The 72,089-nt window shown below is 35.3% G+C and overlaps 1 pseudogene; it reads right to left on the bottom strand.

Annotated features, from left to right (window-relative positions):
* Positions 1-51,993: 51,993 nt before the first annotated feature.
* On the bottom strand, positions 51,994-52,398 carry LOC122231047 (annotated as a pseudogene).
* Positions 52,399-72,089: the final 19,691 nt, after the last annotated feature.

The raw sequence follows: 72,089 nt of genomic DNA, 5'->3' as shown, positions 1-72,089 counted from the left end.
AAATACTGAAGCTGTACTAATCATATGATATTTAAAAAATAATTTTTTTCATATTTATTTGACAGAGAGAAGGAGAGAGAGAGAGAGGTAGAATCAAGTGGGGGAGGGGCAGTGGTAGAGGGAGATTCAGAATCTGAAGCAGGCCTCAGGTTCTGAGCTGTCAATACAGAGCCCCACATGGGGCTCAAGCCCAGGACTGTGAGATCATGACCTGAGTCAAAGTCGGATGCTTAATCAACTGAGCCACCCAGGCACCCCATTAACCACATGGTATTAAAAACAACAGACTTATGGGCATTTGAGTTGCTCAGTCAGTTAAGCGCCTGATTTTTTGTTTCAGCTCAGGTCATGGTATCATTGTTCGACAATTCAAGCCCTGTGTCGGGCTCTGCGATGGCATTGCAGAGCCTGCTTGGGATTCTCTCTTTTCTCTCTCTGCCCCTCCCCACCTCAAAATAAATTAATTAAATAAATAAATAAGTAAACAAACTTAAAAAAAAAAAACATTTAAATGCCAACTATCCCAAAATAAGATATAAATAAAAATTCTGACTTTGTAAATGAGAATATTGCACTATCTGTCTGATTATGTAGACACACAATTAACATAACACATATAAATATTAACTTATCATTTTCCCACTGCAATATGAAAATAAAAATCTATAATTTCTTTATATTCTTTTTTAAACATTCAAAGTTGTAGAAAGAGAAAGATTCAGGGCACCCAGGTGGTTCAGCTGGTTAAGCATCTGACTCATGGTTAGGCTCGGTCATGAGCTCACGGTTCATGGGATCGAGCCCCCTGTCAGGCCAAAGGTTGATAACATGGATCCTGCTTAGGATTCTCTCTTTCCTTTCTCTCTCTCTCTGCTCCTTCCTGACTCGTGCACACACACTCTCTATCAAACTAAATAAACTTCAAAAAAAAAGAGAGAGAAAAAGATCAATACCACCGCTAAAAACTAAAAAGAGTTTACACACAGATATTTTATTATCTTAACTTTATGCATGATGAAAACAAAGCACAGAGTGTACATTTCTCCCCTCCACACAATTATTTAAAATAGCAGACCTATTATTTGAATCCAAGCCTTCTGACTCCAGAACTCAAGCTCCAAACCAGAGTAAGAAGAGATAGGAAATACTAAAGCACAAAGTTAATGAAAATGAAATACTAAAGACACAAAGTTAATGAAATACTAAAGACACAAAGTTAATGAAAATGTTCTCAAGGGGTCAGTCAATATTAGTAATAAGTAAAATAATTATGAATGCTTTGATTGAAACAAATAAACTAAAATCACAAATACAAAACAAACAATACTGTTTACCCATAGTTCATAAATGTTATACCTAAAAAGAACAGAGAGAGATTAAATTGAGGTCATGGCACACTACTGAGTCCGTATCAACAAATTCTGCCCATTGTTCTAGAGAAGTATTTTTCTGATAAACAGCACCATATAGCTTTTGGTTTAATAGCTAATTTAGAGAGTTCAAGAAACTCAGAAGCAACTGGGTTTTCAAAGTGTATTGGGGTGGAGCATTCAATTTGCTCAAAAATTGCTGAAGTGATAAGTAGTATAAAAGAGTACATGCAGTTGTGGCAAAGGCACTGTTGTTTACTCTAAATGACATGACCACATATCTATGCCAAATATCTCTCTTTCAGGACACAGTAAATGAGAGATGAAAGAGAGATTACTTATCCCAGCATGCCATGTATCAGGAACCAATCTATCCCCAATCAGGTCTCTGACTTTGGCATAGAACTTTAAGGTTGAGAAGCCACCCTATTTTGGAGCTCTGCTATGCTTTATTTTTTTTTAATATGAAATTTGTTGTCAAATTGGTTTCCACACTCAGATAACACCTCACTCCAATCAGAGTGGCTAAAATGAACAAATCAGGAGACTACAGATGCTGGAGAGGATGTGGAGAAACGGGAACCCTCTTGCACTGTTGGTGGGAATGCAAACTGGTGCAGCCACTCTGGAAAACAGTGTGGAGGTTCCTCAAAAAATTAAAAATAGGTCTACTCTATGACCCAGCAATAGCACTGCTAGGAATTGACCCAAGGATACAGGAGTGCTGATGCATAGGGGCACTTGTACCCCAATGTTTATAGCAGCACTTTCAACAACAGCCAAAGTATGGAAAGAGCCTAAATGTCCATCAACTGATGAATGGATAAAGAAATTGTGGTTTATATACACAATGGAATACTACATGGCAATGAGAAAGAATGAAATATGGCCTTTTGTAGCAACGTGGATGGAACCGGAGAGTGTTCTGCTACACTTTAAAATAAATTTTGAACCTGATCCTCTCTGACCGCTGATCGTGGGAGGTGAAGAGTCAAGAAATTTCTCTGACTTTCAGTTGTTGATGAACGTATCTCATTGTTTTATTCCAGTATGTAAATTTTCCCCAGCGGCAATCATGCAATATCCTTACAACTATTACTTTCAAAAAACCTTCTCAAATGTTAATCCATGGTACTTGTCAGTACATTCCCTTTCTCTGATGTCTCAATAAAATATCGAGGCATTACAACATTCCTGAGACTTTTCATGTTTCATCTACTATCAATGCTAGCCAGCCAGTGGATATTTCAATTCCAAAATCCTTTTCTTTAGAGTGCTTCCTCAGATCACTTCTGGCACCAAAGGTCTTGGGTCAGAATTTCCGTACGAAGACTCTGAGATGAAGATTTGCATCCAGGTAGTTCACTGAGTCAACTGTTGGTATCAGGAAATGATTGGCAGTGATGGAAGAAGGACTGAATGGGGTGAGAACACTACAGCGCAGTTGCAACAGAGATGCCAGCCAAGCTCACAGTAAATTTTGAACAACTTTCAGAATTGCCTGTCTTGAGGCAAGCACATTCGGCCTCTATTCCTCCATATAGACCAGCCATTGGATTCTAGCAGCCCTGGAGAGTGATGACATCAGATGAGGCATCTCCCTCTCTCTTTGACTCTCAGACTAGCTAAAAGTCAACATTCACCACAACTCCAGAATCTGGGAGAATGAGTGTCTCATTCTTGAAAGTGTGGAAGGCCATGCAGTATAGATTGGTCCCAGGAGAGAGGTATTTTTCCTGTAGTTTATGCATTTTATGTATATATTATATTATATTATGTTATATTATATTATATTATATATTATATTATACTACATTACATTATAGTATATATTATTATATATTATTACATGCATGTATTATTTGGGCTATATGATGCATAACTCAAAGAATAATTATATTTTATAATTGTGTGTGTACTTGTAGTAAACAATGACCTGGTAATACCTTCTTTTTCTTTTAGAAACTCAGAAAAAAATTGGCATGTATTTTTACATCTTAAAGATTTTTATTTCTCATCTAATCCTTGTATTATAATTGAGAAAATGCATTTGGAAAATCAGAAGTCTTATTCCAAATACAAAGAACTGTATTTATTTTCTCAAAGAGACCACATCTGATAAAGCAAGTGTAATTGAAATAAACACCCAATAAAACTTATATTGACACATTTTATTATCTTTTTCCAACATGGCAAATTATATTATAATGTGTTGGGGATGAGTGACATCCTTGATGTTTTTGTCAGTGGTGATAATATCTATAATTTCCCTTAAAATGCAGTATCATGCAAGATGGTGTAACATGTTTCTTCAAGGGTACTACAATATTTTTAATTTATCCCAGTTCTTTCTGCTGCTGCTGCTGCTACTACTACCACTGCTAGAGATGTTAGTATTGCTATTTCTGTTGCTGCTGCTACTACTGTTACTACTACTACTACTACCACCACCACCACCACCACCACAACTGCTACCACCACTGACATCTCTATGTCTGCAATCAGGTGAAAGAATATAATTTCTTACTCAGTGAAGAGTAAAGTAAAACATGGCCTATTTTTACTAGGTTTGGTGAGATGGGGATTGTTTCAATGTGTTTGTTGGCTTTTATATTTTACCTAAATAAAGTAAGTAGGCACAGGTAGCAATCTAGAAAAAGTATGATTGACCTGTTTTGTTGCTTCTTGATGTCTGATTAAATGTTTCCTCTTATGTGATTATATATATCATATTTATTCACTGGAATATGGTTATCCAAATTTATCTTGATTTTCACTACAACTGAATTTCCATGTTTATTATAGCCTTTCATGCTAGCGCTTCTAGTCTGCTGATGCTGTCACTTTTCAACAATTCTGATTTTCTTTGGGTACCTGGGCATCCAACTCTTGATTCTGGCTCAGGTCTTGACCTCACAGTTTGTGAGTTTGAGCCCCGAATTCCACCAGCACAGAGGCTGCTTAGAATTCTCTCTCTTCCTCTCTCTCTGCCCCTCCCCTGCTTGCTCTCTCTCTCTCTCTCTCTCTCTCTTCTTTCTCTCTCTCTCTCCCTCTCAAAATAAATAAATATTAAAAGTTTTTTAAACAAAAAAAATTCTGATTTTCTTCAACATCATGAAGAAGGAAAAACTAGTTGCCCAGAATTTGAGGGAGACACAGTGAGAGGATCCATAGGCTACATGCCTATAATAGATCCAATCTAAATATTTATTATCCTAGAATCTCTGAATGCCTTTTTAATATGTCAAAGGATTTTTCAATTCTGTATCTTTTTCTTACAGAACACAGCATATAAATCCAAAACAAACCAAAACAATTTTAAAGGGAATATATCCTCCAATTCAGAACTCTGTATGTAAATCTCCTAGTGAGCAAGCTCATATCAATAATTTTATCTACTTTTGCAAAGTAAATGTATACATATGCAAGATTTCTTATAAAATTCTAAATTTGTACATGCTCTATGAGTTAAATCCTTCTCTTTGCTCTTCCAAATTTTTACCTCCAAGCCCCTAAGGACCATACAGCATTTATCCTGGTTTCCCAGTAAATTTTTGTGAAATTATTACTAGAAAGGGACTTTGAGCTTCATTTACTTTCCTTTGCTAAAGAAAATGGCTTTGTCGGACAAGCCTTCCACAGTGGAGACATTTCTCCAAGCTTTTCATATCCATTATGACAGCAGCCTTCTAATGTTTCTTATCCCATTCTTTATCGATCAGTGCCTTCAGGTTCACACACAGTGGCACAGCCGATTGTAAATTCAACTGACATTATAATGCAGCAACTTACAAAATCAACAATCCAGTTTGCCAAAAAATCATCTCATTTTTAGAGTCACAATAAAAAATAGAATTTTTCAGTGCCAATAGGGAAAAACACTGGGTTATATTCTGGGCCTGTGGTGTGCATCTTGATTTCAGGTGGTCAGCTGAGTTATAGGGACAGAGCTGATGTGCCAGGTATGAGAGTACATGATTTAAGAAACCAGCTAAAAATGAAAGAATTAAGTCTTAGCACTTACTGCAATGGCATAATCAAGAGTCTAAACCTGTATAGGGTGCCTGGGTGACTCAGTCAGTTAAGAGTCTGACTCTTGATTTCAGCTCAGATCATGATCTCATAGTTCCTGAGTTTGAGCCCTGCATCAGGATTCATGCTGAGAACACAGATCCTGCTTGGGATTCTCTCTCTCTCTCTCAATCTCTCAATCTCTCAATCTCTCTCTCTCTCCCCTCCCCCAACTCCCTCTACCTCTCCCATGTTTGTGCATGTGCTCTCTCTCTCTCTCTCTCTCTCGATAAATAAACTTTTAAAATATAAATAAAAATAAAACTGGAGAAAACTGGCTGTTTTCGCTGTTAGTCTGTTTCGCTCATGGAACAATATACTGGTTGACTGATCAGTGGAGATACAAAGGTGGTGACTGTCTGACTGTTGAGAGAGTACTGAACCAAAGACTTCAGAAGTTTAATGGACTCTGAAGTGGGGATAAGGTCTAGAAGTAGAAAAGGACTGGGAAGTGACAAAGGAGCAAAGTGTCTTCAAGTTTCTCCCCTCCCCACTCCTTTCTAAGGAGTCCTCTAGAAGTACTTGAAGACTTCCACCTAAGACCTCAGATAAAGAGACCTAGGAATTAAGGTGCCTGGCCTAGGATTGCAAACATAGAAAGAACATGCCTAGCCAGAAGCCTCAAGACTGAAATTCCCCTCAAAAACTGAAGGGCATTGGCTGTGCACCATGTCTGGTTTGGAGTGGGCAACATTTCTCCGTAAGGCCTTCCAGGGAAAGCATTTGTAATTGGTCAGAGCTGAAAAATCCCAAACACAGATTTTCAACTGAGAACCGGACCCTCTACTTGATATTTAAGTGTATTTATTTCTCACTGTGTTTTCATCAATGTCAAATCAGCTTTCTTAAACTGTGCCTCCAATAGTTACATTAACTTTTAAGTCAGCCTATGGTAGCAACTATCTGATTCAGAGCATCTCCTTCAATAAACTCATGGTCCTACATGACCACAGCCATCGCTTGAGCACCTGATTCTGAACTTCCTAAAATAAGCTGTTTTTTACCACTTTGAAATATAAACCCGATGTTCATTGCCATTCACTGAAATGCAGCTCAGCATTTAATTCCAAACACATCATATATTCCAAAGGGAATAATACCTATAGGGTTGCTTTCTGGAAACCAATTTCAATAATTTATTGAGTTTTCTGTTTGTCAGCTACAGAAATCAACAATGACTAACAAAAAGAAAAGAAAATAGTTTACAGAATTAAAGAGCTTAACCACAAGAGATTTATAAGTTTTGAAGGGATGGAAGTCCTTGGATTTTAGCAACAGAAACTTTATCTTCCTAAGTGACTTACCACACTTCTGCCCCAGTTTCTGGCAGAAATAATTAAATTGGTCTGGGATGTCATATACATGTATGAAGTGAAAGTGTGAATCTGTGCATTCCAGGAAGAAAATATCTCAACATAAGGGTCTACTATCAAATATTTAAAAACAAATGCATCTGAGCAAACAAATGTTGACTTCCACGATTCTAAAATCTGATTTATAAGCTGTGATCTCTCTTCAGGAATCAAGACATAAATATAATATTAATATTGGATATCTATATTTGTCTGCCTCACAATGTGTCCCCATTAAATTCTAATTTCTCATTGCTGCCTCTCTCACCCTCTTTCACCATTATCTTTTGCTAACCCCAATCTATTTAATATTGTGTCACATAGTCAGTCCAAAGAAGAAACATGAATAACTTAGACTCTCCCCTCCACTGTATTGCCTGTGTTCAGTCTCCACATAGTGTTGATTCCTGTTTAAATTTCCTCAGTATATATTTTGTCCCCTCCCCAAATACATTGTTCATTATCTAATTATTGGATACTTGCAATATCCTAACAATCAGCCATACTTCTGTCTACATGCTCATTACTAATCACATTAAATTACTTGTCTCTGATAAGTATACCATGTAACCATAATGAATTTGAATATGTAGTGTGTTCTTTCTACAATAGTAAACAGACTCAATCATTTACTCACATAATTTTAGAATTTTATATGGCATCTTTTTTTTCTGTATTATATTTATTTTGCTTTGTTTTTATTTTTCCTTTTTCTTTTTTTGTGCATTTATTTTGATTCAAAATATTCAATTTTTACTCTTCTAATTGGGGATTAACGTTAAGAACTAATATGAACTATTTATTTTCTCCTGTATGTCCGCACATGATGTCATACACACACTCAAAACCTCATCTATTTTTGTGTTTTCTATATAAAATGTTTAGTTATTATATGCATGTATGTATACATGTACATGAATTTAGTTATGTGTGTGTATATCAATGTGTGGTGTATGCCATAAATAATTTTATGATCTTGAGTTTTTTTAGAATGTAAACATTATTGAGTACATTTGTAGAGTCATTTGCTACATATCATGCAACTTCTTCCCTGATTTATCTTTTCTGGAGTATGTACTCCATAAGTATTTTCACGTTAGTATTTATTTATTTTGAAAGAGAGAGAGAGAAAGAGAGCAGGGAGAGGGGCAGAGAGAGAGGGAGAGAGAGAATCCCAAGCAGACTCCATACTGTCAGCGCAGAGCCTGATATGGGGCTTAAACCCATGAACCACGACATCATGACCTGAACCAAAATCAAAAGTCCAATGCTTAACTGACCGAGCCACCCAGGCACCTCTCCCTAAGTATTTTCAAAAATAGATCATTATGTTGATAACCTCTTAAAACCATGTACGCCTGTCATTAATTGTATTCCACACACTTGTTTAAATGACTAAGAAATATTTGGATACTCCATCACAGTAATTTTCCATTGATGCCTAATAAGCATTTGAAACTCAGTATGTCTCTCATACCTTAACAAACAAACTCCATTTTTTTTTTTTTGCATTCTCAATATTAGTAAATGAAAATACATTTAAATCAGGTTTAAAAGAAATAGGAGGGGGCTCCTGGGTGGCTCAGTTGGTTGAGCGTCCGACTTCGGCTCAGGTCATGATCTCGTGGTTTGTGGGATCGAGCCCCACATCAGGCTCTGTGCTGGAGGCTCAGAGCCTGGAGCCTGCTTTGGATTCTGTGTCTCCCTCTCTCTCTGCCCCTCCCCAACTCATGCTCTGTCTCTCTCTCCTTCAAAAGTAAATAAACATTAAATTAAAAAAAAAAAAAAAAAAAAAGAAATAGGAGTTCAACGTACCATTTTGTCTGCCTTGCATATTCTATCACCAGCAATTCTCCTTGATTCTGCCTGCAGATACGATGATTTTTATTAGGACGACTTGTTTACACTGCTCTGAATGGCCATAAGACCCTCCTAAAAGTTTACAAAATCATTGATTTTCATACTTCCAATTTCCCCCACCAGTTATACTTCACTATAAATGAGATTAGCAAATATAATTCAGACCATACATAGCATTACTCTCTTTAAAACATCTCCACCATTGATCGCAGAGTTACCTGGAGCCATGCCTTTAACATGACAGGACTTCAGTGTGTGTGTCCTTCCTCACTTCTTACCATTTTCTTCTTGTTCTCAGTGCCTTTCTGCCAACCTTCCAGGAATTAGAAAAATTCTAATTTTGGGGTGATACCTATTCACCTTATTAAAAATACATTTCTAGTAACTATTATTCAAGTCTCTGCCCTGTGTAACATCCTTACAGAAGAGCCTCTTTCACCCTATCTGAAATGGCCAAAATGCCGGTTACTTTCTCCTTAGCTAAAATATGGTCCATTTACTTATCTAATTGTCTATAGGTTAACTTGCCCAGTTATTTATATCTCTAAGGACTAAAACACACTAATTCAGGTAAATGATAGATAGATAGATAGATAGATAGATAGATAGATAGATAGACATATAGATACATGATAGATAGGTAATAGATAAGATAAACATGTAAGTATAATCAACTTAAAATCAGATATGAACACTGTTCACTGTCATTCTTTTCTTTCTAAATATTACTAACAAATGTATGATGTCATTTCAAATGCAGAAATAAAGAGCCGCTTGTAGTGTTGAGTATACTTTAAATATTCCTATTTTGCAGATTATTACATGAAATTTATGAATTTATCTGCCACATTATCAATATATTGCTGACATAATCTTGATCTGAATACCAAACATATGACCCTGAAACCTTAGACACACAGAAAAATATTGTGAAAATTAAACTGAACTCATGAAATTAAAATGTCAACTTTTGAAAAATTACTTTATACTGATTGGACATGTAATAATCCCTGGTTGTTTCAATCTAAACAAATTACATAACTTTCAATTATGTATTAGTGTTATTTTAAGTCTAACTAGAAAGTATGGTCATGTTATATCTGGTTATTTAAAATCATCACTTAAGAAGAAATACAGAGTTTAACATCTGAAATAGATTTGTATGTATTATGGAGTAAGGATTTTAAATCATAGTGTTCCTTGTAAATCAGAATCTTTTCAGATTATTCTTTTCAGAATATTCAAAAATTAAATAATACTGTTGGTTCTACAAAACAAAGCCATACATTACTATCAACATAACACAGTCCCTTTTTAGATTTAAGAACTTGAAGATTTTTAAGAAGGAGTCAGAAGAGCTACTTTGGAGTTAATGGTAAACTGAGTAGATCCAAGAATGCTATTTTGAACATTTGCTCATTGAGAAATTACAGTGCTTAAAGTTTTTAATCACTGAGAAAAGATTTAAAATTAACCAATTTAGGGTATTAAAATTTTTCTTTTAGTGAGGGGATATTAAATTGAGAGCAAATAACTGCCTTTATTGGTTTGGTTTTGTACTATAATAAAAGCTGCATAAATAACATGAAGCAGGAGCATATGATTTTTAATAGATTTGGTTGAATAATTTGCAAAATTAATAAATGTTCAATAAAAGCAGCATTATGCAAATTCTAACATTTATCTCTCTCATCCTTTTTTCTTTATGTAAGGAAGGCCATATTAATAATGTAAATGAGTTTCTTCTTGAGTCTTAATTGATGAAGTAAATCTTTCTTTTCAAATTAATTTATCTGTGGCAGTTAAGAGAACCAGAAAGTTCATAGGACTGGGAATAAAACTTAACAGAGTTTAATCACAGTTTTTGTCTAACTAGCTTTGTACCTTCTGACAAAATACTTAAATACATTCTTATGTAAACATTTAAAACATTTAAAAAGTTTATTAGTTAAAAACAGAAAAGTGCACATTTAAAGAGGGGATAGAACAAATGCTTTAAGGCGGCTTCATTCACTTTCTTCATGGGTCACTGCAAACACTTTCCCCAAAGCAAACAGGTATACACGTGTTTTTCTTTGTAGATATAAATGTTAACTTTTTAAAGTATACCTTATATTCTGAAATGTTTCTCTACTTGCAAATGAATAAATGTAATATTTATGGGTAAAAATATTACTTAATATGACACTCTCAGTTTCTACCATTTCACGTTCCGCCACCTTCAGTTTAGGCATTGAATATGACTACTGTGTATTTAACTGTTCAAAAGTGTACACTATATATTCCTTTATTATAAAGCTCCATTGAAATATGTCAGACTCTATACAATTCACCCATTTAAAGTGTAGGTCAATGGATTTAAGTACATTCACAGAGTTATGAAACCAATATTACAGTCAATGTTAGAATAATTCGATCTTTTCAAATAGAAACACTGTATCAGCTAGCAATGCATAGAACTTCCCTACCCCACAGTCCTAGGTAATGAAAATCCTGTCTCTATAGATTTGTCTATCTTGAATATTTCATGCAAATGGAATTATATAACATGCAGCCTTTTTTGGATGCTATCTTCTGTAACCAAATATTTTCAAGGTTCATACATGTTGTGGCATATATCTGCATTTAACTGATTTTCACTGCTGAATAATATTCTATCATATGCACATGCTACATTTGATTTATTCGTTCATCAACTGATGAGCATTTGGGTTGTTTCCACATTTTTGCTGCTATGAATAATGCTGCTTTGAACATTCATGAACAAGTTTTTGTGTGAATGTAAGTTTTCATTTATCTTGGGTAAATACCTAGGAATGAAACGTGAGTTATATGATAACTCTATCTTTAATATTTGGAAGAATAACTAGACTATTTAACAAAGCAGTTGCATAAATTTACATTTCTACCAGTAGTATGTGAGAGTTCCAATTTCTCCACATTCTGACCAACGCTTGTTATATTATTATTACTATTACTATTACTATTACTATTACTATTACTATTACCATCATAGTGGATATGAAGTGCTCTCCTATTATGGTTCTGATTTGAATTTTACTGATGGCTAAAGATGTTGGCTACCTTTTTATGGGATTTTTGTGCATTTTCATATTTTCTTCAGAAAATAGCCTATTCACATAATTTTCATATTTTAATTGTTTTCTTCTTTTTTTTTTTTCTTTTGAATTGGAAGTATTCTTTCTAGGGGCACCTGGGTGGCACAGTTGGTTGAGAACCCAACTTCGGCTCACGTCATGATCTCACAGTACATGAGTTCGAGTCCCACATTGGGTTTCCTGCTGTCTTCACAGTGCCTGCCTTGAATCCTATGTTCCCCTCTCTCTCTTGCTCCTCCCCCACTTGCATTCTCTCTCTCTCAAAATAAATAAATATTTTTTTAAATATTCTTTCCAGAGTCTAAATAAAAGTCCTTATCAGATGTTAAATTGTATACTTCCACATGACCTCTTATTCCAATTTCTCAAAAAAGAAAAAATTATAAAGAGAAATAGTATTATATATTACATATTATATATATATATAATCAAGCAATTATAGATATATTTTAAAAATATTAAAATATATCAATTTACAAAAGCCTACAGGTGCAAAATAGTGTGTTTACAATGTGTTTAGAGTGTTTAAAATTAATAATTGTGAATTACAATCAATAACATTGTTAACCAGATCTACTGCAAAGAAGAAAATTAGTAATGATATCTAAATTAGTTTTAATTCTCTCTATTAAAGATAATAAACACACTAATCACAACAGCCTCTCACATTTGTTGGATATTATTTAAAGCAAATATTCTAATACATGCAGGTAAATAATCATATTTAATATGGATCCCACAGATAAGCACCATTATCACTTTTACAACATTGGTAGGGAAAATGAGAGAACCGAATCTAAGCCCCATCTTCCTTAAAAGCAAGATATAGTGTCCAAGAAGTTCAAAGACATTTCTCAACTATTGATTGCATAATAGACACCATTTGGAATTCAAATTAGAAAACTGCAAAATATATCCATTAATCTCTATAAATTATAGATTATATTCTGACTCTATCAATGATACCCTAATGTATTTAATACCATGAGTAAAATTCTATAGACATTGTTAATACCTGTGCACAAGTTCTGTGGTTATTTGAAGGTGCAATTTTTGTAGATGACAAGTTTACAACCAGATTAATTTATTTACTGAACTAAAAGGCGGGTTTGTTTTTTGTTTTGTTTTGTTTTGTTGCTGATCATGAAAGTTCTGTAGTTATTTGAGGGTGCAATTTTTGTAGATGACAGGTTTACAACCAGATTAATTTATTTACTGAATTAAAAGGTGGGTTTTTTGTTTCGTTTTGTTGCTAAGCACGAAAATATATATTCCCTAAATTCACAATGTGCTGTAATATTCTTTTCATTCAGGCTATGTTTTCTTTAAAATATTTAAGCTTTAAGGAATTAGTGTAATATCATTGTTACAGCTTAGATTAAGTCACCTGTTTAAGAGGCAGAATGAGGTGTTTGTTTCAATCTATTTTAGATATTGTTAGATTTAAGAGAAAAAAACAGTGAACAAGGAATTAAAAGGCCACTATTTCAATCTGAATGGCTTAAAAAAATCAGGAGAGATTTAGTTAACTGAGTGATTTTCTTAAAAATCCAATTTATTTTGGTAGCCTACCCTTTCTGTGAATTTTCAAAGCAGCTTGATTTTTTACAGTATTTATGTACTGACAGCCTTATTAGCTCATGGAGTTATAATGCTAAAAAAAAGTTATTAGGGTAATGACACTCCAGATCCTTAAGCTGTTCTTAAGGTAGTTACAGCTAATTCTTATTGAAAAAGAAAACAGGACTTGCATCAGCTGAAATATTTTATTTCCTTATGAATTTTGACTTATGGTAACCATTCTAATGAATGCCTTCTTACATCTTATCTCAAAGCTTTCCATGTAAAAATATTATTTATTTTCAGTAATTCATAGATTTTAATAAACAATTGATTTTATAGACCTTGTGAAATATTAAATATCTTGGGAAAAAATCAGAATATCTTCTATTCTCATTAATACAATTAGGTAATTAATTTCATGTTTGTACTTTAGAAAACTATTGTTTCTTCTCTGATGGCCTTATTACATTTAATCAAAAAATAATTTACAGTATTTAATATATTTAATTAATATTTATATTCCTATTCTTAATTATTTTATATTTTATGATATAAAATGACATAAATGAATAGAATTTGAAATTTATCACATTCTGAAATCAAGAAAAATAGTATAATATTATAACAAATAAAAGAAGTTATATCTCAATTAACTTGAAATAATTTCACACTTTATAAATATTTTGTGCTTCAGTTACATGTAGATGAGAGCTGAAAGTTGACTAAGTATATGCTAGGCAAATAGTAAATGTTAAAAATACATGAGCATTCTAATAATTTTATCCAAGTACACTAGATCTATTTAACACAATAATAGAATCCAAGATATATTAGACATAAAACTAAAACAGAATTATATAAAAATGTAATAATATAAGACATGATATCTCAATAAAATCTACATTTAAACTTTTTTGATGAACTGGTCATACTACATTCTAACTTATTTATTTTAAGTTTTTTGTTTAATTTTTTCCCTTTGCTCATTTGTTTTGTTTCTTAAATTCCACCTATGAATGAAATCTTATGATATGTGTTTCTCATATGACATTTGTCTATTATATGATATGTGACTTATTTTGATTGACATTATACTCTAGCTCCATCCGTGTTGTTGCAAATGACAAGAGTTCATTCCTTATGACTAATATTCCATTGTGTATATAGCACATCTTCCTTATCCACTCATCAATAGATGGACACTTGCATTGCTTTGATAATTTGGCTATTATAGACAATGCTGCTATAACCACTGGGGTGCATATATCCCTTTGAATTAGAATTTTTGTATTCTTTGTGTAAAAACAGTAGTGTGATTGCTGTATTATAGGGTAGTTCTATTTTTAACTTTTTAAAGAGCCTCCATACTGTTTTCCAGAGTATCTGATTAAAAAACAAATGAATATGGGACAGCTGGGTGGCTCATTCGGTTAAGCGTCCCACTTCAGCTCAGGTCATGATCTCACAGCTTGTGGGTTCAAACCCCGTGTCAGGCCCTGTGCTGACAGCTCAGAGCCTGGAGCTTGCTTCGAATTCTGTGTCTCCATCTGTCTTTGCCTCTTCCCGGCTCGTACCCTATTTCTCTCTCTCAAAAATAAATAAACGTTAAAAAAAAAAAAAGAGTCTAACTTATTTTTTAAAATTTGCTAAGCATTAAGTTTTATGAAAATCCTACATAAACACTTGATTTTACTCTATTGCAGAAATAAAAAGTAATTTTTGAGTGGTCTTGGATAAATCATGCATACCTTCCCTAATGAAACTCATGGTCTATTGTGGACACATATAAATACATAATGATGAAATTTAAGGGTTTAAAAAAGTATTAATTGATATAAAGAAAATGAAGGATATATCAGGAAAGGTAAAGGTTTCAGTAAACATACTTTCCTTGTCATGTAAACAATACACGAATATCTGATTCTTCACTTTAGCATAGTTAGGCTCCATAATCCTGAGTAGCAGGACTTTGTAGGAGTCTTTCTACCTCAATAATAAAGAAGTGACCATAAACATAGTCTTTTTGGGTGATTAGGTTATAAGAGGATGAAGGAATAAAGTAGTCTGCATTACTTATCATTTGGCATTAGTAATCAGTTTGATTAAATATTTTAGCTAATATAAACAGATAAGGGTGAATGGAATAAGAAGTACTCATATCACAAGGCACCTCTCCAGCAAACTTCAGTTTGCTTCTAGAGTTAATACTCTTATGATTTGCCTCCCTCTCTTTCTTTTACCCCTTCCCCTATATTCATCTGTTTTATTTCTTACACGTATAAGTGAAATCATATATTTGTCCTGACTTCTTTACCATACTACACTCTAGCTCCATCTAAATCGTTGCAAATGGCAAGATCTCATTCTTTTTGATGGTTGAGTTATATATAGAGAGATACAGAAGATATATATAGATATATATATGGTATATATACCAAATTTTATCTATTCATCAGAGGATGGACATTAGGACTCTTTCCATAGTTTAACTATTGTTGACAATCCTGTTAATAAACATCATGGTGCACGTGTCCCTTCAAGTTGGTATTTTTGTATCCTTTGGATAAATGCCTAGTAGTGTAATTGCTGGCTGTAAAGTAGTTTTATTTTCACTTTTTGAGGAACCTCCATACTGTTTTTCACAGTGGGTGTGCCAGTTTGTATTACCACCAAGAGTGAAAGAAGGTTCCCTTTTCTCTACCTCCTCGCTAACATCTGTTATTTCCTATGCTGTTACTTTTAGACATTCTGACAGGTGTGAGGTGAAATCTCATGGTGGTTTTGATTTGTATTTCCTTGATAATGAGTGATTTTGAGCATCTTTTCATGTGTCTGTTGGCAATCTGTATGTATGTCTTTTTTGGGAAAATGTCTATTCATGTCTTCTGCCTGTTTCTTAACTGGATTATTATTTTTTTTTTGACTGTTGAGTTTGATAAGTTCTTTATAGATTTTTCGATAGTAACCCTTTATCAGATATTTCTTCTGCAAATATCTTCTCCCATTCTGTAGGCTGCCTTTTAGTTTTGTTGATTGTTTCCTTTACTGTGAAGAAGGTTTTTATCTTGATGAAGTACCAAAAGTTCATTTTTTTCTTGTTTCCCTTGCCTCTGGAGATGTTTCTAGTAAGAAGTTGCTTCAGCGCAGGACAAACAGGTTGCTGCCTGTCTTCTCCTCTAGGATTGTGATGCTTTCCTATCTCACATTTAGGTCTTTCATCCATTTTGAATTTATTTTGTGTATGGTGTAAGAAAGTGGTCCAGTTTCTTCTGCATGTTGCTATCTAGTTTTCCCAACAACATTTGTTAAGGAAACATTCTTTTTCCCATTGGCTATTAGTTCCTATTTGTTGAAGATCAGTTTATCATATAGCTGTAGGTCCATTTCCGGATTTTCTATCCTGATCCATTGATCCATGTGTCTGTTTTTGTGCAAGTACCATACTATCTTGATGACTACATCTTTGTAATGTAACTTGAAGCCTGGAATCGTGATGTCTCCAGCTTTGCTTTGCTTTTTCAAGATTGCTTTGTCTATCTGGGATCTTTTGTGGTTCCATAAAAATTTTAGGATTATTTGTTCTAGCTCTGTAAAAAAATGTTGGTGGTATTTTGATAGGGATTGCATGAAATGTGAGGATTGCTTTGGGTAGTATAGACATTTTAACAATATTTGTTATTCCAATCCATGAATATGGAATGTTTTTCCATTTCTTTGTGTCATCTTCAACTTCTCTAATAAGTGTTCTATAGTTTTCAGAGTACAGATCTTTTACCTCTTTGGTTAGACTTATTGCTAGGTATCTTACAGTTTTTGTTGCAATTGTAAAGGGATTGATTTCTTGATTTTTCTTCCTGTGGTTTCATTATTGGTGTATAGAAATGCAAGAGATTTCTGTAAGTTGATTTTGTATCCTGTGACTTTGCTGAATTCATGTGTCAGTTCTAGCAACTTTTTTGGGTGGAGTCTTTCAGGTTTTCTACATAGTGTATAATTTCAATAGTTTGAATTCTTCCTTCCTGATTTGGATGGCTTTTATTTCTTTTTGTTGTCTGATTGCTGAGGCTAGGACTTCTAGTATTATGTTAAATAACAATTATGAGAGTGGGCATCCCTGTCTTGTTCCTGACTATAGAGAAAAAGTTTTCAGTTTTTCCCCACTGAGGATGATATTAGCTGTGAGGTTTTTGTATATGGCCTTTATGTTGAGGTAGGTTCCTTCTATCCTTACTTTTTGAGGGTTTTTATCAAGAATGAATGCTATATTTTGTCAAATGATTCTGCATCTATTGGGAGGATAATATGGTTCTTATCCTTATTTTGTTAATGTGGTGTATCATATTGATTGACCTGTGAATACTGAACCAACCCAGTAGCCCAGGAATAAATCCCACTTGCTCCTGGTGAGTAACTATTTTATATATTGTAGGATTAGATTTGTTAGTATCTTGTTGAGATTTTGGCACCCACGTTCATCAGGGATATCGGCCTGTAATTCTGGTTAGTGGGGACTTTGTCTCATTTTATCTTTTTTTTTTTTTTTAATTTTTTTTTCAACGTTTTTTATTTATTTTTGGGACAGAGAGAGACAGAGCATGAACGGGGAAGGGGCAGAGAGAGAGGGAGACACAGAATCGGAAACAGGCTCCAGGCTCCGAGCCATCAGCCCAGAGCCTGACGCGGGGCTCGAACTCACAGACCGCGAGATCATGACCTGGCTGAAGTCGGACGCTTAACCGACTGCGCCACCCAGGCGCCCCTCATTTTATCTTTAAAAAGATAAAATTTTACTCTTTATCAAGCTAATGCTGGCCCCATAGATTGAGTTTGGAAGTTTTCCTTCCATCTTTTTAAACTGAGAAGAATAGGTATTAACTCTTCTTTAAATGTCTGGTAGAATTCCCCTGGGAAGCCATCTGGCTGTTTGTTGGGAGATTTTTGATTACTGATTCAATTTCTTTGCTAGTTATGGGTCTGTTCAAATTTTCTATTTCTTCCTGTTTCTGTTTTGGTGCTTATATATTTCTAGAAATTTATCCATTTCTTCCAGATTGCCCAATTTGTTGGCATATACTTTTTCATAATATTCTCATAACTGTTTGTATTTCTGTGGTATTGGTAGTGTTCTCTCCTCTCTCCTTCATGATTTTATCTATTTGGGACCTTTCTATTTTCTTTTTGATAAGTCTGGCTAGGGGGTTATTATTGTATTCATTCAAAGAGCCAGCTCCTAGTTTCATTCATCTGTTCTACTGCATTTGTTTTTCTATATCATTTATTTATCCTCTAAATTTTATCATTTCCCCTCTTCTCCTAGACTTAAGCCTTTGTTTGCTGTTCCTTTTCTAGCTCCTTGGGTATTTGAGACTTTTCTTGCTTCTTTACGTAGGCCTGTATTTCTATGTACTTCACTCTCATGACCTCTTTTGCTGCATCCCAAAACTTTTGGATAGTTGTGTTTTCCTTTTTATTATATTCCATGTATTTTTGTATTTCTTCTTTATTTTCCTGGTTAACACATTAACTCTTTAGTAGGATGTTCTTTAACCTCCATGTATTTGTTGTCTTTCCAAACTTTTTCTTGTGGTTAACTTTTAGTTTCATAGCATAGCAGCCTGAAAATATGCATGGTTTGATCTTAATCTTTTTGTACTTATTGAGGCCTGATTTATGACCCAATATGTGATCTATTGTGGGAATGTTCCATGTGCACTTGAAAAGAATGTGTATTCTGTTGCTTTAGGTTGAAATATCCTGAATGTATCTGTTAAGTCCATCCAGTCTATTGTGTCCTTTAAAGCCATTGCTTCCTTATTGATTTTCTGCTTAGATGGTCTGTCCTTTGCTGTAAGTAGGGTGTTAAAGTCCCCTACTATTATTGTATTATCAATGAGTTTATGTTTGTTATTAATTGATTTATATATTTGGGGTTGCTCATGTTGAGGCATAAATATTTACAATTGTTAGATCTTCATATTGGAAAGACCACTTTATTATGACATAGCGCCCTGCATCTTGTTATAGTCTTTGATTTAAAGTGTAGTTTGTCTGATATAAGCATGGCTACTTTAGCTTTCTTTTGATATCTGTTAGCATAAGAGATTGTTCCCCACCCCACACCCACCACCACCACTCACTTTCAATCTGGAGGTGTCTTTAGGGCCACAATGAGTCTCCACAAGCAGCATATATACTAGTCTTGTTTTTCTTTGTTTGTTTGTTTTTTATTTTTTTCCATTCTGTTACACTATGTCTTTTGATCAGAGTATTTAGTTTATTTGCATTCAGAGTAATTATTGATAGTTATTTATTTACACCAGATTATTACCTGTAAACCTGTCGTTTCTGGATATTTTCTCTGTTCCTTTAGTCTGTTGCTTTTGCTCTTTCTTTCTCACTCAGAGTCCCCTTTAATATTTCTTGTAGGGCTGGATTAGTAGTCACAAAATCCTTTGTTTTTGTTTATCTGGGAAACTATATTCCTTGCATTCTGAATGACAGTATTGCTGGATAAAGTATTCTTGGCTGCACATTTTTCTCCTTCAGAATTTGGATATATCATGCCACTCTCTTCCAGCCTGCCAAGCGTCTGTTGTGAGATGTGCTGCTAACGTTATTTGTCTTCCATTGTAGGTCAGGGATTTCTTTTCCCTTGCTGCTTTCAAGAATCTTTCCTTCTCTCTGTATTTTACTATGATATATCTTAGTGTTGGTCTGCTTTTGTTGATTTTCATTGGAGTTCGTAATGCCTCTTGTATTGACATATCTCTTTCCTTCCCCAGATTAGGTAAGTTTTCACCTATAATTTGCTCAAATAAATCTTCTGCCCCTTTTTCCCTTTTACCTGGGATTCCTATGATATGAATATTATTATGCCTCATGAAGTCACTGAACTCTTAAAGTCTACATTCATGATCCAATATTTTTCTTTCTCTCTTCTTTTCAGTTTCATTATTTTCCAAAATTTTATTTTCTATATCACTTATTCATTCCTCCACTTCTTCCATCCTTGTGGTCATTTCATCCAGTTTTTCATCTCAGTTATAACATTTTTTATTTCATCCTGAATAGTTTTTAGGTCTTTTATCTCTGCAGTAAAGGTCTCTCTGGTTTCCTCTATGCTTTAATCAAACCCAGCTAGTATCCTTATGATTGTTGTTTTACATTCAGCTTCAGGCATATTACTTATATCTGTTTTGATTAGCTCCCTGGCTATGACCTTTTCTTCTTTCTTTGGGGATGAATTCCACCATCTTGGCATTTTGACTAGATCTGCCTTTTGTGTGTTAGGAAAGCATGTGCCTGGTCCCATTTCCACTAGAGCTGAAGCTTTGCAGAACTCTATGATCAGTACACCTGGTGCATGCAGGGGGTTTACTGGTCTTCTGAAGGAAAGAGCCCGCTGCTATTAGGGCTCTCAATCACACTTGTCCTAGTAAAATAGGTACCTGCAGAGCACAGTGGGGTGGGATTGGTGAAAGCAATTGTGCACTGTGCCTCTAGCTGAAGTCCATCTGTGCTGACGGGACTGGTTAAAAAAAAAATATGGCATTGGCTCGCTCTCTTTTCCAGAGAGTGTAGTTTATGCTTGGCACTGTTCAGGAAGCCCTCACAGAAGAGGGAACAACCTCCCCTCTTCTGTCCCAGGATTCCATCAGATCCCTTCCTTCACCCTTCTGTGTCTGAGCTGTCTGCCCAGCTAGCAGCACAGTGCTCCTGTGTTTTATCTCAGGCATATGGCAAGGTTTCAAAACTCCAGATTTTAGGGACTCAACCCAGCACAGACCTACAATGAACCTCTGCGGGAGGGTCTCCCTGTGCTGTGGCTGCTACTGGTTTTTCCCAGAAAAGCAGCCACATAATCACACAGGGGCTTGGAGTTTATGGTAAAGTGTCACAAAAACAAACAAACAAACAAACAAAAACCTGGCATCCAGGTTAGCTGCCCTCAGCAGGCATCTCTGCTCATATGTTAACAAATGGGGCAGCTCAATGACGCCTGCTGCCTCTTTCGTCCTCCAAGAGGTAGTGCCGCTCCCAAATGCACTCTAAGAAGGGGAAATGCATCTTCCAGCCTAACCCAGGGGATCCTCAGAGCATGTTCTCCACTGCTGGGCCTCTGCTCTCCCTCCACAGGAGCAATGCTATAGCTCCCAGGCAATTGGATAGACTTCTAAACTTCAGACTTTCAGCTCTGCTGCTTGTAAAAACTTGCAATAATCAGACCCTCTTGTTTTTCCCATCAATGATTTTGTGGAAATTCTTTTCTTGTGCAATGCCCTGCACCCTATGCTTGCATGTGTGCTCTGTGTATGTGTGTGTGTGTGTTTCTTCTCCCTGATCAGGGCTCTCTCCCTTGTGCACCACTGGCATTCTTTTCTCCCCCACTTCATACCTCTGCATCTCCTACCTTCAACAATATGGTCTCTTTTCTCCTAGTTGTGCAATTTGTTTTCTCAATCATTAGATCAATTTCCTAGGTGTTCAGAATGATTTGATATTTATATAGCTGTGTTTGAGGTTCAAGGCAAGCATAAAGTCCTCCTACCATTGTGCCATTTAACTCCTCTCTCCAAGAGTAATCAGAATTGCATAAACTCTGAGGCAGACAAATAGTAAATTGGATCAAGGGAGTGGCGTGTAATCAGATAACTCACTTAATTTATAAGTATTTCTTAATGGATTCTAAATTATAAAAGACATAGCTTTCTTATGGCCATCCTCAGGAATGTCTGTCTCCACTCTATGCTCACAACCTCAAGTTTTAAATCCTCAAAGTTACTCACTCCTGTAAACCCCTTGAAATATGAGAAAATCGTGCCTTGCTTTAAATGTGCCTAAAGTAGCTACATTTTCACAATTGCAAAATGACTTACAGTAAAATATGTATCACAGTTTATAAAATTCACCTATGATGTATTTGGTTTACAAATTATATTCGTAAGTATACTGCCTTTTATATAGCTTATGCAAATATTACACTTTTTTCAATTGTGTTAAAAATATGCTCCTAAGTGCAACAATACATTAATAAAGTGACAGTAGTGATTTTATTGTTGCAGTTGGTGTTGTATATTTTTATTGATTGAATTTTTATATCTTCCTAGCCAGCTTTGTATTTAACTCAAAATTTATTGATAAAAGTTAATTTCTATCCTGTAACACTAACATATCTGTTGTAGTATGCTGTCAAAACTCTGGACTTAGGATTTGACAGCAAAATCTTCCACATTTAGAGTAGGACTTAAAAAAACACTCTTCTTTGTGTTCATGACATTATGTCATATTAGGCAACTGACTGACTGACTCAGTGACTCACTTTAAAGATAGATATTTTTAGTACACACTTTTAGCAATTTAATTAAACACTCATGATCTCTGTTATTTTATATATCTTTAGATTGTACAGAAACTATATATTCCATGAATATTCAATTCCACCTTGTTTTATTTGTTAATTTTGCATAGTGTAATAAATGTATATGTATACAAGAGGAGAAAGATAGAGGAAGACAGAGAGGAAGACAGGGACTGACGCAGTTGCCCAACCTGGGATTCCACAATAAAACTATTTGATTTGTCAGTAGGTTGCCATTTACTGGAGAAGTTAAGCCTTTCATAATTAATTGTATAATTGTGTAAGTAAAATTGTACTTTTTAAATAAAGTGTAACTCATAGATATTGTGACTGTAAAATAGATATATTAACAAATGTTCAATCTCACTATTAATCAAGAAATTAACAGTTCCTTCAGGTGAAATTTAACACCGTAGAAACTGACTACTTTTTGTAGCCCTATGCATTCCATTTTAGGATACAATTTGGCAATACAATGTAAAACTGACAAACAGGGAAAATTGTACAATAATATCAGAAATTGTTAAAGAAAGGAGTAATCCAGATACTCTTCAATGAACGTGGGAAGTTACATGTGTATGAGTAAATAACAGAGCTGGGGAGATAGTAGTTTATTATTGTAGGTGGCCTGAACCTTGAAGCAGCAGGGATATTTATCAGAGAGTGGGAGAGTAAAGATTTGGAAGTAGCCTTGGGTAGAGGCAAGGAGGACTTTCATCCTTTGTATTGAATTATTCATGATTTGTATTATAAAGTGCTTCAAACTAAGATGGCTTTGGGGGAAAAGCTGACCTCAATGGACTTCCAGGTTTCAAATAAGGTAAGGTAAGGTAAGGTAAGGTAAGGTAAGGTAAGGTAAGGAAAGGAGTTGGATGGAACAATAAAAGTGTAATTTTAATTAAAAAAGCAAATTTTGGTTAACCATCAATTCCAATTTCAGGTGGCATAATGTAAGAATAGGAAGCGTGAGAAGATGGTTGATTATAGAAGATAATGTGTGGTACAATGGAAATGTTTGTGGAAGATGGTGAAAAACTGAAGATGCTTGAACTTAAGGATGGGAATCAGAAAAATGTGAATTCTATTTGATCAGTTTGTTTCTAAAGGAAAATACAAATTATAGCCAATTATTTTTAGATGAGGAGGTGAACATCAACATCTGAAACAACTGGTCTGAGTATTCTTCAAATGAATGCAATCCCTGACAATTACAGAGTGTAGTGACCATAAATAATTAGAAAGTGTGCAGGAGACAAGGGAAATATTTCAAAGATGGTAGGAGGAGAGTAGGTCAGAGGCTTTGGCAATGGCTCAACCAAGTTTAACCTGCGTTTTCCAGTGTGTTTGATTTTTTTTTCCATTCACAGAGCCAACACATGTTAACTCTTTCCTAGTAGAATTGGTTTCTATGGGAAAAATTGAAACATACCAAAAATGAGATTATGCAATAACAATATTATATGAATGCTATTAGAAGCAAATAACTGTTCATAAGATGATTAAAAATAATACTATAGGCTGTATGAGTATATATCTTTCCTTTTTTTTTTTTTTTTTTTTTTTGAGAGAAAGAGCATGCAAGCAGGGAAGGGGCAGAGGGAGAGAGGGGGAGAGAGAGAGAGAGAGAGAGAGAGAGAGAGAGAGAGCGAGCGCATCACAAGCAGGCCCCATGACCAGTGCAGAGTCTAACAAAGGGCTCCATCTCACAACCATAAGATCATGACCCGAGCCGAAATCAAGAGTCAGACACTTAACTGACTGAGCCACCCAGGCCCTCCTACATCTTTCCAATTCTAATAAATTACAGTATTTTAGGCCTAGAATATCAGTCATATCCTATCCCTAAACTTTAAAATTCAATATTTACTCCTTATATTGGTAGATAAAATAATTAAAAATAACTAGATACCATCTGCATATAGATTTAGAGCTTAAATGCAATTTTCATATATGTGTATATATTTATACACATATATATATATATTTATATACACATATATATGAATACATACATTCATTTTTGTCTCACAATTAAAGTATGGCATGGATAATGTAAACAATTAACCCCAAATCACTTTATTGTAAGTGATCTAACCACTGACCCTCTGATACCAAACATTTCATTTGTTTTTCCTTGTATTAGGCTCAAATGATTGAAGAATAAAATAATAAATGAACAAACATGTGAGTAAGCAAATGAATCTCTGGGACCCTGATTTATAACTTTATTGCTATAATTACAGTAACTGTGGTTTCTGTATCTGTAATTGGGAAATATATTTTGAAGTAAGCCTTGAAAATAGGCAATGTGCGGGGCGCCTGGGTGGCGCAGTCGGTTAAGCCTCTGACTTCAGCCAGGTCACGATCTCGCGGTCCGTGAGTTCGAGCCCCACGTCGGGCTCTGGGCTGATGGCTCAGAGCCTGGAGCCTGTTTCCGATTCTGTGTCTCCCTCTCTCTCTGCCCCTCCCCCGTTCATGCTCTGTCTCTCTCTGTCCCAAAAATAAATAAAAAACATTGAAAAAAAAATTAAAAAAAAAAAAAAAGAAGAAGAAAATAGGCAATGTGTGGCATGCTACTGCCTGAGACATTCAGTCAATTTAACTATAATGTCGCAGTTGATGACGTAGCTTCCATGTGGCTAAACTGCTTTGTTGTTAATAAACTGAAAACTTCTTACTTCTTACTTCTAAGGTATATGCATAACATGTCTCTGTCTACATTTAGTATTAAGTGGGAAACAGTTAAATGATGTTTAAGAGGAAAGAACAACTCATTCACAATTCAATAAATATTATCAATATAAAGTGTTCTTTGCATGAGTGCCTTCAAACTCCCTGTATAATAAAAATGTAGAGGCCAGTATTAAATTAAGTTTGTGTGTATGTTCTAACTTAGGACAAGTCAACATTTTGTAAATAAACTTGGAGTACTTGCTTTTACTTTTGGATAAAAGCACATTTCTAAAGATTTTCTCAAAAAAAAATATCAAGGAAATGGAATAACAGAAGTTTGTGTAAATAAAACTTATAAAAAATTCTTACATATCTACTTGTAAATTTTAGAATTGTATAAGAAGAATTGCTCATAATTATTGCAAATACATCTGTTTAGGGGGAAAAGAAGATACTATCACATTGCAGGTTAGTAAGTACTCCTGCCACTTTTCAAGCAAGCACGAATGTTATCAGCTCAACTCTTCAAGCACTAGTGATCTATAAAGAACACAAGGATATCTTGATGAAGCCCTTGTATTTGTGTGGCAGGAGAAATAAAATAAATAGACATTCTGGAACAGCTTAACTTTAGATTCATGTACTACACTGCACGCCAAAAAAGAAGGCTTTTATAAACAAGAAGCTTTGTGAGAAGCAAGTTCTATAACACAAGCTCACTTGCATTTTCCTCTTTTTGGGGGATGGCACAATTGGGGAAATAATCTCTCTTCTCCAAATATGGACAATACCTCTTCAATCATTTAAGTATTTTGAAAAGAATGTGGTTGCATTCTTCTACCAGCAAATGAGAAGAAGGGCTCGTGGGAAGCTGATAAGGGCTTTAAGAACAGCTGTGTACAGAGTTCTCTATATGTGCTAGATCAGAAACAATGGCATTACTTCTGGAAGTAACTTCACATATCTGATTGTTGGCTCCCAGTAAAGAAGTGGCTATAATCACTTTCTTCTTTTCTTTTTCTTTCTCTTTCTTTCTTTCTTTTTTTCTTCATTTATTTTTTTATTTATTTTGGAAGAGAGAGAGAGAGAGAGAAAGAGAGAGAAAGAGAGAGAGAGAGAGAGAGAGAGAGAGAGGGAGAGAGAGAGAATGAACAGGCCAGGGGCAGAGGGAATAGGAGAGAGAGAATCTTAAGCAGGTTTCCTACTCAGCCCGCAGCTCTACACGGGGCTCAATCTCATGACCTTGAGATCATGACCTGACCGGAAATCAAGAGTCGGATCCTTAAATGACTAAGCCACCCAGGCGCCCCTATAATCACCCTCACTCTGTCAAAGAGGCCTTCCCTTCCCAATCTCCTTTTGGCTATATAGTTCACTGGAACCAAAGCTTATTCTCTCATTGCATGAAAGAGAAAAAATATATGTTCAGCCAATGTCTATCACACTAAAGTACTTTTCAAAAATCATTCTGAAGGTTGTTTATCCATTTCTCAAACACTATATTTTCTAATACTATTTATTACATTATTCTTAGAAAAAGTTTTAATTCAAAAAAAATTTTTTTTTTATTTTAGGGAGAAGGGCAGAGGGAGAGAGAGAGAGAATCTTAAGCAGGCTCCATGCTCAGCACAGAGCTCAAGGCAGGGCTCTATCCAACGATGCTGGGATCATGACCTGAGCCCAAATCAAGAGTCAGACACTCAACCAAGACACCCGGATAGCCCTAATTCAGATTTTGATTTGTCTATATGGTAGTATGATTCAGACATGTCCAGGTGTGTTCGCACATAGCTTATTATTTTATTCTTGCAGAATGCTTATGGAGAAGGTCTTGTTAACACCTGGTTTTACAAATGAGGTAACTAATAATCTAGATATTAAGCACATTATTTAAGACCACTTCCTTAGTCTTATATAAATTAATGTCTTCCCCAGTTTAAACACGAGCCCTGGTAGTTACAAAGAATTCTTTCTTTTCTTTTTTTGTACTTTTAGATAGTGTTTCAAAATCTCATGCAGATCAAGAGTACAATATTCTGAAAGAAACTTTGATATTCAAAAACATAATGTATTTATAATAAGGTAACAAAATTATTCAGAGGAAGAGACTACAAGTGTGAAATTGAAATTCACTGCTTTCTTCCTCAGGCAGAATCATTTTAATCACTATCTTCCTCACAGAATATTTAAGAAAGGATAGGATCATTCATGACAAAATTATGTTTATCTGTAATGACTGTGCACACACATATGCAATTTATGTTTTCTCATAGTTTTCTTTTCTACTGATACAAATTTATTAATGAAAGAAACACACACACTCACATCTTATTTTAAAAATCTCACTACAGCAAAATCTTTTCTGTTTTGCCATGAATATTTTTTCATGAAATCCAGTAAAAATTTATTACCAAAATGTTTACAAAATGGGCAGAGGATCTGAATAGTTTTCTAAAGATAATCAGATGACCAATAGGCATATGAAAAGATGCTCACCATCACCAATCATCAAGGAAATACAAATCAAAACCACAATGAGATATTATACCACATTTGTCAGCATGGCTATTATTAAAAAGAAATGTGTGTTAGAGAACTATAAAACCAAGGGACCATACACTAGGTGATGGAAATTTAAACGTAAATTCATGAAACCACTATGCAAAATAGTACTGAGGTTGCTCAAAAACTTAAAAACAGAACTACTATATGATTTAGCTATTCCACTTCTGGGTATTTACCAAAAAAAAAAAAAAAAAAAGAAAGCACTAATTTGAAAAAAATATATGTACATTTATCCCAGTATTATTTATCCCAGTACTATTTACAATAGCCAAGATATGGAAATAGTCCATCTGTCCATCAGTGAATTAATGGATAAAGAAGAGGTGGTATATATACACAATGTAATATTACTGTGCCATAAAAAAGAATGCAATCTTGCCACTTGTGACAACACAGATGAACCCAGAGGGCATTATGTTAACTGCAAAAAGTCAGGCAGATAATGACAGATATCACAAACCAACCAACCAAATACAGAGAACAACTGGTGGTTGCCAGAGGAAAGGTGGGTGGTGGTTGGTTAAAATAGATATAGGGTTCAAGAAGTATCAATTTCTCTGTATGAAGATGAAAAATACAACATGGGGAATACAGTCAATAATATTGTAATGACATTATATGGTGATATGGTAACTACTGTTATCATGGTGAGCACTGAGTAACGTCCAGAATTGTTGAATAAATATTTTATACACCTGAAACTAATATAACATTGCATATTAATTATACTTCAATAAAAAAGTAATAAAAAGGAAAAGAATTACCTACATTTAGAATAAACTGCTTTCAAAAAATAAACTATTAGGACTATGTGAAAATAAAACCATTCTGCACCCTGAAGGAAACCATCAACAAAACTAAAAGACAACCTGTTGAACGGGAAAAGATATTTGCAAATGACATATCGAATAAAGAGTTAGTACTTAAAATATATAAAGAACTTATACAACTCAACACGAAAAAAAAATGAACAACCTAATTAAAAATGGATAGAAGACATGAACAGACATTTCTCAGAAGATATACTGATGGCCAACAGACACATGAAAAGATGCTCAACATCACTCATCAGAGAAATGCAAACCAAAACCACAATGAGATATTATCTCTCACACCTGTCAGAATGGCTGGAATAAGGAACAACAAGTGTTAGTGAGGATGTGGAGAAAAATGAACTAGTGAGAATACAAGTTGGTACCACTACTGTGGAAAATAGTATGAAAGCTCCTAAAAAAAATAAAAATAGAATTACTCTATGATCCAGTAATTCCACTACTCAGCATTTACCCCAAGAATTCAAAAAAACTAACTTGAAAAAGACATATGCACCCGTGTGTTTACTGTAGCATTATTTACAATAGCTAAATTATGGAAGCAGTCAAGTGTCCACTGAGAGATAAATGGATAAGGAAGGTGCAGAATATATATATATATATATATATATATATATATATATATATATATATAAAATGGAATAGTACTCAGACATAAAGAAGGATGAAATCTTGACATTTGCAAAAACATTGATAGACCTACAGAGTATAATGCTAAGTGAAATAAGTCAGAGAAAGAAAAATACCATATTATTTCATTTATGTGAGGAATTTAAGAAACAATACAAACAAACAAACAAACCAAAGAGACAAATCTAAAAACAAACTCTTAACTGTAGAGAATAAACTGATGATTACCAGAAGGGAGGTTAAGGGGAGGGGGGGCGGAAATCAGTGAAATAGGTGAAGGGGATTAAGAGTATACTTACGATAAGCACCGAGTAATATATAGAATTGTCAAATCACTGTACAGTACACTTGAAACGAATGTAACACTGTATGTTAACTACACTGGAATTAAAAATTTTTAAACTATTTTAAAATATTCAGTTTTCAAAATGAAAAAAAAATTCAAACATTTTTGTTGTTTCTTAATCGGAGACTTTTCAGTATGGTATGCACTAAACTTAAATCATTTTTTTAACAAAATGGTGTCCTCAGTATCAACTGACATTACAATTTCTCAGTCGCAAGTACTCTGGATCTCAGTCGCAAGTTTATGGACTCCTCATAAACTATACTTTCTCCAGCAATAAAGTAATTTCACTTTCCCCCACTCTTTGAACTGCTGTTTCTTTTTTTTTTCTTTTCAATTGACATATACTCTTAATTTAATTTCACTTGAAATTTTACTACTATAGGCATACCTTCACTGAATGCCATTACACCAAACCTGTAACAAAGACATTTGTTACATTTTACACTACTCATCTGAGTTTTGGCAGATAACAAATGTGTGATTGCTTGCTTACTAAACCATAATGCTGGAAATCAATCTGTTGTGTTTTATTCTCCTTTGAGTTCATAAAGTTATAATGAACTTTAATGCTTAATATATAGTAGGTACCAATAACTATTCCCTAACATATACATGTGACCATAAGGGTATCTTAATATATAATATTAATTGGAAACAATATAAATATCTGACGTAAATGTAATATTTAGCAGTAAATATCTATGTTTATAATATGTACACAGAAATATGTATAAATATAATGTTTATATGTTTATAAATATATATAAATATTTATATATAGGTATATAAATAAAATTTGGAACACAGTTGTTCAGTAGTCTGGATTATAACTAAGTTCTACATTGTATTAATTTTTTCATGTGCCAAGTATTTTGATTTTCTGATCTCCAATTTCTTCACTGCTAATATAATACCTATCACTTCCATAAGTTTTAAAAATTTTTTTTTAGGTTTCAGTCAGGCAATGCTTATAAAGTACTTTTCTCAACGTAAATGTAATTTTTCATTAAATATTAGCTATTATCATATTCTGGGAAATTTAGATTTATTTTGCAATGAGCAGAGAGGTAAACAGCTCATATTTTATGTAGCAAACACATAGATAATATTTTAACACGGGTGAAAAATAATAAATATAGAGGCTTGGATTATATTTAAGCAAATTAAGAAGAAACTGGGAGCTGATTTTATTTCATATTTTTGTTTTTGCTTCTTGTTTTTATTGCATTTTGTTTGTTTTACACTTGTTTTTTCTCTTTCTCCACTCTCTCATTTTCTTTTAAATCAGAAAAGAAATAAGTTGATCTTGCAGCGTATCTAAGGAATAAACTACTTGAACTCCATTCATGGCATAGAGACCTCCAGCTGATACATGTGATTGCCCCAGGTGAAAAGTCTGATTACTCTCATAAAAAAGAGTGAAAAAGTGATAATAATGGAATCATTTTCACAGACAGCCCATGGCTTCTGGGTTTGCATACACAGCATAATAAGAAAAGGAAAGAAATTAGAGTGGGATGTTTCAGAACGGGGTTGACGTGAAAGGAAGCCAAGGCAAATAGGAAGCAGAGCAGTGGCCTCACCTGAGCAGCTTGATTCAGTCACATCTGATATTTCCCAGTAATTTGTAGTCTGAATCAAAAATGATATCCTATGCACACTCCATCTAGCTTCTTTGCATTGCTTATTGTTCTTTGGCTAAATTAATTATTTTCTTAGATATTTTGAACATTGCTTAAAAGTATCAAATTTTTCAAATACAAGTAATCTGCCTATTTTTAAGTGTGAGTACTCTGGCTCTTATATTAGCTCTTCTGCAGTGATATGAGTCACTTAAAGGAACATCACAAATATCATAAGAATAGAACGGGTGTGTGTGTGTGTGTGTGTGTGTGTGAGAGACAAGTTTAGTATCTTGGATTAGCTGGTAGATAATTAGAGTGGTACATATAACATAATGGTACAGCATCAAATAAAAGGCCTAATATAAACGTGTTTTCAATTATATTGGTTTATTTGAATGGCATAAACAGCTCCAATTTACATTACAGTAATGAAAATTATTTCAAAAGAAATGCAGCAAATATATTTACAACAATAATATTCCTTACAGAATTTATTACCTTAATTACATCTTTTTACCCTGGGGTGGCTCAGTCAGTTAACTGTCCGACTCTTGACTGTGGCTCAGGTTACAATCTCATGGCTCATGAGATTGAGCCCTGCATCAGGCTCCTCACTTACAGCATGAAGCCTGCCTGGGATTCTCTCTCTCCCTCTCCTTCTGCCCCTACCCTGCCTTTGCTCTCTTTCTCTCTCTCAAAATAAATAAGTAAACTTAAAAAAAAAATTAAAAATCCCACTAAAAAGGTAATCTAATGCACAACTTTGCATAACTTTATTTCCCCATATTTACCAAGTTTCCATATTAGATATTTTATCATATTTAGCCATCACCTTTGATAGACACAGAAAAGTGAACTTAAGAAAGATGCTTAAGTTACTATTTCTCCTTGCACAGTTGAATATTAGCCAGGGCAAACTTGTTGAACTTCATCCAACCTGTAGATGAGGAAGTGAATTTGGCTAAAGAAGTTTAAGGTCTTAATAAACAAGCACCATGAGTCTAGGATGAATGGATTATTCACTCATCTATTTCCCATTACCCTTTGCAGACACGTATATTATGGAAGTTATGGTAGTGTGTCTCGGTTATTTATGTGTCTGTGTCTACAAAAATGCGATGAGCTCACCAGATTGGAGCTGTCTGTAATTCACTTCTGTATCCTCAGTGCTTATTATGTAAGCACTTAATAATGTTCTAAGTAATAGCTTATGTAGATTAGTTAATTAAGAAATTGATTTAGTGCATTTGAAATAATAATTTAAAGATTTAAAAAAAGATAATCAATTCATTCCATTACTTATAAGAGAACATTCCATGAACATTTCCTTCCAATACTTTCTTTATAGTACTTCTATTGAGAAAAACTCAGAAACTAAAGAATAACTGCCACACACCAACTGTGCTCATTTGATTCTGATGATAAGAAATGATGCACTGTGTAAAACATCTTTGTCAGCATGAGGCTGTCTTTTTACAATTTGGCTGTATCAAGAGCTATTTCTTTTTGAAATGGAAATTAACTCATTATTTATCAACTCTTGCAGAGTTCTACTTAATTCCAAAAATTATATCAATGATAAATCCATCTAATTTAAATTATGCTTTTGAAACCATTTTCTTTTGTTTGCTTTAATATCTTAACTTGTATAATACTGATTCATTTTTCTTTTATGCATAATTTGGTTTAAAAAGAAAAAAGACTATTTCCAGACATTGGGTATGAATAAAATATTGATTAGAATAAACGGATCTCTTGGGTCATCTAGGTGGCTCAGTCGGTTAAGCTTGGTTTCAGCTCAGGTCATGATCTCATAGTTTGTGAGATCCAGCCGCCCACCACAGAGGCTGCTTGAGATTCTCTCCCTCTCTCTCTGCCCCACCCCGACTCATGCTCACTCTCTCCCTCTCTCCCACTCAAAATAAATAAATAAACATTAATAAAGAATATATAGATATCTAGTACGCTTATTTTAAATAAGGAATGTAGGTAATTTAAACAGTACATTAAAAAGTGAAACAACTGTTTTCTATTGTTACTTTAAGGTGATAGATTTAAAGGATTCAGAGTACCACTTCAGGCCATAATATACCCAGAGAGACTGGATTTACTTTCGTGCCTGAAACACACAAACACACATGCAAAATATACAATACTACAGTTTTCATTCATGACAATGGTGTCTGGTTAACAGAGGACAGTGATAATAAATAAATATTTAGATAGATAGATAGTGAGCTCTGTTACTGCACATAGACTAATACCTTGAGAGCTTTGCTGGCTGAATTATGGGAAGGTGAAAACAAGGGGAGCTAGCAGAGTCCAAAATAAGGAAACAGAGATGAGTCTGGAGTGACGAAGGTGTCTAAAGTTCACAAGGAAGAATAATAAAGAAAACTGCAGAGAAAAAAGAACTCTGGATTCACCCTCAAGAATTCAGAAAAGTACTTACTACATAGTCATGTGAGGAAACCACCCACAACCAGGGAAAGAACACCTAACACAATTAAAGAAACACTGCTTGTACTCATGAAACATTGTGAACAGCACCTATTACTATCAGCTGAAGTAGAATGCCATATAAAAAGGTAGAATATTTAGACCAATTTCCCTGATGAACATGGATGCAAAAATCCTCAACAAGATATTAGCCAACCAGCTCCAACAACATGTTAAAAAAATTATTCACCGCGACCAAGTGGGATTATACCTGGGATGCAGCACTGGTTCAATATCTGCAAAATAATTAACATGATTCATCACATCAATAAAACAAAGAACAAGAACCATATGATCCTCTCAATAGATGCAGAGAAAACATTTGACAAAATAGAGCATACTTTCTTGATAAAAATCCTCAAGAAAGTAGGGATAGAAGGAGCATACCTCAAGACCATAAAAGCCATATATGAACGACCCAATGCTAATATCATCCTCAATGGGGAAAAACTGACAGCTTTCCCCCTAAGGTCAGAAACAAGACAGGGATGTCCACTCTCGCCACTGTTATTCAACATAGTATTGGAAGTCTTAGCCTTTGCAATCAGACAATACAAAGAAATAAAAGGCATCCAAATTAGCCAGGAGAAGGTCAAACTTTCACTCTTCGCAGATGACATGACACTCTATATGGAAAACCCAAAAGATTCCACCAAAAAACTGCTAGAACTGATTCATGAATTCAGCAAAGTCACAGGATATAAAATCAATGCACAGAAATCGGTTGCATTCCTATACACCAACAATGAAGCGACAGAAAGAGAAATCAAGGAATCAATCCCATTTACAGTTGTACCAAAAACCATAAAATACCTAGGAATAAATCTAACCAAAGAGGTGAAAAATCTATACACTGAAAACTATAGAAAGCTTATGAAGGAAATAGAAGAAGACACAAAGAAATGGAAAAAGATTCCATGCTCCTGGATAGGAAGAACAAATATTATTTAATGTGACCACTACCCAAAGCAATCTACATATTCAACGCAATCCCTATCAAAGTAACACCAGCATTCTTCACAGAGCTAGAACAAATAATCCTAAAATTTGTATGGAACCAGAAAAGACACCGAATAGCCAAAGCAATCTTGAAAAAGAAAACCAAAGCAGGAGGCATCACAATCCCAGACTTCAAACTATACTACAAAGCTGTAATCATCAAGACACTATGGTACTGGCACAACAACAGACACTCAGATCAATGGAACAGAATAGAGAGCCCAGAAATGGACCCACAAATGTATGGCCAACTAATCTTTGACAAAGCAGGAATGAATATCCAATGGAATAAAGACAGTCTCTTCAGCAAGTGGTGCTAGGAAAACTGGACAGCAACATGCAGAAGAATGAACCTAGAATACTTTCTAACACCATACACAAAAATAAACTCAAAGTGGATGAAAGTCCTCCATGTAAGACAGGAAGCCATCAAAATCCTTGAGGAGAAAGCAGCCAAAAACCTCTTTGATCTTGCCCGCAGCGATTTCTTACTCAACACGTCTCCAGAGGCAAGGGAAACAAAAGCAAAAATGAACTACTCAGACCTCATCAAAATAAAAAGCTTCTGCACAGTGAAGGAAAGAATCGGCAAAACTAAAAGGCAACTGACAGAATGGGAGAAGATATTTGCAAATGACATATCAGATAAATGATTAGTATCCAAAATCTACAAAGAACTTATCAAACTCAACACCCAAAAAAACAAATAATCCAGTGAAGGAATGGGCAAAGACATGAATAGACACTTCTCCAAAGAAGACATCCAGATGGCCAACCGACACATGAAAAAATGCTCCACATCACTCATCATCAGGGAAATCCAAATCAAAACCACAAGGAGATACCACCTTACATCTGTCAGAATGGCTAACATTAACAACTCAGGCAACAACAGATGTTGGCGAGGATGTGGAGAAAGAGGATCTCTTTTGCATTGTTGGTGGGAATGCAAGCTGGTGCAGCTATTCTGGAAAACAGTATGGAGGTTCTTCAAAAAACTAAAAATAGAACGACCCTACCACCCAGCAATTGCACTACTAGGCATTTATCCAAGGGATACAGGTGTGCCATTTCAAAGGGACACATGCACCCCAATGTTTATAGCAGCACCATCAGCAATAGGAGCCCAAATGTCCATTGATGGATGAATGGATAAAGAAAATGTGGTGTGTGTATACACACACACACACACACACACACACACACACACACAATAGAGTATTACTCGCCAATCAAAAAGAATGAAATCTTGCCATTTGCAAATACATGGATGGAACTGGAAGGTATTATGCTAAGTGAAATTAGTGAATATCATATGACTTCAGTCATGCGAGGACTTTAAGAGACAAAACAGATGAACATAAGGGAAGGGAAATAAAAATAATATTAAAACAGGGAGGGGAACAAAGCATAAGAGACTCTAAATATGGAGAACAAACAGAGGGTTACTGGAGGGGTTGTGGGAGGGGGAATGGGCTGAATGGGTAAGGGGCATTAAGGAATCTACTCCTGAAATCATTGTTGCACTATATGCTAATAATTTGGATGTAAATTTAAAAAAATAAAATTTTAAAAAAAGTAGAATATTTAAACCTATTGTAGAATAAATCCTCCGTTGGTACTAAGTTTAATAGCAAGCGTCAATGGGGAAAAATATCTGTTTTCATGCAACTTAAACTGCATTCCAGGGCAAAGATGACTAATATTTATGGTAATGCAAATACTTAAGGTAATAGCACCCAATAAGGTACCATTCAGTGTTTGGCATTAATAATAATAACAATAATAATAATAATAATAAACACTAGCTGTCTTACATACATAAAATCCATAAGAAAAATCAATTTCTTAAAACCAACCAGAAGGAACACACATGCTAAAATTAGCCAACAAGATATTAACAGTTATTCTGACTGTATTCCACATGTTTAATAAGCTAGAATGATTGTGTCACACACAGAGTGAAGATATATATACAAAAATTAAATTGGCCTTCTATAGACTAGAATGATGTCTGAGACATATATACCTCTTAATATATATATTAGTATATGAACATACATACGCATTAGATGGAATAAATGATGAAGTAGAAACTATCCAAAATAAAACACAAAGGTAAAATAAGCTGAAAAAAAAAATGAACAGATTATCAAAGGATCATGAAACAGCTCTTATCTAATATATGGATGGAATTCCCAAAGGATGGAAGGTAGGAGAGAAAAAAAAAAAACTTAACTATGATTGTGACATATTTTCCAAATTTGAGAACATACTATTAAACCAAATGTGTAAGAAATTCAGAGAACTCCAAGCACAAGAAACATAAATAAAACTACCGTATTGGGTGTTGTATGGAAACCAATTTGACAATAAATTATATTTAATATTAAAAAATTTAAATAAATAAAATGACCCTAAGTCAATTTATAATAAAAACAAGTAATAAATGGAAATAGGGGAAGATTATAGTCAATGGAAAATGTGTTCATAGTACAGGGTGTGTTTACCAAGTACAGGGCGAGATTTAAACATTGTATTTCCACTGAGCCAATCAGGGCAAAAGAATACTACTACAAGCTATCTCTTACAGTTCTCATACTCACTAAAGGTGTAAATTGTGGGAAATATAGAGACTTGGGGTTTTTTTGGAAAAAATATTGAATTCCTGTTGATATATACATATTCCCAAGTCTTCACCTGAATAATCTGGACACACAGCACCACCTGACTACAGTTATTATTACTATACAGGCTGTAGGCTCTGTTTAGATTTCTAGTTATTTTTTTCAAACACTCTGGAAAAGTGCCATCATCAAGTTGAGTAGGGTGTTGGTTACTGAACAATAGAGTTATTGAATTTTGTATTTCAACAATCAAGATAGCACATTTTTAAGACAGCTTCCTGGGTGTGAAGAAAGTATATTATACTCCATTTGTTCAAATATTGAGAAATATTGGTCTAAATTTTTCAGCTTAGTGTCCTTCTCTGAATATGTCAAATTTTAAAGTGGACAGAATTGTTTCTTAAGGAAATGAAAACAGTACTTCAACATTTCAAGATAGATGGGTCATGACATTATAGTTAACTGGTTATGGTATCTTCTTCAAACAGATAAATTGGGGGAAAGATGGTTGGAATATATACAGTTGAGAAACTCAGGGCACATACAGTATCTTTTGATTCACACTATATTTCTAAATTGTACTAATGCCACAAATATATAATGTCAACAGTACACATGTAGTTTTTAATCAGCCCCAGTCCATGTGTTTCAAATGTTCTTAGGGTTATTAGCAGCTGGCCTTTCCCTATTGAGTAAGGCTGAAATAACATCCCTAGAATTTCATGAAAATGAAAAAAATAGCTATAAATACAGACAACAGACAAAGCTGTGATCCAGAAGATTCCCTCCCCATGTCAGAAAATTAACTTGAAGAGAATACATTCTTTGGATGGATTTATCATAAAATGACTCTAATGGAATACCATATTCATCAACAAGCTATGAACATTCTTGTTTCATCACCCATAAAGGATTATGAATATTGTAGGAGCATGGAATTTAATGTTTTTAAAGGTCACTGTGGTTGAAGAATGTGCTTGAAAGTTAGATCAAATAAACAAGCTTATGAGAAACTTGACAAACCTAACTTATGGAAGAATGTCACTAAATGTTATGAACTAGATCATTACTCTTTAACTTTCCAGGTACTATAGATTGAAAGGGAATTTATCCTTTTCCATGGTGCACCTTTTTGGGGTTGGAAAGCAACAACGATGAGTGGTACTGAGTTGGGAAGCATAGAAGATCAGTGGTTACATCTTGCCATCTAAAAGCCAGTGCCTTAAATAAGCTCCACTGTGGCATGGGAGACCCAGTTATGTCCCAAACTTGGAATGCAGAATTTACTTAACAATGGCTTCTAGTTACCCTCCTTTTTTATGAGAAATGTTAGGTATGTGAGAAAATTTTTGAGAAGGAATAAAAAACAATGCAGTAATTTTAATGGTTGTTGGTTTATAAAGCATTATTTTAATATTTTAATCAGTTACTTCTTATAATAAAAGAACTTCTGATTCACTCAAAAAATGAAATTAGAATCAGATTTATATAAATAATGATTCCCAAGAAGAAAATATGTATTTGGAAGCTGACTTGAAGGCCCTGATTAAGAAAACACCTACAAGGCTGACCATAAAAGGAAGTAAATTTGTCTTGGAAAAATTACATATTGAATTAAATGCCTGCATGAACAAAGGATGATGGAGATAAAAGAGTAATTAAGCTGGTGAAATAGTGTTAGAAGGTCCGTGAAAAGAATGTTTGACAGATGTGGTTGAGATTACTGTTTTCTGAGGACAGGACTCTCCACTGCATGGTTCAAATCTTGGTGGTCATTAGTTTTCTTTTGTTTGTTTTGTTTTGTTTTTCCTTTACATAGAAATTTGCAGAAAGTATCAGAAAAATAGATAATAGCTATCTAGAAAATGTTTAGTGAGGTAATACTAAGGTCAGAGGGTAAACTGAGGAGGATGGAGTTCTATTGGCTGGATATACTGATAATATCCGGAATTACATCAATAAATATATGAAGAACTAAAAACATGAGGCAAGAAAAATAAAGGAGGTCAAATTTTAAATATGTAAAAGCAACTTAAATTATATAGAGGGAATTACACAATTTTTCTACAACACATAACCACTCCATCATTATGGAAATGAAGAAAAGTAACTTGAATTAAGAAAACTCTTAAATGATTATCCTGGAAGTTAGGTATACTTTCAAATTTAGGTGATTTTAAGAATTGCTGGGTGGACAGAATTTGAATGAGACCAGACTGAAGAAGGGACTGAAGGATCAAACACTAACAAGGTGAGAAAAATAAATTCTCTTCACAAATATCTAAAACCTAAAACTCTCCCTCACTTGGAAGGTAAAGCAAAACTAAAGTTTCCTGAAATGTACTACAGCAAGAAGAAAGGGTTATACTTATAGTGAGACCCAAAAACATGAAAATCTGCAAGTAGAAAGTTAATGAAAATTATACAGGACTCTGAAACCATAAGATTTGTTTCTGACATAATACAGGCATTAAAGAAAGAATTAATAGGGTATTTAGGAAAAAAATTAACATTAAGGATCAGGATACAAGTCAAATTCCAACAGAATTTCTACTGGGGCTAGAACAGCACTCAGAGCATCAATTTTCGTTGAATAAAGGCAGTTTTCTGCTTGGCTCACTAAAATGTTACAGTTCCCCATTTTCTTCATAGGAATCACCTCCCCCCCCCCCACACACCATTATGAAAATAAAATACATGATATAGGTTGTGTTTTTGATGAAATGAAAGGCATTTTGGGGCACCTGGGTGGCTCAGTCAGTTAAGCGTCCAACTCTTGATATCAGCTCAGGTCATGATTTCACAATTCATGAGATCGAGCCCCTGTGCTATCAGTGCAGGCACTGTTTGGGAATCTCCCTCTCTCTCTGTGCCCCTCCCCAGCGCTGACTCTCTCACTCGCTCACTCTCTCAAAATGAATAAATAAACATGAAAAATAATGAAAGGCATCCTAATTTGCATGTGATAATATATAAGGAAGGAAAAGCTATTAAAGGCATTGGCAGGCATGCAGCAAATAAAGGAGGTGGAGAAAGAAGGTCCAATTGTTGCATTTCATGAAAAAAGACAAGCAGAACACATGTCTACAGGGAAATGGCACATCCTGCTGTCAACCCTATTTTGTGTGCAGCATTGGGTACTGGATATATTGACTCCTCTGTAACCCCTCTGGCAAACCGAGAGAAGGGAGGAAAGGAAAGAGAAAATGAGAAGGAAAAAAAAATGAGTGCATAAGAAATCTCACAGGCAAGCAACATTAGCATAAAGTTGTTTGTCAAAAAATCTGTGCATCCCTGTTTGTCTCCTTTCATTTTACACACATTCATGCACCATGCAAGATTGGCTGAGAATTGCATAGACCAATATTCCTTGAAAGCAGGCCTTTAGGTTAGATTGAAACATGTTTTGCAAAATTCGGAAGACAGAAGAGAGGACATTATTTTCCAGCTGTAGTTATAAAAAACCACATAGGCACTAAGCAAGATAAAACTTTTAGTTTCTGGTTGAGTTGTTGCGAATCATTTGTTTCTTTGCTGAAGGTAAGGTAGACACTGGTTGTAGGTTCCTAGAAATTTAAGGACTTTCTAAACACCTAGATTTCCACCTTTCACTCATCCCGTCCTTATACTGATTGTGTAAGATTCTCTAAATATCTTACTACTTAAAACACCTCAAGTGAATCATGTTTCCAACTATAACCCCATTGATACTATACTTAGTATCAATATTTGGTAACAGACCCAAAAGTTAGGAATCTGGTATTAGTTTATGTCACCCAAGTTAGGAATGAAGTAGATACGTACGTGTATGTTTGTGTGTGCATGTGTGTTTTCCGCTAAGAGTCAGTGGAATATGATTAGTCCACAGTATTCAGTAGAAGTTAGTAGCATTCATTAGCACCTTTACTTTGGAATATAAATGAATCATCATGAGGGAATGAGCATAGTGGGGAGGAAAAAAGTGTCTAGCTTCACTTTACTGAACTGTAAGTAACTGGTTTCTGGGGAAATAGGTCTATAAATCATTTCTAAGAAATAGTTAATCTCTAGCTTCCAGGGCATATTTACCATACAATCAATTTTTTACCAAGTCTACAAGTTTTTTTTATGCCTAAATCCCAAATAATAAAGAGATGTGAAAATATTATGGAGTATTGTCTCCCACCAAATTTTAGGGGAAAAAAGTATTTCAAGAAAAATACCAAGTCCAAATTGATGTGTGAAATGAAGAATTTAAATTATAAGGGCACCTGGGTGGCTCAGTCAGTTAAGCCTCTGACATCGGCTCAGGTCATGATCTCATGGTCCCTGAGTTCAAGCCCCATGTCGGGCTCTGTGCTGACAGCCCGGAGCCTGGAGCCTGCTTCAGATTCTATGTCTCCCTGTCTCTCTGCCCCCACCCCCTGCTTGCTCTCTGTCTCTCTCTCAAAAATGAATAAAACATCAAAAAATTTAAAAAAGAGAATTTAAATTATGTTTGATTCTCTTCTTTCAACGATCACCAGGACAGAATAAATTGTAGGATTTACCTAGAGGTCGAGTTTCATTGGTGAGTGAGAAAAAAGTGAGACAAGGGGATCAGATAATTTGCAACTGTGTACCTGTTCTTATAAGTCACAGGTATTAGTCTGCGCATAGAGAAAAAAAAAAAAAAAACAGGATAATGAAAATAGTAAAGAAAAAAAAGGTATTGGAATCTATGAATATTTCATTATTCTGGTGAGATCTAGCAGTATATTTTAACAAAGCACCCTTAACAGATGACCTGATAATCAGTCAGCTGAAAAAAATGACTTGAAATAGTTAAGAGTGAAATATTTCAAAATATATTATAGATGGCATGATTTATTCATTGACAAAATTTTTAATGTGACCATGACAGAATCAATGAAGTGAGCAGAAAACATGATCACCATTTAAGTGGTTAATAAGAAAAGAATAGCAAATCCATACATATCGTTGATACTGCAATGGAAATAAACAATTTCTGAGTAAATTTTAGAATGGAGAGGATTGTGGATGGCCAGGGCAGTTGTAACTTCTACTGAATATAAGGTAAACCTAGTTGAAGTGCAGGATGGAATTCATTAAGATTGTAGTGTACATCTAGTCCTCCAGGTACAATTTTGCATGTTTTCCTATGTGTGTGAGACTGAAAAATGCTGTTAATCCAAGGCATGATCTGTGTAGTGTTGGCTCATGAAAGTTTTAAAACAATATACTTGGCCATTAGCTTCTTGAGAATGTGCCTTACAATAGAAGTAGTATTTATTTGGGAGTAACTAAGTCTGGGTTGGATATTTTTTCAGAGATTTTCAGAAACACTGTAACTTACATACTATTTTTCCAATTTTACAGAGGATGAAAAAAGTGCTTAAATAATATCTGCATGTGATTTAAAGTTTAAATCACAGCAGTCAATTATAGCCTTGTGGGACACCTTTAGAATGGGTTCATGGTATAACCTAATGGGTTGACAGCCCAGAAGACCACATCTATAAGAGTTAGAATTGATAACTTTTTTAAAAATAAAAAGTTCATAGTTTAAAATATTGTAGACAGTAACTTTCTTTCATTTGAAAATAGTAAGAAACACATTCGAATCCTTTCTGGGGTATGCTTATACTATTATTTCCAAAAGGATCAACAAGAACCATTAACATTCTTGCCTCTGGGGAGAGGGTATATTAGAATGTCACAGGGATCTCTATTATGTAATTTTATAATATTTTGTACTGCTTTCTGTTATTAGATGTGTGCATCACTTTGTGGTTTTTCTTAATATAATTTATTGTCAAGTTAGCTAACATAGAGCATATACAGTGTGCTCTTGGCTTCAGGAGTAGACACCCATGATTCATCACTAACATACAACACCCAGTGCTCATCCCAACAAGTGCCTTCCTCAATGCCCATCACCCATTTTCCTTCTCTCCTTCCCTGGCCATCAGCCCTCAGTTTGTTCTCTGTATTTAAGAATCTCTTAAGTTTTGGCTCCCTCTCCATTTGAAACTATTTTTTTTTACCCTTCCCCTCCCCCTTCTGTTTAGTTTCTCAAATTTCACATATGAGTGAAAACATATGATATCTGTCTTTTTATGAGTAACTTATTTTACTTAGCATAACACTCTCCAGTTCCATCCACATCGTTGCAAATGGCAAGATTACATTTTTTCTCATTGCCAAGTAGTTTTCCATTCCATTCCATAGCACATCTTCTTTATCTATTCATCAGTGGATAGACATTTGGGCTCTTTCCATAATTTGGCTCTTGTTGATAGGGATGCTATAAACATTGAGGGACATGTGCCCCTATAAATCAGTACTCCTCTATCCTTTGGCTAAATTCCTAGTGGTGCTATTGCTGGGTCGTAGGGTAATTCTATTTTTAATTTTTTGAGAAACCTCCACACTGTTTTCCAGAGTGGCTACACCAGTTTGCATTCCCACCAACGGTGCAAGAGTGTTCCCATTTCTCTATATCCTCACCATCATCTGTTGTTTCTTAAGTTGTTAATTTTAGCCACTGACTGGTGTAAGGTGGTATCTCAATATGGTTTTGATTTGTATTTTCCTGATGATGAGCGATGTTGAGCATCATTTCATGTGTCTGTTGGCCATCTGGATGTATTCTTTAGAAAAGTGTCTATTCATGTCTTCTTCCCATTTCTTCACTGTTTCTCAGATGTTGAGTTTGGTAAGTTCTTTATAGATTTTGGATACTAACCCTTTATCCGATATTTCTTTTGCAAATATCTTCTCCCATTCTGTCTGTTGCCTTTTAGTTTTGTTGATTGTTTCCTTTGCTGTGCAGAAGCTTTCAATCTTCATGAGGTCCCAATAGTTCATTTTTGCTTTTCTTTCCCTTGCCTTTGGAGACATGTCAAGTAAAATTTGCTGCGACTGAGGTCAAAGAGGTTGCTGCCTGTTTTCTCCTCTAGGGTTTTGATGGTTTCCTGTCTCACATTTAAGTCTTTCATCCATTTTGAGTATATTTTTATGTATGGTGTAATAAAGTGGTCCAGTTTCGTTCTTCTGTATGTTGCAGTCCAGTTCTCCCAGCACTATTTTCTAAAGAGACCGTCATTTATCCACTGGATTCTCTTTGCTTCTTTGTCAAGATTAGTTGGCCTTACATTTGTGCATCCGATTCTGGGTTCTCTATTCTATTCCATTATGTCTGTTTTTGTGCCAATACCATACTTTCTTGATGATTATAGCTTTGTAGTACAGGCTATGAGATTATGATGCCTCCAGCTTTGGTTTTTTCAACATTACTTTAGTTATTCAGGGTCTTCTGTAGTTCCATAAATATTTTAGGATTGTTTGTTCTAGCTCTGAGAAGAATGCCAGTGCAATTTTGATTGGTACTGGATTGAATGTCTATATTGCTTTGGGTAGTACCAATATTTTAACAATATTTGTTCTTCCAATCCATGAGCATGGAATGTTTTTCCATTTCTTTGTGTCTTCAATTTCTTTCATAAGTTTTCAACATACAGATATCTTACCTCTTTGGTGGGTTTATTCCCAGGTATTTTATGGTTCTTGGTGCAATTGTAAATGGGATCGTTTTCTTGATTTCTCTTTCTGTCGCTTCATTATTGGTGTATAGAAATGCAACCAATTTCTGTACACTGATTTTATATCCTGTGACTTTGCTGAATTCATGGATCAATTGTGGCAGTTTTTTGGTGGAGTCTTTTGGGTTTTCCACGTAGAGTATCATGTCATCTGCAAAAGGTGAAAGTTTGACTTCTTTGCTGCTTTGGATGCCTTTTATTTCCTTTTGTTGTTTTATTGCAGAGGCTAGGACTTCCAACACTATGTTAAACAACATTGGTGAGAGTGGACATCCCTGTCATGTTCCTGATCTCAGGGGGAAAGCTCTCAGTTTTTCCCCATTGAAAATGATATTACCTGTGGGCCTTTCATATATGGCTTTTATGATGTTAAGGTGTGTCCTTTCTATTCCAAGTTTCCTGAGGGTTTTTATTAAGAAAGGATGCTGTATTTTGTCAAATGCTTTTCTGAATCTATTAACAGGATCATATGGTTCTCATCCTTTCTTGTAATGATGCGATGTATCACATTGATTGATTTGTGAATACTGAATCAGCCCTGAAGCCCAGGAATGAATCCGATCTGATCATGGTGAATAATTCCTTTAATACACTGTTGAATTCAATTTACTACAATCTTGTTGATAATTTCTGCATCCATGTCCATCAGGGATATTGGCCTATAATTCTTCTTTTTCATGGGGTCTCTGTCTGGTTTGGGAATCAAGGTAATGCTGGCTTCATATAAAGAGTTCTGAAACTTTCCTTCCACTTCTATTTTTTGGAACAGCCTGAGAATTACAGGTATTAACTCTGCTTTAAACGTCTGGTAGAATTCCTCTGGGAAGTCATCTTGTCCCGGACTCTTATTTGTTGGGAGATTTTTGATAACTGATTCATTTCTTTGCTGGTTATGTGTGTATTCATATTTTCTATTTCTTCCTGTTTGAATTTTGGTAGTGTGTGGGTGTCTACGAATTTGTTCATTTCTTCTAGATTTTCAGGTTTGTTGGCATATAATTTTTCATAGTATTCTCTAATAACTGTTTCTATTTCTGTGGTGTGGTTGTGATCTCTCCTCTTTCATTTGTGATTTTATCTATTTGGGTTCTCTCTCTTTTCTTTTTGAGAAGTCTGGCTAGGAGTTTATCAATTTTCTTTATTCTTTCAAAAACCCAGCTCTTAGATTCATTGATCTGTTCTGTTTTTCTTTTTATTCTATATTGTCTATTTCTGCTCTAATCTTTATTTTTTTCTCTCTTCTCTTCTTATGCTGGCTTTAGGGTTTCTTTGCTGGTCTGCTTCTATTTCCTTTAGATGTGAGGTTAAGTTCTGTATTTGGGATTTTTCTTCTTTCTTAAGATAGGCCTGGATTGCAATGTATTTTCCTCTTAGGACTGCCTTTACTGCATCCCAAAGGGTTTGGACTATCGTGTTTTCATTTTCATTTGCTTCCATATATTTTTTAATTTCTTCTTTAACTACCTGGTTGACCCATTCATTCTTTAGTGGGATGTTCTTTAACCTCCATGCATTTGCAGGCTTTCCAAATTTTTTCTTGTGGTTGATTTCAAGTTTCATAGTGTTGTAATCTGAAAATGTACATGGTATGATCTCAATTATTTTATACTTATTGAGGGCTATTTTGTGACCCACTATGTGATCTATTTTGGAGAATACATCTTCTTCTGGAAGAATATATTCGTCTTCTAAAGAAGAATATATATTCTGCTGCTTTGGGATGAAAAGTTCATCCCATCTGGTCCAGTGTATCATTCAAGTCCATTTGGTCCAGTGTATCATTCAAAGCCAATGTTTCTTTATTGATTTTCTGCCTAGATGATCCTTGCTATAAGTTGAGTATTAAGGTCACTTAAAATTACTGTATTAGTAAAACTGCTTATGTTTGTGATTAACTGATTTATATATTTGGGGTTCTTCTAAGTTGGGGGTATAAACATTTATAATTGCTACCTTTTATTGATGGATAGATCCCTTAATTATGACATAATGCCCCTCTTCATCTCTCGTTAGTCTTTAGTTTAAAATCTAGTTTGTCTGATATAAGTATGGCTACTCCAGCTTTCTTTTGACTTCCAGTAGCAAGATAGATGGTTCTCCATCTCCTCACTTTCAATTTGAAGGTGTCCTCAGATCTACAATGAGGCTCTGGTAGACAGCATATAGATGGGTATTGTTTTTTTTATCAATTCTGATACTCTATGTCTTCTGATTGGGGCAATTAGTCCATTTACATTCAGAGTGATTATTGAAAGATATGGATTTAGTATCATTGTGTTATCTATAGGTTTCATGATTGTGGTGATTTCTCTGGTCCTTTGTATTCTTTGCAGCATTCCACTCAGAGTCCACCTTGGGATTTCCTACAGAGCTGGTTTAGTGGTCATGAACTCCTTCAGTTTTTGTTTGTCTGGGAAAGCCTTTATCTGTCCTTCTATTCTGATGACAGTCTTGCTGGATAAACGATTCTGGCTGCATATTTTTCCTATTCAGCACATTGAGTATTTCCTGCCACTCCCAAGTTTCAGTGGACAGGTCTGCTACTACCCTTATTTGCCTACCCTTGTAAGTTAAGGCCTGTTTGTCCCTAGCTGCTTTCTGAATTCTCTCTTTATCTTTGTATATTGCCAGTCTCACTATGATATGCACTGGAGTTGACCTGTTCTTGTTGGTTCTGAAGGGAGTTCTCTGTGCCTTCTGGACTTGGATGTCTGTTTCCTTCCCCAGATTAGGGAAGTTCTTAGCTATAATCTGTTCAAATTAAACCTTCTGCCCCTTTCTCTCTCTTCTTCTTCTTCTTCTAGAACTCCTATGGTATGTGTATTATTTCATTTCACTGAATCACTTAGGTCTCTAATTCTTATCTCATGGTCTATATTTTCCTATCTTTTTCTCAGCTTCATCATTTTCCATAATTTTATCTTCTATTTCACTTATTCTCCTGTCTGCTTCCTCCATCCTTGCTGACACTGCATCTAGTTTACTTTGCATTTCATTTACAGCATTTCCTAATTTGTCATGACTATTTCTTAGGTCCTTGATCTCTGCAGTAATAGATTCTCTGCTGTCTTCTATGCATTTTTCAACCCAAGCTATTAGTCTTATGGCTATTATTCTAAATTCTTGTTCAGATACATTGTTTATATCTGTTTTGAGCAATTCTCTGGCTGTCATTTCTTCCTGGAATCTCTTTTGAGAATTCTTCCATTTCATTATTTTGGCTAGTTTCCTGTCCTTTATGTGTTTTAATAGCTTGTTATGTGTCTTGCACCTGAGAGTACTACTATATTAAAAAGGGGTCATATATTGTCCAGGGCCTGGCCCTTGAGGAAATGTTTTTGGAGTGTGTTGCTTGCTCTCTGTTGTTGCGACTCCAGTTGCTTTATCTCTGCCTCCACTCATAGGGGTGGTTTGGACCTTCCATCGGGTGTGCTTTGATTTGTTCATTGAAGTAACCCTGGAAAAAATTGAAACCAGGTGGTGGTGGACTAAGCCTTATCCCATACAAAGATAGAAATGACAGAGGCAGGGAGAAAAACAATTGACCAGGCAGAGAACAGAGAATCAGAGAAACATACGGCTTAATCTAGAGATGGGGGAAGGAAGGGAAGGGAAGGGAAGGGAAGGGAAGGGAAGGGAAGGGAAGGGAAGGGAAGGGAAGGGGAGAGAGAGAGAGAGAGAGAGAGAGAGAGAGAGAGAGAGAGAGAATATATAAAGTAAGAACTGACCAAAAATCAAATCAGAAAATGCAAAACTGCTGGACTGTTGTCTGATGGTGCCTTGTAACCAGTGGCTGTGCTGGTTTGAAGAAGGGCCCTTCTGGTTTGGTCAGTGTCAATCTCACTCCTGTAGATATGCAGTTACCAGGCATGGAGGGGTGGGGTTAGGTGTAAGCAGGTCATGTCTTCACTGGGGGCCTGCTGTTCTGTTCCCTGAAGCCCCACCGTGTTGGTGATGGGAAGAAAAATGGAGACACCCCAGGGTGTCTGATATAAGTATGGACCGGGTGTCCCAAACCACTTTGTTCAGCCCATCCTCACAGCGCTACAGGGGCACAAGCAGGCCAGTTTGTCCCGCTCCACAGACTCCTGCACCTCCCAGGAATTTGGCTGGGATTCAAGCCCAGATGTCTTAAAGGATCCCACTCCATGCCCCAGTTCTGGGGTAATGCCACTTCCCTAGCTGACAAAGGGCCTCTGGCTGATGCCTGCAGAGATTTTTGCCCTTGGAGCAGCAATACACCTTCCCACAGCACTAGAGAGAGGATATTGCTCTCCCAATGTGCCTCTGAGCTCACCACTGAGCTGGGGCTGGCTTCCCCTTCCTCCTGACCCGGGCCAGGCATGCACACCAGCAGCTGGCTCCAGTCCAGAGAAAGTAGCACAATCCTAGATCATCATTCCTAAGGCTGTTTGCAAGTTAGAGACTGGCTCTCTCTCCATTTTTTCTGTTCCCCAGTTGGTGGTCCAGAGAGGTTTTTCTCTTGTCCAAATACAATCCCATACTTCAACAGCCTCTCCTTCTCTTCCTTTTGTCTCTCCACTAAAGGGGTTACCCCAGCGCTGTGCATATGGTGCCTGTTTTATCTCTCCCAATTCTCAAGCATGCACCTCAGTCTCACCAAGCTGTCTCCATGGGCCCCTGGAGATGTTTCTATCACTCTGTGGCTCGGATTCCTGGAATTCCAAGTCTTCTGGCCTCAATACTACTGTGTTTGAGAGACAAGGGAATTTTGGGCCCCCTGTGTCTCTGCCATGTTGACTCCTCCAATAGATGTGTGTATCTTGTGTGTGTATGTATGTATGGTTTATTCATTCAAAAGCACTATGTAAACATTGATTAATTTAAGTAAATACACACTTCATAAATTGATATTAAAATTTAGTTATAAAATGAAATATAGATGATTCAAGATATAGTTCTACTTTTTTCTATTAATTTTTATTCCAACAGTGATCAATTTGATTTAGTCCTCTCATACTCGAAGAATAACTCATAGTGAACTCACTTGCAATTCTCATATAAAACAAATCAAAAGTTGATAAAAAATACTTTCTAGATGATATTCCTATGTGAGCTGCCAGCACTCAGTGTGAAAGAGCATTAGTGTCATTTATGTGAAAAGTCTTTCAAGTCAATGACAGAACTGGGCCAGAAGCAATGAGAATAAATTAAGTGAAAGGATGTTCAGTGACCATCTGAAACCACAGTACAGAAGCCGCCAGTGGTTCTTTTCTCTTTTACATGGACTAACCGAAATAAAAATCTACCCTTCATATTTTTAGGAAGAAAAACTATCATATTTTTACTTTTAACCTATCAACATTGATCAAGAGAAAAATGTGTTTCATGTATTTTAGTTGATACCAATAAAAGTCTCAATCACTTTGATTACAAATGTTTGAAAATAGTGACAACCAATGCATAGAAAATGCATTGCTGAGATGGCATTCAATATACTTAAACAATTTCAATTGCAGGGTGCCTGGATGGCTCAGTTGGTTAAGCATCCAACTCTTGATTTTGGCTCAGGTCATGATTCCACAGCTTGTGGGATCAAGCCTGGCATTGGACTCCACACTGGCAGTGCAGAGCCTGCTTGGGATTCTCTCTCTGTTTCTCTCTCTGCCCTGCCCCTGCTTATGCTACTCTCTCTCTCTCAAAATAAATAAACTTAAAAAAAAACTTCAATTGTGTTTTATTCCACGTAAGAGTTCTAAATTTAGCATCAAAATGTATCACATATTCCCTCTCTCTATGTGTACACACGCACACACACAGAGTGACCCAACACTGAAAACGTCCATTTCAAAACTCATTTAGCTCCCTTATGCTTTCCATATACCTATGTTATTCCTTAAGAAAACCTCCTCAGAGAACTCATGTATAGGGAATTATTCTATTCCCTATTCATTGACCCCAACAAATTCATTCTAACCTTACAGTATTTCTCAAATCTGTCTATGCATTTATGCCATCGTTTTCCCTTCATCTAACTACTAGCTAGATGCTGAGTGCATATTCCCATAAACTGGATCTCTACTTTAAGTTCACAAAATTTCTACACTCTACTCTCTCTTTCCTTTATTGTTTGAGTACTCTTATCTGACATTCACTTTTTTTTCAGGTAAAAGTCACGTTTTCCTTTCAATTGACTACTTAATTTACATCATTTCTTCTCTTGGCTGCTACTTCGGTAGCAATTAGGTCCTCACCTCTCAAGAACATGCATCTGAACAGGCTGGTACAGAGCCATTGTGAACACATACCCCAAACCAGGGCTTTTGGAATAACAAGAACAGCAAAACCAGCCTTTCTCTTCACTTAGAAAGGGGTTTTCACTCAGAGGGTCCAAAGCTCAAATTTCCAAACACAGAAAACCTGGAGCTCTATGCAAAAATGGAAACCAAAATGTATCAGAGATGAAACACAGTCAAGACAGATCTTGAGAAATAAGTATCTGATCATCTGGCCTCTTATATTGGGAATGGCCCCGCTCCAGAATTTTTAAAGGAAGATGTTTCTGTTTCTGTTTCATTTCCCAAAAGGGTATAAAATCTACTAAAAGGAATATAATCAAATAAATCAGCTCACTCACAAGACACTCCCAAATAACGATTTTTGGTTGCTGAGCATAGTCAGCACATTATTTCAAAGTGACAAAATTCAGAGTAATCTGAGGATTCAAAACTGACAGTCACATTTGCCAATAGGTTTATGTAAGACATACATAGTTTTCCCACTGTATGTGTCAAAGGACCAAGACCCTCATCGAAAAAAGTTATTTTTCAGATTATAGTGGACAGAACAGTAGAGTTTGGAAAGGCACCTTCTCAGAGAATGAACAAAAGGCATTTTGCAAAAGGTTCACATCATTTTGCAGCAGAAGGACTGGAGTTCAGTGCCTGTGACCTTCATTAGCTTGACCCTTCCTCTTCTTTGGTTGTAGTGGCCTCAGTGGGATCTCCCTCTTGTAAAGGTTCTGCTGGCTTCTCCTTCTCCTCCTCATCTTCCTGGGGATAGAGGTCAGGGTATTTTTGCATGCATTCCTGCATGGCCCAGAAGTGATATACATGGTCTGACTCCTTGTCAGGAAGCAGGAAAAGGCCGACTTGAACTATTCCCCACAGGGGCCACTGGCCATTTCACCAAGGCATGGGCAATTCCAGTTAATGTCTCCATTTGGTAGGATCAATCCGTGCTCCTCTTATGGATCATAGCTATCTATCATTAGCCACCAGCTCGGCATTGCTCAGAGTTTCATGGTCTTCTTTGTTCACAAACATGATTTGACCCTTCCCTTCCCACAAGCAGTAAGCCATGGCTGCAGGCTGGCACTCAGACCTCCCAGCGACAGAGGTGGAGGCAGCACAGACAGCGGTGGGCTCCTGCTATCACTTCTTCTCAGGCAGGCTGGCCAGGTGGCTGAGGACTCACACCCTCCAGGCCTGCCAACTGCACACCTGCCTCAGCCTGGTACTTTTATTTTCACAGCTTAACTTACTTCACACATTTCTATGGTGTTTTTTTTTTTTTTCCTGCCCAAATAACTTTCACTTTTCCTCTAGCACTGGTGTATTTTCAGGATTTTTTGAAACATAAGTTGCACTGTGTCATCAACCTGTGTGATCTTGATCCCTGCCATAGTACGAGCATAGTATTCATACCTAGTATGAACAGCATCAATGAAATATTTAAAAACTTATAGTGATGACCATTTTAATGAGCCTGGACACGTTTTTTTGATACATTTCCTAAATAGTGTATTATAATGAAGCAAGAAAATGTTTTCTTTTTTCACAAATTAGTTATGACAGGCTCAAAGATATTAGGTAACATAATACACTATGTCCAAGCTTATGTACATGGAAGGGTGGTGGAATCACACTCTGGTCCATTACCTACAGCCCCTGCTCATTTCATATCTTTATGTTGCCAATGAAAAAAACTTTAGAAGAGGTCATAAAGTAGTCAAAAATTAGTTTTGCTTGCTGATTCAACAAAATCATTTTGATTTCTGCCAGTGGCTTTTTGAACACACTTTGTACTTTATGTAATTTATTTATTTACATACATTCATCTGTCTTGACTGTGAGCAAACTAAGACCATTAAATGACCCACCAAATTTAAGAATTAAAAAAATTACTGAAATTATATCATGACATTATGCATTTCCTCAGTATCCTATTCTTCTGGTGGCTCCTCCCTTCCCCCCCACCCCCGAACTTTTTAAAGATGTAATTGACACATAATAAATACTGTGTAATTTAAGATAATTTGATACACATATATATTGTGAAAAGATTACCACAGTAATGTTAATTAACACATCCATCACCCCACTTAACCTTTGTGTGTGTGAGTGAGAACATTTAAGATCTTAAGTATTTAAGATTTTAAGTATATTATGTAATATGATTAAAAATAGTCACCAAGCTGAACATTAAATCCTTAGAATTTATTCATCTTATAAAAGGTAGTTTGTACTCTTTGACCATTATTTCCTGATTTTCCCCACACCCAGCCCCTGGCAATCACCAATGTACTCTTTCCAGGACTTTGGCTTTTTTTAGGTTTCATGTATTAGTGAGATCATGCAGTATTTGTGTTTCTCCCTTTGACTTATTTCACTTTGGTAATACCCTCAAAGTCCATCCATATTGCTGCAAATGGCAGGATATTCTTTTTATAGCAGAATAACTCTTTGCGGAATCTCTAAGTTATTTTCCACACTGGCTGCAGGAATTTGCATTCCAACCAACAGCATACATTGATTGCCTTTTCTCCCATCTTCCCAACACTTGTCATCTTTTGTCTTTTTAATAAGAGCTATCTACCAGGTGTGAGATGATAGTTCACTGTGGTTCTCAGTTGCATTGCATTTTCCTGATGACTCAGTGATGTAATGTTAAGCACTATTTTCATGTACCTTTGGCCATTTGCACCTTTTCTTTGGAAAAATATTTGTTCAGGTCCTCTGCTTGGACATTTTGAATGATGCCACCACCAAATCTGGTTATCTGAAGGATCTATCCGTGAATGAAAAGTCACTTTTATCGTTTATCCTACACATGCTTAAACTTAAAACAGTGGTGATGCTTCTGGTATTTACAAGAAACCTCTGAACTCTTTTATTTACTGTAAATTCAATACATCAGCATAATCTTTTCTCTAATATATTACACTAGTATATTGGGTAGTCTGTGAATTTTGTGGTTTATGCATCTATTTCAGTGAACTATTTACTCAAATGTATGACACTGGGTCTCTGATTCTTAGAACAGTTTTGTTTTGTTTTCAGATGAATTAATGCTTTAAAACAAAACACTATTTTGACATGAGAGAAAGCCTGGGTAAGAATATTTTGAATTCATTTTTATCATATGGATAGTGGAAATTCTTTCTTGGTTTTTAAATATCATAGTTTATGTATCTGAATGTCTAGGATTCATGAGTTTTGATCTTTTACTTGGTTTCACAGAAAATGCTATAATAGACAGTGCTTCTCAACTGCTACTTTAACCCAAGACATATAAACCCTCGAAACTAACTTGGAATCAGAAACATTAAAAAAAAAAAAAAAAGAGTGCTTCCCATATATATTATCTTATTCCAGAAACAACAAAAACAAAAAGTTATATTCAATTGAAGTAATTTTACAATTACTTACTGAATACTGGATATATGCCATCCCAACTATGGTATTAGATATACAAATTCCAACAATTTGTATCTTCAAGTAGCTCTAGTTCTTTCAAGGGACACAGACATATAAACAATCAACTGTAAAGGAATCCAAGAGTGTCTTTGTTAATTATATTAACAAAGTTTTATGAAAACCCAAGGGAATCTGTCATTTGGTCATATGTAAGTTATTGCCTAAAGTGAACAATCTGGGGCACCTGGGTGGCTCAGCCAGTTAAGCATCCGACTTCAGCTCAAGTCATGATCTTGGAGTTTGTGCGTTTGAGCCCCATGTAGGGCTCTGTGCTGACAACTCAGAGACTGGAGCCTGCTTTGGACTCTGTGTCTCTTTCTCTCTCTGCCCCTCCCCTGCTCATCCTGTCTCTTTCTCCCAAAAATAAACAAACATTAAAAAAATACTAAAAAATAAAGTGAACAATCTGTTTTTTTTTTTCATTTTCCACAAATAAATTGGATTATATGACTATTTGTTAACAGTCTGACCCAAAGTATTGAGGATTAAAATGCCATATTTAAAGAACATGTACATTTATTAATTTTCAATATGTAAATTGGCAGGGTTATTTATAATGTGGGTCATTTCAAACATAGGAAACATTTGCATATCCAATTTGTTTTCTGTATGTTCTATCATATGGATTAGTCTCTGAGTTCTCAGGTTAAGTAACTAATCACTGCATTGTCAAGCCTCTATTATGCTCTCTGCTGTATCCTATCACTGACTTGTTCTGGGTTGAGATTTATCTTAGGAACTGAGAGCCAAGGCTGGAACACACTGAACAGAATGTTCTATTTCTGTATAAAAAGATAGATGTTGCTCTAGCCCAGAATGACAACACTTTGCACTGCTCCCAATCTGTAAATTGTTCCATTTGCTTGGCACAATATGTATACTGACGTATTTAATTCTTTCTACCAGGGCCATGCTGTTCTATTCCTCTCTGCTAGCCAAATACACCAGAAGTCATAAATTTCTCATCAAGATGGAAACTAAATGTGATCTCTTTCATATGTAAAAGTGGTGTTACTATCCTGCTGTTAGTGTTTTTGAGTTACTATATTTTCAAAATTCAAGATTAGAAAAAGATTTGCTATGATCTTTTTACTTTTATCAACTACAGTCATGAAGCCAAGAAAATATCCTGACAAAGTAATTGTCTACAATCACAGGTAAAATCTGTGGAAATGATTTAATATCTTTATAACTACCACCTCTTTTCAAAATGAACTTTCATTTCCTTGAGTCCTTTTCATATACTGCCAATGGAAAAAAAGGAATGTTTGTTTTGGCTTTACATATCACAAAATGATATGATTCCATTATATTCACCTGTGGTACCATGTATGATTTTGTTTTATCTTTTACCACAGTTCCTTTTTCTGCTTTTTAATTTAATGAACATGGAATGCTTTTAGTTCCCCAAAAAGGAACAGGTCTCAAGGAAACAAGGTTTGGAGTGTTTAGTGCCAATGTCCTTGGTTTCCTTTATACTTTCATATGACCAGAATCATATCCATCGCTTACCATCTAAGTTAGGGGACACCTAACTGTGACCCACTGGCTCAACCCAGCCCATTACCTCATTTTATAAAGCAAGTTTTATCGGACCAATGCCCACTTATTTACATGTTGTCTATAGTTGTTTTAGCACAACATTGGCAGACTTTAACTACCAGAGAGACTTTGTGGCTTTATAAGCCTAAAATATATGAGATTTACTGAAAAAAGTTGTTGACTTTGATCTAAGTCACGTGTCTGATATTGGAGTTGTTTCTGGTGTTATTTTGTCTTGCATATTTTTTGGAATTCACTGAATTATTTCTACTCTTGTTAAGTCATAGGTTAGGAAGACCACATTAATTAAATAAGCTAATATATGTAAGTAGTTAATAAAAAATAAAAATAATAATAAAAAACACCTGAGTCATAAAATGGGCCACGTAAATGCTGTTAATAAAAAATGCAAATAAACTTAGCAAATACACTAATTTAAAGAATGCCAGATTCCTTGATGTCTAATTAACCAAAGTGTGGATTCTAGCAGTGTTCAGGTACTCATTATTAAAACCAACCATAATGTTGACTATATCCGGCAACTTATGAGAAAGCAGAAACTTTTTTCCCCTAAAGATAATTACTAATAAATTTAAGTATGAGAAAAAAAGACTTTCAGGTATAAACATGTGCATGTTTTTCCTAACTAGTCACAAGCTAAGAGACAGTAATAGGTTTTTGGAATTTTTTATAAATAGTTGAATATATTATAGTAGTTGATTATTTTGAGATATTACTCATTTATGTCACATTCAATGAAAGTGTTCATTTGACATTAAAGTGTTGCAATGCTGCAGTTACAGACACACACAAACATTTCAAAACTTAATAAGGAATAGAAAAGTTTGTGAATAATTTTTATTCGTTAAATGTCAGTTTCTGTTACCAGAACTAAGAGTGTAGTATGTCTAGCCACATAGCTCCATGAAATTGGCTATGTTTGGTTTCAGCTGCTCATTTATGTTAATGACGATACACCTTTTGATTAATACCTATAGGATTCTTTTTGCATACTTCAGTTCCCTGATATTCTCTCTGAACTATTTTTTTAGGAAAGTAATGAGGCAAAATTTACCTCTCTTCTCATAAAAATCTCTAATTTTTTTGTAGTTTAGTGATTGCAGATTTAAGTGGACAGATTGCTGAAATGTCTATTCAATGTTTTGATTAAGAATCAGTTACATATAGCTTCGATTGCATTTAGAGGAATATAGATCAGAATAAAATATGCAAAAATGTGATGAACAGTTAACATTTTCATGATGCATCAATGAATTTAAAGATGGCATAATATAAAAAAAAAGTGGTTTTCTATTTCTCTAAGGATCAGTAACCTATTTTGAGAAAATATTTTTGGAATTCTAATATATGCAAGTATTAAAATAGAAATTCTAAAGTTGAAGTATATTGCTAGTGACTATGTCTGTCAGCTATTTCTACAAAAATTCTGTTTAACAAACCATCTTAAAACTCAACTATTTGAAATAATAACCACTTATTCTCTCTTATCTATCTGCTAATTGGCAGGGGATTAATCAATAAAGGCAGAACTCAGCTTGGCTTGGCTCCAAAGTTTACGTCTGCTCATGTGTCTCCTATCCTCCTTCAATCAATGGGTTATCTGGACCATTTCTTCACAGGACAATAGCAGATTTACAAGAGGACAGGAACAACCACCCAAATACAATTCAAGCTTCTGATGCCATAACAACTGTTAACATCTTATGGAGCAATGCAAATCACACGGATGAACCTAACATCCAGAGTTGGGGAAATAGATTTCATGAACAATGATGCAATGGCTAATCACAGAGAGTGTCAATGTGATAGGGACAATACTCTCCCCATCTTGGTTTGGGGGGTGCAAGATGTAATATTTTTGAAAAATAATTTACACAGTGTCCTCTACCCCCAAATAATTTGATCACACCTTCAATACTGCTTTATCACCAGTAGCACCGGAAGCATCACTGAGGAAACCTAAGATTCTGTAGAGAGTAAGCACTCATTTTGGACTCAAACTAGACACAATCAATTCTAAATCTAGACACTGAAATTACTAATTTTGCAACCTTAAATAAGTCATTTTAATTTGCTATCCTTAAATTTCTTCATCATTAAAATGGTGGAAACATGTTCCATGGGACTGATGTTCAAGATGACCAGGTTAGAGATATAGATACAGATATAAATACATAGATATGTATATAACTAAGTCACTGTCTCCAGGCCAGGGTTTAAAATAGAGTGTGGGGCGCCTGGGTGACTCAGTCAGTTGAGCATTCAACTTCAGCTCAGGTCATGATCTCACAGGTTGTGATTTCGAGCCCCGCTTCGGGCTCTGTGCTGATGGCTCAGAGCCTGGAACCTGCTTTGGATTCTGTGTCTCCCTCTCTCTCTGCCCTCCCCTGCTCACTCTTTGCCTCTCTCTCTCAAAAATAAACATTAAAATAGAGTGTTACTATGATACTTATTATTTCTTATTTCAATTACATTTCTTCCATCTATTCCCCGAACACCATACTTTTTCAACTTTCAGTTCTCATAGGATATGTGTCTTTTCATGAAAACTTCTGGTCCCTTCCATGAACATATTATTCAAATATACTAATTCTTCATCACTATTGCTTGCTCTGTCACTGCAGAGTTATTATTTCTCATGGATATCATTTTCTGTTAGAACTACATATGGTATGTTTTGTTAAGTGGGAAGGATGCATTTCCTTCCATTTGTGCCATGGCATTCTTATTTTGACACATATGTATTATTATTTAGTTTCTCCTCTGATTTATTACTGTTATAAAAATGAGACCTACCTGGGGCACCTGAATGGCTCAGTCAGTTAAGCATCTGACTTCAGCTCAGGTCTTGATCTCACCGTTCATGAGTTTGAGCCCCACGTCGGGCTCTGTGCTTACAGCTCAGAGCCTAGAGTCTGCTTCAGATTCTGTGTCTCCCTCTCTCTCTGCCCCTCCCCTACTCTCACTCTGTCTCTCAAAAATAAATAAACATTAAAAAAAAAGATTTAAAAAAATAGAAAACCATCTGCTTTAGAAAACTATGACACGGGGCGCCTGGGAGGTTCAGTTGATTGAGCATCTCACTTCGGCTCAGGTCATGATCTCACTGTCTCTGAGTTCGAGCCCTGCATCGGGCTCTGTGCTGACAGCTCAGAGCCTGGAGCCTGCTTCAGATTCTGTCTCTCTCTCTCTCTCTCTCTGTCTCTGCCCCTCCCCTGCGCATGCTCTGTCTCTCTGTCAAAAATAAATAAACATTTAAAAAAAAAAAAAAACTATGACAAAGTATTAGGCCTAATTTTATTAAAGATATTCTTAGAGAATGAACTCTTTTCCTAATAGGCTCCTTATACATTAATATAAGTAGATTCTTGTCAACAAAAATAATTTAGTCTACTATCAGACGAATCTACAGAGTTTGAGTCTCAATGCTGGCATTAAATTAGATTAAATGTAATAACTTCATCTGCATGGATAATGTATTTATTATTTTACTAGGAACTCATTTTTTATAACTGTAATTATTTAAGTGAATTTTATTAACATTTAAATTAGTTAAATAAATTAAATGTATTTGCATTGTTACTAGGAAAACTACTTTTAACGTTAAATTATCTGAATACAAATTTTCATGATTTCTGAAATATGAGAATCATGATAGAATAAAATGTTCAGTCACTTTAATGAAAACAAAAATATATGAAGTAACAAACTATTTTCAAAGGGTATTCCCATTTGGATATAAAGCATATTTGTCACTTGAACAGAAATGGCTTTAATTTGCTACGATAGCCTTGTGGCTATATGTTGCCAAATAGTTACAGATATTTCATTTTTTTGAGTGACAAAACAATTACTATTGGAATCTCTTGCTGGTTGACAGGAAATATGACCTTACAAATGGTAAACAGAAAATCCCAAAAAGGAGAGCTATCTTTCTTTGTTGATGAATCCTCTAAGGAAAACTGTACTATTGTATAAAGAACCAATTTATTTAGTTAAGAAACTGGGACATCTCTTACTAACTTTTCATCTGACCCCATTATAATTGTATTTGTGTGATGGGGATGGAAGTTTTCTTTCTTCCTTCCATCACTGACCTAATTTGAAAGAAAAAAAAATCACTGGAAAGAATAATCACAAATAACTATAAGTATTTTAAAACTTGAAACAAAAATAAAGGAAATATAGTAAACTCTAATGTTAGAAATTCTCTACAAACAGGCTTTAATTATACTCTATTATGTTTTAGGAAAGTACTCCTCTGAAACAGTTTTAAACTGATCTAGGGGTGCCTGGGTGGCTCAGTCGGTTGAGCGTCCACATCCAACTTTGTTCAGGTCATGATCTCACAGCTCGTGAGTTCAAGCCCCACGTCGGGCTCTGTGCTGACAGCTCAGAGCCTGGAGCCTGCTTCAGATTCTGTGTCTCCCTCTCTCTCTGCCCCTAACCCAGTCATATTCTGTCTCTGTGTCTCTCAAAAATAAACAAACATTAAAAAACAAAAAAATTAAACTGATCTAAAGGATTGTTTCACTTAAGTTATTCTCTTTTATTAAATCACATAACCAAATCACTGTTTGTAAATGCATGAATTCTTCACTTATTATGATGCAATATAATAAGCTATCAGTCAAAATTGGGATTAGACAGACACCTGTAAGAATGATATAATTTAAATATTTCTGATTAAGAAATGACTCAAGAAAGTAGGAAATGGCTTTCATCCTATGGACTCACAGAGGTTGACAATCCCTGGGCCTGCCTTAGACAAAAGGTAGTCACTGTTTCTTCTAGCTAAAGGTGAATGCAAAGTTTAGCTAAAATACTCCACGGTACAATTGCCTCAGCATCCATTTTGTGTGGCCCAGGAACCTGCAGAAGCCTTAAACTTAACACTAGCCCCTCAAACAAGATTCCCTAGACAGAAAAACATGGTCACAAGGGAATGTAAATTCTTGATAAGACTTTCCCAACAGCCCTTGTGGGAACAAGAGATTCTTGTGATCAACAATCTCTTCTGATTCTCAATGCCTTCCTCTTTTGCACACCTTTTTTTAAATTTTTTTTATTTTTTTAAATTTTGTAAAAATATTTATTTATTTTTGAGAGACAGAGCATGAGGGGCGCAGAGGCAGAGAGAAAGGGAGACACAGAACCTGAAGCAGGCTCCAGGCTCTGAGATGTCAGCACAGAGCTTGACGCAGGGCTCAAACTCACAAACTGTGAGATCATAACCTGAGCCAAAGTCAGGCACTCAACCGACTAAGCCACCCAGGCTCCCCCTCTTTGGCACACTTTCGATAAGACCCCAGAGGAGCTTATCAAAATCTGCTCTTTAGGTTTGAGTTTTCCAACCTGGCCTATCTCAGGAACTGCAAATCACTCCACCCACAAACCCTAAAAGGAATATACCCTAGGTCCTGCCTGTATCTCTACCTTCTCTGCCTGCACACTGCCTAGACCTTCCTGTGTGGTTCCCTGGGGCATGCCATGCACTTCCTTCAGGACCTGAGAGTGATAAACTTCTCTGCTCACGTTCTCTTGGGCCGTTACTGAACCTCAGCTCACCTTCCAGCACCTTGCGCTCCACTTAAAAAGTGTTAATTTTTGACAGATTCGTAACAAGGTGTGAATGGATACTGTGTACTCTGACAGCTTGAATGAGAAATCAATTCTAGTGCAAAATAAATAAGAACAGAATAATTCCATGATAAAAATATGAATAAGCACAGAATATCCAGTCAAGTAATAAAAGCATGCTCACCTCAGTAATTACCACCATATTCTTAAATCCTCCTGTTGCCTTTAATTTAAAAATATTTACTGCGTGTTGGATTTCCATTCCTGACTTTAAGATATGCACTCACAAAATTTCTAAGGTAAAATAAATTTTCTCTTATAATACTTCCCAAAAAATAATTCTTTCCATTACTATACATAAAATATACTGCTGACTTCTGATAAAAGATGACAGATTAAATATACTCATTTATATAATCTTTTCCCACACGCCATTAAAATGACTTTTTGAAGGTATAAACTTGGTGAAAAAACGAGAGGAAAAGTAGTGAATATTTAGAAAAAGGTATTTTGAAGGTTGAAGAGCAGATGCATGGGTGGTCACTGAATTAGCGGCCATGAAAATGCTGCTATAACAAAATTGGCAATTGGAAAGTTCAATGAGCAACTGCATTTACACTGCATAGGAATTTGCTGAATCAGCTATTCAAGCAGAATCTCACAGTAGATATTTTAAATAACCCATTCTAGTGTTGCAAGACAGTATCTGCCAAGATTATGAATTAGGATGTTTTGTGGCTCAATAGTTCTAATCAACTGCAGATAAATCATAAAAGAAGTAAACATTGGTTCCAGGAACAACCAACCAACCAACCAATAAATGACAACCACAATAAAAACACAAAAATCACTGAAAAATGCTTGGGGAGAAAAAAGACTTCAAGGCCCAATGTTTTTTGCAGTTTGGGAAAGGGGAGTAGTTGAGGTATATGGTAAGATGACATAAAGGTTAAGTTAAAGAAAAAAATTGAAATTAATGTCTTTTCCTTTTTTTTTTTTTTTTTAACCATCTGGAACCACCACTGATGGCCTTTCTTTATGGAATTTGTTATAAAAGCTTTGATTACTGATGCTGTAGTAGGTTGTGTCCACTGGGTAAATATCAAGATAACATCAAGTCACTGGGATGTAAAGAATAGAAGAAAAACATGCAAGCTAATATTCTGTTAGGTACTCATAAACCAGGACAGGTATGCCATAGAGTAATGAGTATCTCTGCCCCAAATGCAAATTATTCCTAAGGGTTAAAAGTGAAACACTTGGGGTGCCTGGGTGGCGCAGTCGGTTAAGCGTCCGACTTCAGCCAGGTCACGATCTCGCGGTCCGTGAGTTCGAGCCCCGCGTCAGGCTCTGGGCTGATGGCTCGGAGCCTGGAGCCTGTTTCTGTGTCTCCCTCTCTCTCTGCCCCTCCCCCGTTCATGCTCTGTCTCTCTCTGTCCCAAAAATAAATAAAAAACGTTGGAAAAAAAAAAAAAAAGTGAAACACTTACCAGAGGGGCTACTTTGTGGGAAAGGTAAACAGGGATGACCAGTACAACTGAAGTCATTATATATAGTCTTTGTCACGTGGTATACTTTGAATTGCATAAAAAAGAAGAGCAGCCAGAGCTGTCAAAGAAAGTTTATAAAGCAATTTCGTTCAGAAATGTTTGTGGATAAAATACTGAATTTGGCAAAAGGGGTCTGTAAAAATTGTCTTGTGTTTTACGAGATGGTTTTCTTTCAAGTGTTTATAAAATACCATACCTCTCATGAAAATGGGTAGGTTATCATAACATACTTAGAAACATTTATATTTCAGGGTGCCTGGTTGGTTAAGCATCCGACTTCAGCTCAAGATCTCACAGTTCATGGGTTCAAGCCCCACATCAGGCTTTGTGCTGACAGCTCAGAGCCAGGAGCCTGCTTCAGATTCTGAGTCTTCCTCTCTCTCTGCCCCTCCCCACTTGTGCTCTATCTCTCTCAAAAATAAATAAACATTAAAAAAAAAAAGAAAAACATTTATATTTTCTAGGAGTTTAAAATTTTAAATGATGCAAGAAAGACTTTTATTTAAAAAAATTTTTTTAACGTTTTACTTATTTTTGAGACAGAGAGAGACAGAGCTTGAACGGGGCAGGGGCAGAGAGAGAGGGAGACACAGAATCTGAAGCAGTCTCCAGGCTCTGAGCCATCAGCCCAGAGCTGACACGGGGCTCGAACTCACGGACCGCGAGATCGTGACCTGAGCTGAAGTCGGACGCTTAACCGACTGAGCCACCCAGGCGCCCCAGGAAAGACTTTAAAATAATTTTGACATCTAAGAAATCTACTGTTTTTAGGGGCACCTGGGTGGCTCAGTTGGTTAAGTGACCAACTTCAGCTCAAGTCATGATCTCATGCTTCATGAGTTTGAGTCCCATGTCAGGTTCTGTGGTGACAGCTTACAGCCTGAAGCCTGCTTTGGATTCTGTGTTTCCCTCTCTCTCTGCCCCTCCCCCACTTGTGCTCTGTCTCTCTCAAAATAAACATTAAAAAAGTATTAAAACAAAAAAAAGAAAAGAAAACCACTGTTTTTGGCCAATGATTATGAAATATCACTACGTAATATGTTAAAATATATAATATTAACACATCTGGGTATTTGTACAGTATTTTTCACTATATTTAATTTTTTATGGTATAAAAAACATACACTAAAATAATATCGATTATATAAACTATACAGAGTAACTAAATGATTCAATTATATTTAATAAATAAATTAATGTATATTCGCAGGATACCAAGATTTCTTGAGTGGTTCAAGAGCCATAAATATATCATTATGTAATAAGCACACATATCCTCTCCTAACTCATAATTTTCAACATTAACATTGTAAATTATACCTATGGGCATCATCATAAATACTTTATATGAATATTGATTTCAGGAAATTTTATGCTTGAGGTTCACCACCAAATTTATTTCAATTATGGGAGTATTATATATTTGAAATGACCAATTAATAATCTTAAATGTTAGAATATAATGGGAATTATACTTTTAATACCATAAATGATATAAATACCCAGATATAGTGTTAAAGTAGGTTTTATTAATGATAAAAGTAAAATAAAATATGCCTTTATATGATAGTACAATATTTATTTAGTAAGCTACATTATTAGAAATTCCACAATGATCACACAACTTATAGTTTAGCATGTACATCAACTTAAAAATCACTTAAGGTCTAGTATGTGAAACATTCAATGACAAGTATGTAAAAACGGAGCATGTTTACACCAGCTTCCTGTAAAGACTGCCATAACTCCCAGACAAGGGAAATAGCTACAATCATTCCTTTGATCTATGTAGAAATTCCTTTGCCTTTAGGCAAATGGTAAGGAGAGAATAAATGGATTTCTTCAAAAGCATTTTTTAATTAACTACTGTGGAAGCAGAAATTTTCTATCAGTGTATTATACACACATTGGTTTGATAAAAGGAACTAATTATTACTATGCAATATATAGTACCATTTCTCTCATTTTCAATAACAGAATTTTTAAGAGCCTTAAGAAATAGATAAACTTGAAAAAAGAACAAAAACCAAAAATTTGATTTTAATTAGAAATTGAAATAGCTTTGAAGTCACATAACAAATTCTAAATTCTATTTATTTGGACAAATTTAATAAATATGTATAATAAAACTATCTAATATTATTTTTCTTTTACTTTTTCACTGCAAGAATAATGTTACAATTTATTTCTATTATTACTAAAAACTTCCATCAAAATATCTCTTAACTACAACAAAATTTGATCTTAAAACACAAATATTTTCAAGTACCTCCATGATGTTTTATGAAATATTGACAACATACTGGCATAAAGATATAGTTGCTCTTGGATCAAAAAGCATGAAAAAAATATATGACAAGTGTGTATGAAATGAGGACCACAGATAATGGATTGTATAAACTAGCCAGGAGTTTGGCATAATCTCCTGTATTCAAACTTACTGAAAAAACAAACAAACAAAAAACAAAATCAAAACACAGAACAGGCATGGCATACCTTGGAGATATTGCAGTTTGGTACTGGACGACTGCAAAAAACAAATGTCACAATAAAACAAGTCAAATGAATTTAATATTCCACTGTACTGTAGTCTGTTAAATGTGTAATAGCATTGTATCTGAAAAAACAAGGCACATACTTTAATTAAAAAAAAAATAGTTTATTGGAGTACCTGGGTGGCTCAGTTAAGTAAGTGTCTGACTCTTGATTTCAGCTCAGATCTTCATCTCATGGCTCATGAGTTTGAGCCCCACAGCAGGCTCTGTAAGGACATTTGGATCCTGCTTAGGATTTCTCTCTCCCTCTCTCTGTCCCTTCCCTGCTTATGCTCTCTCTCCTTCTCTCAAAATAAATAAATAAAACTTAAAAATTATTTTAAAAATAATGTATTGACAAAAAATACTAACCATCATCCAAACTTTCAGTGATTCATAATCCATAATCACAAATCACTGTAACAAATATAACAATGAAGAAGTTTGATATATTGTGAGAATTACCAGTGACACAGACACACAAAGTGAGCAAATTCTGGTGGAAAAATGGCACCGATAGATTTGCTCCATGCAGGGTTGCCATAAGCTTTCAACTTGTAAAAAATAGTCACTATCTGTAAAGCACAATAAAAGGACGTATGTCTTAATGCTTTAAAATACTTGGCGCTATTGAAACTTTTTTTTTTTCATGAAGGAAATCAACTTTACATATAGTCAATTCTGTTCCTACAAAAGTACATGGTCAGATTATTTTGTCTGCAAACTGGATTATTTTATTATGCATTGGGTACTATTTTCTCCTCTAGAATTTGAATAGTTAATTATGACATAAAAGGAAAATCAAAGGTTTTCACATATGAATACCTTTTCAAAGTCTAAATTTAACTTTTTAAAAATGTTTATTAATATTTTCCTAATAAAAATACATTGATAAATAAATCTAACGTGATTTTGATTCTGAATTACACGTAAAACCATGCTTATGCCTAAAATCATTAACACTGATTTATTTAACTCTATTATCAGAGGTTGACAATTTGCTAATGGCAGTAAGATTTTCTTTTTTAATAATGTTTCTTTAGGTGTCCTAGTTTTTAAGCTGGACTTAAGGTAATGTTTCTAAGTTTTATAATACAAGACAACTGACATAGTTGTTAAGGGAAAAAGATTTTAGTTAAAACATAAAAAAATAATATACCTTTTATAGACAAACTAAACAAAATTAAATATATATGCTAACGTATTTAACCTTTTGGATATATCAGGAAACTTTTTTAAATTCTCTATTTCCACTAAGAAATAATGAGAATGTTAAAATATCATACTCAATTAATTAGCTAATAAAAATACCGCTCCATATCTTTATCATGTGAATATTGTAGGAATCCGGCAAATAATGATTACACAGCTTTTCCCAGCACCCTTATTGCCAAGACCTTAAACTGAAGCTGTTTTGTTTTGTTTTGAAGATTTTATTTTTAAGTACTCCCTAACCCAATGTGGTGGGGCTCAAATTTACAACCCTGAAATCAAGAGTTTCATGCTCTACCTACTTAGCCAGCCAGGCTCCCCTGAAGCTGTTTTGTGATGATAACAAAATCTATCATCTTAAAACTTTGAATGTGATATAAAATCTAAAAGTTCAATTTAGGATGTATTTATATCTCTAGACCTAGAAAATTTAAAACAAAGTATGTGTATTTCAAGTAGCATAATTCTATTTTTTTTCTATACAATAAAATGCTCAGGAACAGATGATGAAAAAGGGTGATGTCAGCCACCACAGTACGAAATACACCATTCTTTACCTAGTTCCAGATTCAAGCCAGTGCCCAGACTCAAAGCTCCCTGATTGAAAAGAGTATCTGGGTCCACTTGAGAAAAGATGATACTTACAATATGATAGCTAATATATAAAGTACGGATTTCTTTAATGATTTACCAGAGGAATTTAAGGCCATTTATATGAGTAAGTGATCACTCTATAAGTATGTGAGGAAAATTCTCACATACTTTGAAAGGTGCTGATTACAAGTTCTGAACTGTCACTGACACCACAGGACCCAAAATGTCATTTTGCTGCCCTACATACATCTGAATGGCTTACAGAGTAGAAGTGACAAGTAACATCCTGTATCAAATGAGCCCAGGGAATCAACAGTAACACCTAAGTTTCACTTTTCTGTTCACTGCATGCTCTGAATTAACATTTATTCTGGTCCTTCCAAACAAATCATAAAAGTCAGCTTCTGAACTTCCAATATGTTTCCAAATAATTTAATTGAGTCCTATAACAAACTCAAGAAAATTTACAAGGGTATAAAAATATGCATAACCTAACAAGGTATAATTCAAATTTTTGGCATCTAACAAAATATTGGCTGCATGAAAACAAGCTGGAAGATAAAATCCATAGTGAGGATAAAAAAATAATCAAGAGAAACAGATCCAGAAATAACACAGTGGAATTAATAAGCAACACAGTGGAATTAATAAACAAGGATATTAAAAGCTACTATAACTATACTAAATATGTTAAAGATAGTAGAGAAATATAGATTTGGTATGTTAAGTAGGGAAATAGAAGATATTTTAAAAATAACCAAATTAGGGGTGCCTGGGTGGCTCAGTTGGTTAAGCGGCCGACTTTGGCTCAGGTCATGATCTCGCGGTTTGTGAGTTCAAGCCCTGCGTCAGGCTCTGTGCTGACAGCTCGGAGCCTGGAGCCTGCTTTGGATTCTGTGTCTCCCTCTCTCTCTGCCCCTCCCCTGCTCATGCTCTGTCTCTGTCTCAAAAAGAAATAAAAAATATTTTTAAAAAATAACCAAATTAAAATTCTAGGGATGAAAAATATAATGTCAGAGATGACAAATGCACTCAAATTATTGGTAGTAGACACTGATGGAAAGAAGTTCAATTAGTAAACCTGAAGGCAAAAGAAGAGAAATTATCAAACGTGGAACTGAGTGGAAAAAAATAGTCTTAAAAGTCATAAAGTATTAGTATACTTTAGGAAACTTTCAAACAGACTAAAATACTTAGATGTACTTAAATATTGCAAACATAATTGGAGTCCCTGAAGGATAGCAAAGAGAAAGGGACACATAAAAATATTTCAAGTAACAGCTCCTAAGAATTTTCCAAATTGGTGAGAACTGTAAATTCATATATCCAAGAATATTAATGAAACACACACACACACACACACACACACACACACACGAAGAAAACTACATCCAGGTAAATCATAATCAAATTGTTTAAAATAACCATGAAGAAGATATCTTAAAAGTAGCCAGAGAATAAAGACACACTGCATATAAAGAAACAAAAATAAGAATCAAATCAGAATTCTGCTCAGAAAAAATGCAAAGCAGAAAACAGTGGAACAACAGATTTAAAGTATTGATAGGAGAAACAAAACAAAACCAGAGGGAACTAGTATCCTATATGTATAGACAGTATCTTCTTAAGCATACAAATCTTGCAAGTTTACTCAAGAGAAGACCTACATTACAAGCAAGGATAGGAACAGAAATTATATTAGACCAATAATTGATCTAAATAAAGAAATGAAGTACAGCAAAAGTCATAAATATGTAGAAATATATAAACCATTTATTTTCCTTATTGCCTAAATATCTTTAAAATATAACTGACAGTTTCAAAAAGTAATACGGTGCACTGTGGGCTTTATACTATATGCAATATTGAAATGCATAACACCAATATAATAACACAAATCACTTACTGGTGTAAGGTTCTTATTCTATAGGCTAAGTAGTAAAACTAATTGAAGGTAGACTGAAAAGTTAAAGATGCATGGTATAAAATTATAAGATGGCACCCAAATTTCCTACCTTCTGTTGTCTGTGCCCTGTAAAACACCTTCCCTCTGAGTATCGATTAAGACCTGTGAATATGATGGATAGTATTCTCTTGAATAAGTTGTTACATTTAATAGGTTATGGGATAGTCACTGCCATCAACATATTTTACTATACAACTCCTTTACAGTAAGTTGGAATAAGATTCTCCTACTGGTTTTGAAGAAGAAAGCCGCCATGTTATAAGAGAGAAATGTGGTTAGGACCTAAGTGTAGTCTCTAACAGAACCTTCCCGCCAGCAAGAAAAACAGGAATCTCCGTTTCAGAGCCACAGGGAACTGAATTCTGAAAAAATATCTGAAAGAGCTCCAAGAGCACCTAGTTCTAGAAAAGGATTCAGCCAGACCAACACTTTAATCACAAACTTGTTAAGCCCTAAGCAAAAAATCCAGTTTTACCATGCTCAGATTTCTAACTCACATTAAGTATAAGATAATGCACAGGAGTTGTTTTAAGCAGTAAGGTTTCTGGTATATATAACTGGGAAGCTGCCATAATGAATACCTAAATATAACTAAGTGGAGTTGGAAGGGGACAAAAACATATATTAGAGGAATTTTTAGAAGTAACACAATCTAAGTTGTCTTGAAGATACTGTTGGTAGAAACATGGGCTTTAAAGATGCTGCTGGTCTGCACAAACACCCAACACTGTGCTTCTGCAGATCCATCCCTCCGGCAGGTCTGACTCCCTCCCGGTGCTTCAGGGCCCCTCTCTGAAGGAAAAGCAAGCTGAGCCTGCCCCTCCCACCCCTGTGCACCTTGCCAATCCACCCCAGCTAATACGCCACATCCCCAGCACCACAAGCCTGGCAGTGTGCAAGTAGCCCAGACGGGCCACGCCACCCCACAGTGAATCCCGCCCCTAGGAGAGGGCAAGAGAAGGCACACACCAGTCTGACTGTGGCCCCAGTGGTGGGCTGGGGGAAGACATCAGGTCTGAATGCGGCCCCGCCCACCAATGCAAGTTATTCAAGACAGCACAGGGGAAGTGCCCCAAGTCCGGCACCACTCCAGGGACTATCCAAAATGACAAAATGGAAGAATTCCCCTCAGAAAAACGTCCAGGAAATAACAGCTAACGAACTGATCAAAAATGATTTAAACAATATAAAAGAAAGCGAATTTAGAAAAATAGTCATAAAATTAATTGCTGGGCTTGAAAACAGTATAAAGGACAGCAGAGAATCTCTTGCTACAGAGATCAAGGGACTAAGGAATAGCCAGGAGGAGCTAAAAAATGCTATAAATGAGCTGCAAAATAAAATGGAGACAAGCACGGCTCGGATTGAAGAGGCAGAGGAGAGAATAGGTGAACTAGAAGATAAAATTATGGAAAAAGAAGAAGCTGAGAAAAAGAGAGATAAAAAATCCAGGAGTACGAGGGGAAAATTAGAGAACTAAGTGATGCACTAAAGAGAAATAATCTACGCATAATTGGTATTCCAGAGGAGAAAGAGAGAGGGAAAGGTGCTGAAGGTGTACTTGAAGAAATCATAGCTGAGAACATCCCCAAACTGGGGAAGGAAAAAGGCACTGAAATCCAACAGGCACAGAGAACTCCATTCAGACATAACTTGAATCAATCTTCTGCACGACATATCATAGTGAAACTGGCAAAATACAAAGATAAAGAGAAAATTCTGAAAGCAGCTAGAGATAAACGTGCTCTAACATATAAAGGGAGACCTATAAGACTCGTGACCAATCTCTCTACTGAAACGCGGCAGGCCAGAAAGGAATGGCAGGAGATCTTCAATGTGATGAACAGAAAAAAATATGCAGCCAAGAATCCTTTATCCAGCAAGTCTGTCATTTAGAATAGAAGGAGAGATAAAGGTCTTCCCAAACAAACAAAAACTGAAGGAATTCGTCACCACTAAACCAGCCCTACAAGAGATCCTAAGGGGGATCCTGTGAGACAAAGTACCAGAGACATCGCTACAAGCATGAAAACTACAGACATCACAATGACTCTAAACCCATATCTTTCTATAATAACACTGAATGTAAATGGACTAAATGCGCCAAACAAAAGACATAGGGTATCAGAATGGATAAAAAACAAGACCCATCTATTTGCTGTCTACATGAGACTCATTTTAGACCTGAGGACACCTTCAGATTGAGAGTCCGAGGGGATGGAGAACTATTTATCATGCCACTGGAAGTCAAAAGAAAGCTGGAGTAGCCATACTTATATCAGACAAACTAGACTT

The sequence above is a fragment of the Panthera tigris genome, chromosome A1 (genome assembly GCF_018350195.1).
Source record: "Panthera tigris isolate Pti1 chromosome A1, P.tigris_Pti1_mat1.1, whole genome shotgun sequence".
NCBI lineage: Eukaryota > Metazoa > Chordata > Mammalia > Carnivora > Felidae > Panthera > Panthera tigris.
Note: the sequence above shows the minus strand (reverse complement) of the source record. Positions and strands in the feature narration are given on the sequence as shown.